The sequence below is a fragment of the Etheostoma cragini genome, chromosome 11, assembly GCF_013103735.1.
Source record: "Etheostoma cragini isolate CJK2018 chromosome 11, CSU_Ecrag_1.0, whole genome shotgun sequence".
In the NCBI taxonomy this organism is placed as follows: Eukaryota; Metazoa; Chordata; class Actinopteri; order Perciformes; family Percidae; genus Etheostoma; species Etheostoma cragini.
The window spans coordinates 11175044-11234518 of NC_048417.1; the positions used below are offsets into that span (position 1 = coordinate 11175044).

Here is a 59475-nt window from a genome sequence, read left to right on the forward strand (position 1 = left end):
GGGGGGTGCCGCCTTCAGGGGTCTCATCAGGCTACAGGGCGAGCTCAAGAGAGAAGACAAGAACCCCTCAAAGATCAAGAAACACAAAATGCCCCATGAAACAATTTCTACACTTCCACGTCCCCTTAAGCACATCACACGAACAGCGAGGCATTGATTCATGATCAAACGACCGTGATCGTCACTCAAATTTAATAATAACAACCTTAACAATCAAAAACGCTCTAAATATACTGTACCTCCACTTCAGGCCAGGATTAGGCCTTTCTATGTGCACATTTTGTGTTGATGTGCTGCATTACGGAACAAAGAACTATCAGAATCGAAAACAACCATGCAAACACACAGATAAACGACAAATCAATTTATTTAAACGTGGTAAAATATACTGTTCAAACAACACTGTGTTTGATTGTAATAACCATTCATATTTCAGCAAAGACATTCAGCACAGGAGAGCAATACTCCCTACTGTGTACAATACACACAAATACATAACAGACGGGAAAGCAGGAGGTGTGTACGTATACACTCTCTCACAGATACATTAACTGAAACTACAAAGGACATGAAATAATCTTTAAGTTGTATTTCACTCAGCAGAAGCAAGCAGCTTCTTTCATGATAGACGAAGAAAAAACTAATTAATGACTGTGAGCTCAGAGTCATGTTATCAAATTCAGCGTACTGGAGTGTGACACCACTAAAATAATACAATCATCAAGCATAATGAGTGAGTTATGAAGTTTCTCTTAATGCATGTATCAGAGTAAATGGTTGCAGCTGAACATTGTGTTATTTCATCACTGTCGAGACTTGATCTTAATACAAATCTCTATGTAATACAGGCCTATTCATGCAGCCTGCCTTTCCCCTCTGGTTCAATTATCATGGGCTCTTTTGCAGAAATATTCAATTAAAAAAAGGCACCTCCTTTAGTTTTTTCAGAAAATAAAGAGCGTAAATGTTTTACTTAGGCAAAGTAGTAAAAAGTTTGGAAGTAATATAGATTTTATTTGAAAAGACATAAAATTATTACTTTATACTATTTATCCCTACTGTTTTCTCACTCCAAATTAAGATAGTCAATGAGGCTAAAATTAACTTGATTACCGAATGAATGGAATATTGGAAATATAATGACAATTAAGCGACCATGAGATCATGAAAAGAAAAGCGAAAGACAGAGCAGCAAATCTACCTTATTCAGTGAGAGGTGTTTTTGTTGAGAGTATTCTCTACAGAATTTGTCGGCTTTCATTTCATTTCTCTGACATTCTCTCTGTCTGACCATCCAAGTCCTCTCCTGAGACCGATGAGTGGAAGCAGAGTTTCAGAGAGAGCTATCAGGATTAGGATAATTAATATCATCTCATTTCACTGTGATCCTCTCCGCGGCCCACTGCACACACAAGGACGGCATACAGTGAATATTGTGGCAAGAGTATCCAGTCGGCTGTCAATCTAGGCCATATTCCCCCCCCCACCCACACCCGCACACACTCACACACATACCCTCCTCAGCAGCTAAATTGCAGTTTGAGAGACGACAGGGGAGAGGCAGCGGTGGCAGCGGTGGTGGGGGGGCTGTCGGGGCCCGAGGGACGCCATACAATGGAGCGTGCTGCTGACCAGCGTTCAGGTGAAATTGAATTGGAAATCTTCCACGGCTGGTTAGCATAACAAAGGGCCTCGTGGCTTTAGACAAAGGCTGCTTCTCTAATGCACAAAATCAATCTCTCTACGGGCTCAATGCATTGTTCCCTCCCGCCATACAGGTGTTCCTTCAATGGTCCTTAATCAAAAGTGTCAAAACAAAGTTAAGAGTTATCTCTGCTCCTCCGCAGCTGCTTCTGCAGAGCAGAAAGAGGGAACGAGACCAGACGCTCAGGATAGTAAAACAGCTGAGTGAGTGTGTGTGTATAGGATGCTGGATGCATTCAGTGCATCCTTCACCACAATCTGTTGGTGCTAAAGTTGAGCCACTGAAGAAGATTAATCTCATTTCTACCTGAGCCCTGTCCAAATATGAGCAACTGGTGCTCCCCAATGCGATCACTGAACAAATCCAGTCAATTAAAAGAAGGCAGAAGTTTGACTTATTTCAAAGAAGAGGAATGTTTTCAACAGATGCAGCCTCCCCATCATTACTCGTCCCTACATTCAATTTGAAGGCCTGATTGATATTGGTAGTAGCAGACATTCTCGCTGAAGGCTGTTTAACAATTGGAAAACACCAATACTATAACACTCTACCTTATCTCTCTCTATTTTTCTGTAGGCCTGAGACCTTGACTCATTCAGGGTAGACTGAATGAAATAAGAAGCCCATGGCCTTGTTCTCTTTTACTCTGTGTGTGGGCTAACTGATTCATCCATCAAGAGGACAGATTGGCTAAGTGTTGTAATTTCTCCCAACTTTCTGTCCTGCTACAAGGCTTGTAAGGAGATATTTTACACCTTTACTTTAAGTGCTTTAAATGGTAGCCATAAAGCAAAAACGTACAGGGAAATATATCCAATCTTAAATGGCTGCTCTACATCCTTCAACTTGTGTTGAAAATCTTTAAGAAAAGCAGGATACAAAGCTGTGTGAGAGAGAGGGCTGTATGCATTATGTTGCAGGCATCATCTGCTCTATATGGTGTTACCAAATATTACCACATTAATTAAAACATAAATAATCTGTAGACTAATCCCATCCCCTAATGAGTAGCATCACAGACTCAACGCCTGCACTTTGAGAGTCGCCATTCGACTCTCCGTCAGGACACACTCCCTTCAACATTATACTGCCCCACGTGGTTTAATGTCAGCTCAGTGGCAGGAAAATCTCTGTGTAATACACTTTTAACTGACATGTCCATAATTGTGACAAGGTGATGTAATGTGGACAAAATCATCAATCACTTTATACCACTATTAGGCCTATGCTAGATATAGTGACGTACTCCATTTTCAGGTCTGTTGTTAGTTGATACGTGCAAAATCCTTTTCTCACATCTCACGCACAAAGCTGCAGTATTTCTCCTCGAAAACCTTTTTTTTTCCCAATGCCAGTGTTGTTATGAATTCTCTGCAATGGGAGCGTTGCTTGTTTACACTATGCTACAATGCAAGCCACGTGGTGAGGCCTTGATCGTCTATTCCTTGCTGAGGGCATGTTTACCTTTTTTTTTCTGGTCACCCAGAGTTTAAAAATATTAAACTTTGGATAAAACCATAGAAATAAAAGGGATGTAAAGGGCATTGAGCTGTTTGCTGTGGTCATTTGACTAGTACAAAATATAAAAAGGAAATTGTATTTTATTGTCTTGACTACAAACGCAAGTGTACAATTTCCGGGCCCTCTCCGAAAAGCTTTTAGTAGCTTATTTGGGGTTCCCCATTTGACGCTGCCTGCATCTGATCATTGTACCTCCTGAAATTGTGTTTAAATATACAATGATGGCGTGTGAAATTAACAAAACGAAACAAATGCACTTTGACAAACAATTGACTGGATACTTTAGCTGTTCCACTTCCTCCCCGGCTGTCCGAAGGCCCAGCAGCTTGCGTGAAAATAGACCTGGCAGGTATCTTTAGCGGAGCGGAGAGGAGAGCCACTTCACGCACGCTTCTGGGATGCAGTGCAGCTGGTGGGACGCAACCGGATCATAGCGCCCAGTGGAAATTAGGGGTAACTGTAACATCGTACTTAAATAACACAGGATAGATTTATGGTGCTGGCTACATAGACTTGCGGGTCCATCCTCTCTCTCTCCATGCTTCAGCCTTCCCTTAATCCAGAGCAAGAATCTTGTCTCTATCTTGTGCCAACATTTTTACTTCCATATCTAAGCAACCAGACGCAACAATAGCATCTCAGCTGAAAACAGCTGCACCGCTAATAGTGCAGATCCACCTGTCCGTGAGATGCCTCTGTCGCATGGCGCATCACTTTATTCCTATGGGTGACGTCAAGCAACTTTAACGTGACCGCAAATCATCCTGAGAAGGTGGCTGCGAGGCAAAAAAGCTGGCCAATGCCCTTCTTAATGCAACTAAATCTGGTGGCAGCCTACAGTGTCAAGTGCGAGCTCTTGAGATTTTTGGGACATATTGTTTAGTGTGTAATTAGTGTGGTATGTACGTGAGAGTATAGTGTGTTGAGTTACACACTGCACTGTTGAATTGCATGCTGGGCATAGCTCGCTCTCTGTCGTTTGCAACAGTGCATTCAAGAACAGATCAAGAAAGACCAACCACGAATGTTTCATTGGAGCAAACTAATACATTTGAACACTTTTGTTCCCTGAAATAGCCTGGTCCCATATAGCTAAATGGTCGCCTCCCTATGGTGTATATAAAAATGAATTATAATTTTTAGGGTTGGAAATTAGAATTGATTTTTCAGCAAATCAGGGAAGTATCCAAGCAACTCATTTTAGAATAGACCAAAACATCCAATCCACTGACGGTAACTGGTGTTGCCGTATCGCAGAAGAGGGCCCAGCAGATCCGGGGGTTGCTGAGGGGAAGGCATAACAAGGAGTTAGCCCTCAACAAAGAGAGTGATACGACACCTTAGCAACTGTCACACCGGTTTACACTTTTGTGAATCAAGTTTTCTTGTTGCTGTTTCACTCTCTGTATAAACACTTTCATTATCATTCAGAGATTGGGCATTTGTGTTGCATTCATGTGTTGTCAAAATAATCATAAAAATGAGTTCCCTGGCAGAGGTCTGCGCTCTGCGAGTGCCCTTCTAGGTAAAACCCAGTGTAGGTGATCACAGACAGCAGTTTTGTTGCTTACCGTCAGAAAAATAATGACATTTGGCCATTTGTTGAGGCATTTTAGTACGAACAGAGATCCAGATGACAACCTGAAAACGCTAATATGGACACACTTATTTATTTATTACACATTTAGCGTTTTCAAAATTAGCTGGCTTACTGTAAAGGTAGTCTGCTGCTCTTCTCACCTTCCCTATCTCCCTCCAGCCATCCACCAGCCCTCAGCTCAATCCTTCACAGCCTCTGCTGCTCTGGCCCTTGGGAGGACTCATGCAGACCAGTTGATTAAAAATCACTTAGTGGAGAACACAAACAAAGCTGTCAGCCTTTGGCTTGCCCTTGGGATTGGAGTGAGGGGGGAAGGGTAGAATGAACAAGAGACGAAGGGGAAGAAGAGGAGAAGAGATACTTAGCGGGTTCAGATAGATTTAAAAGTTGAGAAATGCCTCAAACTGGGAACAAGCTAGATAGGACAGTCAAAAGTAAGGGATGATTGGGGAGGTGCCTGGATAGGTCATTGAATCGTAGCCTTGAAATGTGTTTAACTCAAAAAAATGACTTGAATAATTAATCAGTTTTCAAAATAGTTTATTAATTTTCTGTCCAACAACTAATCGATTAGTCAACCATTCGTTCACTTTAACAAGACAAAATCTGTGAGTGGGGTTTTGCCACTAAATATGACGACACTAGCAGCTGAAACAACTGAATTAGTGGCAGAAAAAGTATTTAGAGCTATTTTGAGGATTGATTAATTGTTTGTCATTTTCACCTTCCAGTTTTTCAGTTGTGAGGAATTGTTACTTTTCTTTAACTTATGCCATAGTTAACTGAATATCTTTAGGTTTTGGACTGTTGGTTGGACAAAAACAATTTGGTGTCCCACTTAACTACAGTCTTACATTTTATGGACCTAACGGTGAAATGATTAATAAAGAAAATATCATTAGATAAGGCAATAATGCAAATAATTTTTAGTAAGCCAGAGATTAAATAAAAAAACTGAGCACCAGACACCAGCAAAACATCAAGTTATGACCGCTCAAAAGCCATTACTGCATGACTCAGTTGGAGGTTTACTGCTGCAGAACCACAGGAGGCAGGAACGAGTTGGTTAGAAACTAGATGTGTAAACACATAATGACCGTTACTGGTTTGATCATATTGTGACACCCACAACAGTCACAATTAGTAAGCCCATGTGAACGCACACACACAGCTGCCACTGACAAGGATAGGGCAGCACAGCTCCAACGGTCTACTGGCCTTCACTACCAGATGGTAGATCCCGCTGGTTACATACACGCACGCACGCACGCGCGCGCACACACACACACACACACACACACACACACACACACACACACACACACACACACACACACACACACACACACACACACACACACACACACACACACACACACACACACACACACACACACACACACACACACACACACAGCAAGTCCTCAGTAATAGTTCAATTATGCCCAAACCTACTGGGTTAAAGGACGTACTACTTCTAGGTGCAACATGTTTAACCGGCTCTTGCAACACAAACTGATCACAACTGCAAAAACCTTCACCTCCACACTTTGCTGACATTACTGAAAGAATAGCACGTGATTAATTTGTATTAAATCCCAATAACAACAGGACCACACAGGAATACCTAACGCCGACATCTGCACACACCCTCAGCATATAGGAGCAAGGTGAGAATTGTCCCTGTGGAGGAAAGTTGAAAGACAAAAAATTGAGAGCACATAGTACAAGAGAGAAGAACAGACAGACAATGAAAGAGAGATAGCAGATATATGAAAAGACGGAAACAGGAAACAATGAATATGGAAGTCTCTCAGGCTGCAGGAGCAAAGTCACCCCCTTGGTATCCCCACTGGGGATGAGGTTTCAACTGAGAACTAAAAGGCACATTGGTGTCCACTACAGAGCCTGTGGAGAACACTGGAGAAAGGATGGAAGAGTCACAAACTTGTTTGTTGAAATATACATACATTCACGCACGCACACACACACACACACATACACACACACACACACAGGTTATACTCTCTTATGTTGTCCCTCGTCTCCGCTGCTGTGAGTCTCATCTTATTTTTGCTGACCTGTATATGGAGGGTTTGACAGAGGTGAGCACACAATCTCCCGACGCCCAAACACAGAGAATTGAATCACCCCTGGGCTGACCTCCTCGGAACAACGCCTCGCCTATCTGCAACCCTGTGCTGTTGAGGGGACCATTTAGGGCAGACGGTGACCCCTGTGTGGCCCCCGGGTCTGTGGCGCTGCCGCCTCGGCTGCCGAGCAACATGACAACCAATACAAGGCCATGTCAAACACATGATTGACACGTCCCCGCCCATCTCGACCAACATTCACACCCGTCCCTGCAAATTACCCCAAAGCCAGACACACGACCATAGCTTGGCTCCCTATTTGCTGTCTTGTCGTCTTCCATATGTTACACACACACATACACTCCATTCTGTTTGACACAATGAATTAATTGTGTCAAATAATGTTAAAGGTAATAAGAGATGAGATTTTTTCCCTTCTGACTGCCTTAGTGGAAGCTGAACCAATGCCACAAAACTGGCTCAGTTTAAATGGAACAACAAGTTGTGCCGACTAGATCAGAACAAAAACAGTATGTATTTAATCACTTTTACTTTTTCAGTCCTATAGTGATTGATTTTGTTACTGCTGCAGGGCAGTCTGATCACGCACCTCTCTTCATAAACCACAATGTCTCCCATGCCTTTGCCGTACCTGCGGTGGAGATTGGCACACACACAAACAAATCACAGGCGCACATACAGAAAACCCACACACACAAACACAAAGAAAGAAAAAGAGCTACAGCTACAGTCCCTACATCAACAGTGGCCTAGAAAAAAAACAATACACACAAAAGAGTCACCCCATGAAAATAACCCTCCATCTAAGCATCACTGCACTTATCTACTCATAAACATAGGGATAAATCAATTCAGTGAGAAACACATATTTTTTTCTCTCATTTGAAATTACAGCTGCGGGACCAAAGCTAGCATGATAGCATAGGTCAAATTCACTAACCTCTTCTCTCCATGGCAACAGTCTACCTCTTAGGAAAAAAAAAAAAGGCTCAATGTGGTTTGTTGAAGTCATTGTGAGACATGTTTCCATGACCTGCAAATGTGTGTGTCATGAGTGTGTTGGTGTTTTTTTGCATGTGTTTCACAAGGACACAATCATGTAGATGTACATGTGTATGCGTTTACATGAAGGTATATCTGTCGATCTGTGTTTGTGTGAGAGAGAGAGTGTGTGTGTGTGTGTGTGTGTGTGTGTGTGTGTGTGTGTGTGTGTGTGTGTGTGTGATGACAACCCTGTTATCACAGCGTCTGTATTAGCATTGCAGCGTCTCACCGCTTTGTTTTACTCTGACCTGTATAATCAGTGTCACATTAGCAACACAACAAATCAAACGCTATGAGTTTCTCCCCTGCAACCTCTCTCACACACACAGACACACACACAGACACACACAGACACACACAAACACACACACACACACACACACACACACACACACCATGTCCTCCTTCATGCTCCGAGCTGGCCGCCATACTGTGTCAAACAGATGCTAATTAATAGTATAACTAATACCTATTACACAACATACAAAGCTCCAAAATGACTAATGTCATTTCCAGTGATGGAAATAACGGCGTTATAAATAACGGCGTTATAAATAACGGCAATATAAATAACGGTGTTATAAATAACAGCGTTACTTTTTTCAGTAATAAGTAATCTAATTGATTACTCTTACCACCTTAATAACACAAAATGAACAACACAAGCGAGTCAGTCAACGAGAGACAGGTATTGCGGTATAAAATCAAGGGGGGGGGGGGGTTAACTTTTCCTGCTAAAGATTTTACACCGTGGTCAGAAATCATAGGGGAGACACTTTGTTTCTCTCACTATGACTCTAAAGTGGCTACTTGCTCCGAAGCTAATCGCTGTCACTTTATCACTTCTCCCTCACGCTCTATCACACACACACACACACACACACATTTATGTTATTTTCACTGTCAATAGCGTGCATATTTTGTGTGTTTGTATTAAGTGTCCATTCCATTATAATATTCAGATTTACCATAAATAATTAAACATGCATATGTATTTTAAGTTCCATTAAAGAGGGATGGAGGTAGGGTCACATTTGAGTATTTAACAATGTATTTGATAGTAACGCATTAGTTACTTTCTGAAGTAATTAGTTACTTTCCTAATTTGTAACTGAGTTTCTAATTTTGTTACTTTTTGGAAGAAGTAACTACTAACTGTAACTAATTACTTTTTAAAAGTAACTTAACCAACACTGGGTATTTCTTCTTATTCAAAAGCAGAGAGATACAATGTGGAGAAAAACTCTTCTTCCTGTTCCTATCACAGATAAAACCCGAACAGGTGGTAATATTTAAGTGTACTTGAAGATTTATTAAAACAAGCTTAGTTACTTATTAAATATGTTATATTTGTTAAATATAATTTATTTAATCCAGTTAAAATACAAACATTGATTTAAGTTTCTTCTTCAACCGCTATACTTTTGCTATTTAATTAATAAAAACAATGTACTAGAACTGAAATGATTAGTCGACCAACAGAAAAATAACCTGCGATTTAACAATTTAAATAATGGATTAATTGTTTAATCTTTTAAGTTGTGAGGATTCTCTGCTTTTCTTTGTCCTATGTGATAGTAAAGTGACTCTGTTTATTCTCTATTGGAGTGCAATATATAATGTCACCTTGTGCTTTGAGAAAGTGTAAAAGACATTTTTGCCCATTTTCTGTCATTTAGCCTGATACACTAAAGGATTAATCAAGAAGATAATCTGCAAGTTAAATAACAATAATAGGTAGTTAAAGCCCTATGTTTTACTAATAATCAACATCTGTAAGCAAGTGGCATTTTGTTAATTACACAAAAAGACAATTTACGCTTATGAAACGTAGGCTACTGTTGCTTTGTCACTTTGCCCGGTTACATCTAAAGCCAAGGTCTTAAAATGTAATTAGACTTGGGATACTGCACTTTGCAGACATCATCTTTTGTCTTTTGAAACAACAACAACCCCTACTTCATGTCTTTTCTCATTATTTTGACTTCGATTAAACAAAATTATTAAACATAGTTTTGGAGGGTGAAAGAGATAGTTTGAGGCACTTGTTGAAGATATCTTTTAAGAGATGTCAAAAACGCAGAAATATCAAAAGCTACTTTTTTTCCAGCAAGGATGAAAAGTACAGTAAAATCTGTCAAATATAACTACAGACTGGACAAATCAAATTTAAAAAGCCTTGCATTGCATTTATAGATCAGCGGCAATGCAGACTTGTTCTCCTTTCCTGACGTACGAGGAGGAAAGTCAGCATCCGCTCAGCTCCTTCTACTGTAAACGCTTCAGTGTTGAAAAAAAAGGAGAAGAAAGAAGAAGGGAGGAAGGAAGAAATTGAGAAGAGGGGATAGAAACAGGGGAAGGAAGGGAGAAAAGACAGACAGAGACAGATGGGCAAAAAGAAGTGCGGAAAGACAGACGGGAAGAGGGAACTGAAAGGAGAAGGAGAGGAGATAGAAGGATAGATTGAGTGAGGAGAAGGAGGCGTACTGTAGGAGATCCAGCTGACATTAGCGGGTGAGTTTATGAGATGTGATGATTAGCCAAATCCTGCTAATCAATGACACATTCACATGGGTTCCTGCTCTGTTGCTAAACACTAATTGGTCTATTCTGCAGCAAATAGGGAGATGCTGTTTCCCACTTCACTGTGAGCAATCTGAGCTGACACAGGGGCACATGTGGACACACACACACACACACACACACACACACACAAACACACATACAAACACACACACACACACACACACACGGCAACGTTACTTGCATGCACATACTGTACATCTGTAGCAGATTCTGGTACATAAAAGGTCAAATTGAGACTGATTCAATTTGAGAGTGGATGAGGAGCAGAGGATCCTGCTCGACTCGCTCTAACAATAAGGAGAGAATGGGATCCAAGAGCGGGCCAGTTGAACCAGCAGAAGGGGGTGGGTGCGTGGGGCTGGAGACGGAGCCCTAAATTCAATTTCACTTTATTGAGTATTTAGATAATGTCTCCTAATGTAATGCCAGGCCATGAGTGAATCCACAGTATAGCTGCTGCAGTTTTTAATCACAATGCAGCAGCAGCGCCACCACTGTCTGAGGACAGGCACTGCATCACTGAGCTGAAGGCTGAAACCATCCACCTGAAGACTGGAGACAGGAACTGTCCCCGGAGCTATATGAAAAGTGTAAGTTTCTAAACATTACATTTATGTTTTTCTTTTAAAATCCTCTTCTGAACCTACAAATTATAAATGTAAATATTACAGTTTAATATACAGATAACATGTACATATTTTGCACCATTGTCAAATGTGAATCTAAGTTAACTTTATATTGTACATAGATGTGTACACATGCATGTACTTTACATATACAGAAACTGTTACATTATCCATTAAAAAATAATTTAACTTGTAACAGTTGTACCTGTATAGCCATTATATGGTGTCTATTTGTGGTTTTTATTTATATACAGCCTCTCAACTAGTTTGCACAGAAGAGTTATATGTATATTTTTTGTGCAGCTTTGCTGTCCTCATTTTGACATTGACAACCAGTAGAAACTAATCATTTTCATTCAATTCTTTATTTATGTAAATATACATGGCCATTAAAGCTGATTCTGACTAATTATTGAACAAAAATAAATTTCATACAACTTGAGTTTGTTGAGTTAATCACAGATTAGGCTGATTCCATTCTATGAAGCACTCACATAATTCAGCAGCAATTATTAGGCAGTATGCTATTTGAAATAATCCCAACCAGCCATTAAATATTATAACTTAAATTTAGTTCCTAACAACATGCATAATTTAATTATTGCTTCAATTAGTCAGAAAAATAATTTGGATAATCAATCAATCCTTTAGGTAATTTTCAAGCAAAAAAATTGTGTCTATCACTATAAACTGAACACATTTGATGTTTGAACCAATAAGCCAATTAATAATCAATCATAAAATTAATCAAAACAGTCATAAATAATAAAAATAATTCTTTGATACTGTCCCATTATTTACAGTATTTTCATAAATTACCCGCTATAGAGCTCTTCACCTTGGAGGATGGTATTGTCATAATATTTTTTCATACAAATCTCGCACTCTCTAATTCAGTACACACACACACACACATACACACACACGTACACACACAGTGCGGTCAATGCGGGGTGTATTCCTCTCTCAGTGAGTGCCGGTGGTTAACAGTGCTTTGCGTTGAAGAGGAGGACAAGAGGAGGGTTCACTCAAACACATGACTGTTGCTACCTAAATATTAGTGCAGAGACTCTCTCTCTCTCCCTCTCTTAGTGTGCCTCAGTATGTGATAGTGTTTATGTGTGTGTGTGTGTGTGTGTGTGTGTGTGCGTGTGTGTGTGTGTGTGTGAGTGTGTATGTGCACGTGTGTAATTATGTGCAGAAGAGAGGCTGTTTGGGGTAAATAGAGTTGCAATTATTCTTTTAACCTGTTAGATTGTCAGCACCACTAACACACAGGGCCAGGAGGCAACAGAAAACAGACAGAGACAGACAGATAAGTACCGCATTTAGAGACAAACAGTGGCACACATTTAACTCAAAACTAAATACCTACATTTCTCTATGACATGTATTAGAAAAGTGATTTTGTTTTTCAGTCAAAATGAATGGGTTTTAATGATATGTCTGCAAAAGAGACACTAACGTATGAAATTCAATATTTTGTTGTCGTTTTATTTCTTTAAAACGACAATTATTGTAGCACCTGTGACCCTGAAGAGTTTCAAGTGATAAACGATGAGCAAATTGATTTATCTGAGGATATATTTTGTTGTTACTTGTATTTATATTTCAAAACCCTTCTGATGTACAATGAGTGTTTAAAGCAGGTGCTAATATTACCACTAGAAGTAATTAGACTGCTGTGTGTCAAGACATGATATCATTGACTTGATTTATTTTGCGATACACTTGCTGTTGACAGCTGTTTGACTGAGCTCAGGTGTAATTCTCAATCAGCAGCAAATGGAGTAACCCATTCAACACCAATACTGCCACATTAGAGACAGGAAGTACATTTAATCTTCCTTCAATACTTTCTAAATGGTCTCATAGCAAAACTATCGACTAGCTTTTGAATTATTACATCTTCCTGCAAAGTATTCAGGTGTGAGGGGAGTGTAATTCAGACCTTATTATAATATATTCATGTTAAGTAAATCAGAAACATATTACCATATGTTTTAAAATGCTTAGACAACTACAGAATCAAAAGAAAAGCACAGAAATATTCACCATCACCTGTTCAATTTAATAATCTCAAATACATTTTAAAGAAATACTGTATCACAGCATTTCCCTCTCTCACTCTGTCGTGCTAGCTATATTTGGTACATAGACACATACACACACACCACAGGCTAATAATGTTATCGCCTCAGATCACCAACTCAGCAGATCTCAACCGCATGTCACCTACGATAACTCAGCGCATGCACACACACATTTACACACATACACACACACACACACATAGTTCGGTGCCCCTTGTCAATAGGACGTTAAGGGTTTTGGCACTAATGACCAGTGTAGAGATAAGAGAGGAGAGGTTAATGTGTTGCTGTGGGTGATCAAGATAAGACCAATCCTTTTAAGCCCACTGACAATGAGACAGTGAGAAAGGGAGAGAGGATACAAAAAACAGAAGTAAAAGGTGGAAAAAATATACAGAAATAAGCAAAAGCCCTGAAGACAATATGGTGCTGTTTGTGTAAGGCCATATGTAAACTACTGTTTATCATATTTTATAATAAGGGGATTTATGCAGATTTAGTCCATCAGGGCTACACACATAAATATGCACATGGCACAGCAGAGTATTAAACACTAAAACTAAATAACCACCACTAAACAACCAACCCAGCTTTCACTGAATGGGTTGTTAGTGTAGCCCAAATGACAAACCAAATATACTACACTGTCTCGCATTCAAAAGGGGTTACTTTGGGCAGGCCAATATGTGTGTGTGTGTGTAAATACAACATATGTGTCTGTGGTTGGTTCAATGTATTGTTTGCATCAGGAGGCAGATAAAATTTACTTTGATTGCTATTGAAGTACTTGACTGACACACACACACACACACACACACACACACACACACACACACACACACACACACACACACACACACACACACACACACACACACACACACACACACACACACACACACACACACACACCTCCCTGTGAGTGAAAGTAAAATAAAATGGCTCCCCTCCTCCACCCATCTGTGTAGCCGGCTGGGTCGGCTGACATTTGGACACTTGTCAATCATCTCTTTCAATAGCAAAGCGGCAGGAAAAATGGAGTCGGGGGGTCAGCAACTCAGTGTATCGCCATGGCAACAACTGCACTGAAGTTCATAGCCTGCTGGGGTTGTAGTTCTAAGTTTGTGTGTGTGTGTGAGAGAGAGAAAGAGAGAGAGAGAGAGAGAGAGAGAGAGAATGTCCATTTTTGTTTCTGGTTTGAATGTGTGTACTTGCCTCTTTTTGTGTTCAATTGTTCCCCATCGGCCAGAGGTAAATACTACTCCCATTTTAGCTCTTCCACCACTCACCTGGCAACATCGCATGCAACTTTAGCCTTTTCTCCCCTCTTCCCTCTCCCCCTTTTTTACCTCCTTTCTCTAACTAGCAGGTCAAGGAACAAGGCCCTGCTGGAAGGACAGCATCCAAAAAAAAAAAAAAAAAGAGTACTTAACCTTTTGCCAACTTGGCCTCTCCCTCTCTTTGCTCTTTACCTCTCACTGTTTTCCTCCTCCTTGCCAGTGCATGTTTCATTGTGATCCTCCACGTGCACCTGCTCTACCCCTAATTATTTTCTCATCTTCAATAGTTGTGCTTTCATCTGTTTGCCAACGCTGCATTTGAACTTTATTGTTGAGTGGGTAAAAGCGTGCATAAGTTATCCCGTACTGTGGTTCACATGTACAAGCAGCCCTGTGTTCAGCCAAAGCTCAAGAAAATAGGGTGATTGAGCACACAAACACAGCCACAACATACTACATGGAGTCTGCGCCACTGGTGGTCTCTTTATGGGATGAATACGGAGGATAATTTGTGTTCTCAGTCAGGGAAAATAGCTCAGATTGAGCCTCGGAGGACAATCCACTGACCCGTTTACCGAACACTTATCGCAGAGAGGTTCACCAGCACTATTCATCCTCCTGGGCTCCAGCAGCCATACACAAGCAGGCAACTAGTCCCTCCTATCTACCCAGACTATAATGACAGCACAATCTGCAGTGACAACAGCCACACAGACATGAATTTAATACAATGCTCCAAATGGCATTAAAACCTGTAGCTCTGGGAATAAATAGCTCTCATAAAAATGTTGACATACACAACATTTACACACCATCCTGTTGCAGATTTTAGTGATTTGATGATAGTTTAATTTGAGAGCTGAAAGACACCAAACTTCTGTTGCTTTAGATTATATTGTTTTTTGGCACAACAAAAAAAGCCCATTGGGAAAAACTTAACACTGGTTGACAGAGTGAGAAAAAAAAATAAAAAAGGGTACAGGTTGCTAGATGTATGTTAATGTTGTCGTTCCTCTTACTTTAATTTGTAACTTTTATGAGTAAAATCTGCTGCTAATAGCTGTTTGATGTGGATTAACATGCTCCATTACCCCAATGTACCAACACTGCCAGAGTCATTACAAAACACACACACACACACACAAATCTCCCCCTGACAACGAGTGCAACACACACACACACTTCTTCGTCCAACACTCTCCCTTTTCCCAGTCCCATCAATGGACAGGGCCTGACTGGAATGGCGTAATTCTGAGGGATAATTCATGGATAATTTTGGGATAATCTCCAGCAAACCATTCGGAGTGCTGCCACCCAGTTTGCCTGCAGGCTGATTACCAGGCTCCGAATGCCAGCCACTTGTAGTGACCAGCACCGCCAGCAACCACTTTGCTGCATGCAAACAAACAAAACAAACAAGGAATCTCCAGCAGGGAGACATCCAGCTCGGCTCAAATACTGCAGGTTACTGAAAAGACGCAAACACACATGTAGGACAGAGCCAAACAAATATAAAACATCAATGTAAAGACATTTTAGCAAAAGCATGCATGTGGAGAGCGTACACACCCATGCCCTCCGACACAGACACAGGCACACACCTGAGGGGATTATCATTATGTGTGATTGCCATCTTGTGGTAGAAGTAACTATCTGATTTAGAATGAATGCTTAACCTTTACTGTTAAATGCAATAAATTAGCTCTACAGTCTTGGCCAAAACATAAAAGGCAATTTCACTACTTTTCTTTCAAGGACATTAAACCAATCTGCCTGCTGAGATTAAGCTAGTGAAAGTATCATTTTACATGATGTAAATGTACACATAAAACACTGCTAAAGCATTAAAAACAGAGCATTAGCACTGCTGCATGATTCCTAAATGTTACGTTTATAACTTCACATTGTTAAGCTCCTTTTAATTCAAATAAAGACCATGTGTGCAAACACAGGCAAGTAAAGAATAAGAACATGAACCATATGTTCAGCTTTATGCTAAAGTCTTATGTAGGAAATTCTGGAGGTGCTGCTAATCTGGTTGATATGTTGAGAAATACTGACATCTAGTGGCTCAACCTAAAAACTTGCAGCACCAGGCGAAACACGATCACATGCTGTATGTTCGGACCTAAGCAAACACCACCACCTCTTGGTAATCACACCCATGTGACGACAACAAAAAGAAGGATAAAAGCAATTCTTTTTTTTAAATACACAATCATTTTTGTCTTATAATTATTTCCAGATTTTTCATATCATAAATGTATTTTAAGTACTTTTAATCTTTCCATATCTATCATAACCTTGAAAAGAAATAATGGGTTGTGCATTCTCAAGAGGATACAAAGTGATAAGTTAACTCTCCCGTGACACCATAACTAATTACACACACACACACACACACACACACACACACACACACACACACACACACACTGCAATTACAGGTTTACAAATGTAAACACACAACAGCTGTGTTAAAAATGGTCGCTATTATCAGAAAAGGCCTGCCAATTTCAGTTTTCTGCATACCTTTGCAGCCTCTTTCACTGCTAAGAAGTTGACAGAATGACTTCTTGTTTCATTAGAAATAGTTGGTGGGGATGAGTGGACCACGGCTAAACTACATGGATTATTGTAACACTTCACTGCACTTGGATTTTGTATTTTTATCAATCCCGGGTTTACATGCAAATATTGTATGTCTGTGCAAAAGCATGCAAACTCCTCTGACTCACACACACAGACTCAGTTCAAGTACAACGACATACAGTGTTTACTCACCATCAGTAAAGGCAGTAAATTCAAATCAGACGTGTTTACAATTTCAGTTTTGCATTCATGTCCTTAAAATCTTCTCTCTGCACTGCCACAAAACTCTGTCCAGGATATACAATTGATAATATGTATGTATATAAAAATTGGTTGTCAAAGTTGTAGCACAGAGGAAGTGCTTACCCAAAGCATCCAAAGGAATGGGTATCTCCAGTACAGTTTGTAATCACTCCCCGATGAAATGGTAAAAAGCTTGCAAAATGAACTGAAATAGCTTCTCAGAAAAGATACAGAAAGCAGACTTCCTCTCAGTCAGTCCATCACTCCACAGAGCACTTAAGTCCAGCACTTGTTATGGTCCTGCTGTCTGAGAATGTCGAACAGAGAAAGAGTGTGTAGACTCAGCTGAGGATCGTCTCACAGAAGCAGCTTTGACCTGTACGATTACAGATGATAACAGTGAGAGATAATCTAGATACACTGATGCATCAAAGTGGCATAAAAGCTCACCTGTTCTTCTCAGCCACCCTCATGTCTCCAGGCATTGAACGCCGTCCTGTCAGTTTTATACCACCGCAGACACACTGGTCTCCTCGTTCATCTTCCCCCATCGCCTGTTAGACATTTACTGCTTTGCTCTGCTACATCTCTGCACTTGACCAATCCACTCTCAGCTCCACCGCTTTCAACTCCACACAGATTTGCACTGTGCAACCTATTCCATTGCACTCACTTGCCTTCTCCCCCCACAGCTGCCAAACCAGTCACCTGTAGGCTTAAAAGTACTCAAAGCCATTTCCCAATCTCCTGCCCTCCTCGCCTCATTCTTATCTCGTCTATCTCTCCAATTCCCGTCATTTTCACACCCAACTCCCATTCAGGTTTCACTCCTATCCACTTTTAGTCCTCTCACTTCATATAATAAGTCCTCTGCCTTTACACAACCATTATCAATTTTCTCTGACCAACTATTTGCTATTAGCCCCTAGTCTTCCACCTCCCCTTTCTCTTATCCCTCCACTCTCCATCCCTGTCTCTGCCTATCCTCCTTATATATCCTCAGCCTTCGCTTTGCCTTCTCCCCATCTCCAGCAGCATGAATATATTATTATCTACACAATGGGGCCCAGCTTATTGTTTATGAATTACCAGCCTTGCAGCCAAACAAAGCCTATTTTCATAAGAAACCTCCATTTCATTTCAGCTCCAATTAGATTGGGGGCTAAAGAATAGGAGTCCTCAGGCCTCAGCCCCTAAGGATGGCAGGTCCATTCAGCTTCATTCAATGGGGCCTTATTGCTTTCCCATACAAAAGAGCACGTGGACGGGCTTTCAGACTGAAACACCAACCAAAAATGACTGGGAGACAGTACTGTACAATAACAAATCTTTAAAGAAAAGACACTGAGTGCTTATCCTCCCATCCATCAATTCATCCCTTAGTCTTTGCTTTCTTCTTCTCCTCTGTTCGTATATTGTAAGACCTGGACATTAATGACAGACAGTTGAAAGAGAAAGGGAGTGAAAGAAAGAGAAGAAGAAAGAGACAGAGCAGCTCAGTTTTTCACAATACATGTCAAGTCTAAATGATCACTGGCTGCTGAATAGACAGATGGAAGGGGAAAGAAGTGAGTCGTGTGTATGCGTGTGTGTGTGTGTGTACAGCTGATTGATTCTCTGCTTTGAAGAGAAAGAGAGAAAAGAGTGAACGAAAGAGAGAGGAAGACCTTGATGCTTTTTCTGAGCTCCACAATAGTCTGGAAGCCTGAGCTGTATTGTGGAGCACTCACAGTGACAAGCCGTCACTCCATCCTGGTCGGAAGAAAGAGGCAGAGAAAGCGAAGAGGGGCTGAGGCAGGTCAGAACCCTGATAATACACGTCTGCCTCTACGACTCACATGTTTCTCACCAACCAGACACTTGACAGGGAAAAAGACACTTAAAAGTAGTAAAGTGGGAGTAGAAATAAAGGAAAGTTGGAGCGCAAGTCTTGAAGCAATGTATACTAATTTGCCCAGCTGAAAGGAAGGAGACATCAGCTAAGAGATCCAGGTAAACTTCCCAGTAGCACTGCAGTGGCTCTTTTCATGCTCTGGTTCATTAGTGGGGACTGAGTGGCAGTCGGCCAGCCAAACATTGTGAGAGTCAAGTCAACAAGGTCAGAGCACGATAACACCGGCCTGGCTTTATCTGCCAAGATCTGCTTCACGGGATGATTGTGAATTGTGCTTTTGTTACAGTGAATATTCAACATGAAATAAAAGGCAATTGTTTTCATTACTAATGAGTGGACAAGGTGAGAGTCCCAGTGAAAAGGTTGACATCTGTGCTTATTCATCCAACAGCAGCAGAATGGGATCGTCGTCATCCACAAAGCTTGTTGTGATTATCAGGGTATACAAAAGATTTCAATAGGCTGGTCGTTTGAAAGGAGGAGGCATGCACACAAACAATGAATTTTTTTTGTTAGGTCAATGTCAATGGCAATCAATAGTATTTCCATGCAAAACTATTTTCTGCACTCTGTGACTGTTTCAACTTTAGTTCGGTCAGCCAACTCATGTGGAACAGATTTATAATGTAAACAAATTATTATTATTAATAACTAATTATTATATTAAATATGTATTCACATAAGTCCCCCCGCCCCCTTCAATCATATATCATCTTCAGCATACCAGAGTTTAAGGAGTAATGATAAAATTAACAAACTAACTTACTCAGAGCTAACAGGCAGAGGTTTTATTTAGTTATCCCCGCCTAGCAGCTCAACAGTAAGTCAGTCAGGTTGGGAACCAGAGGGTCACCCGTCCAAGCCCACATGAGGACCGAAGTACACAGTGTGGACTAGTAGCTAGAGAAGTGCCAGTTCACCGCCACTGCCAACAAAGCCCTTGGGCAAGGCACAAAACCCCCAAATTCTTGGGGCGCTCATCCATTGGCAGCCCCCTCACTGTGACATCTCTCCAACAGTGCAAGTCTAGGTCCTGAGCATGAGTGTGTATTTCAGGCCTGTATGTAATCTGTGTGAAAACTGTACCAACTAAGAGAAAATGGGAATTCCCCCGGGATAAATAAAGGCATGTCTTCTTCTTCTTTTTCTATACCGAAAATGACAAAATACAAAACTTCAGAGGCGCTCCAATAGCGAACACTTAACGAACCAGATGTTGAGAATTGCCCATCTCATTTCTCAGTTCAAGTACAACCACACACAGTGCACAATAGTAACACATAGTACAAAAGTACAAAAAAAAGCAAGCTCTGAATCATGTCCAGATCAATCATGTTACACACATTATTGACAGAAGATAAAGTCAGTTGCAATGACCAGTGCAGAACAACACACAAAATAAACAATGACAGGGCATTATATTTCAATTTGATATTATGCATTTGTGTCATTCATTGCAGTACTATACGGGCTAATGGCTATTTATCAGGTTTTAGAGACCTGCCCAAACTTCTGAGGGAGCTCAGGTCTCTTTTGAGGAAGCCAAGCCTCCCTACCTGTAATTTGAACACTGCGCTAGGTGATAATATTTAGCTGATCCTCCAAGTAGCCAAAGAAAATCTATGTATTGCACTAGGCAATGTGATAAGCAGCAGTTTGCCATCAGTACAGCAATGTAAACTGTAGATCAAAAACTCACGTACAAAACAAATCAACTTAACAGAACCAAGACATCTTAAGATATATTTGTTTTCCCAAGCAGCACATATGCCTACCTGGCTTGGTGAAGTCTGGGTGAAGTAAAGCAAGCCTCTCTGACACCCCAGTGGAGTTATTTGGGAATGGGTGATGAAGGTCCGAATCTGCCAATAGAGAGTAGGCCTACAACTTTTTCTTCCAGTTCAGAATGAGCTTATTGTGAAATGCTACATGAGCAGCAGAAGTAATTAGAAAATCAAACGTAAAGTAGCAAAATGTTCTGCTTCTACTTCTTTTGGGTTTTGTGGCAGGTTGGCATCCTATGCTTTACATTACTGCCTCCTACAGGTGATCACTTGTTGCTTATCTATTATTTCATTTTACTTTTCTAATCGTGCAGTGTTTTTCAAAAATGCAAATTTTTTTTTTCTTCCATTCACAAAACCCCCACTTTTAAGGACTTTTTCTGAATTTGATTTCCAGCAGCAAGATGGCAGACGCAAACCATTTTAAGAGATCGCCATTTAGCGAAGGGTGCAGCGGCAGTGAGTTAACTTCATCACGTGTGGGCACAGGATTCCAAAAAGAGAAATAGAAGAAAAGAAAGGCTAATACTTTTGTTTTAAATACCTTCAAATTTCGAAATAGAAACGCTGCCTAAACAGTGCCTGATGTGACTTCACTTTGCTGGTTTCCCTATGCTGTCACCTATTGTAAGAATTCTAAACCGACCGTCTGTGATGTCATAGTGAAGAGGTTTCTAGAATCTTTTTCTGTTCTATGTTTGGATATTATATTTGTTTTCACTTTGACAGTAGTTTTTTTTAGTTTTAACAGTGTCCCAAAAAAGTCAGGAAACTATTTACAGTGATTTACTGTTAGTGTAACAATAAGATATGTGAAAGGTTGGGTCAACACTTAGAAGGTTATTGGATGATATTTATCTCTCACTGACATTACTCATTATACACCTAGTAAGCTACTAGGCTACATGGCTTCTACACCCGGAGGTTGGGACCCCCAAATTTCCCCCAGGGGTAATAATGAGATAAGATAATGATAATAAATCAGAAAGGGGAAGAAAATAGTCCAAAAAATGTATTGTAGTTTACTGTTTAGGGTCTTTTCTTCAAAATGTTTTTATTTGAAATACTGGATTCTTTCACCTCCTCTGAACTCTGAAAAAACTTCACATCAAACAATCTGGGAAGCAAAAATAGCTCTTTTTATAACTGCTGAAAATTCATGTTCACAGTAAGGCAATAACCGGTGGGGAGTGGTCCCAAATACACATCTCTCATGGCATCAGGTGAATTTGTCACCGGGTTCCCACTAAGTACAGTGCACACGGAGACCAAGAAACACAGGCAGTACTCCTATGGTGTACTACTTGGATCCAATGTGAGCATTTCTGAGAAATAGGGCCACAAGATGAGGTAATATTATATCTGATATAAATGTAAGTCAATAGTCAGATGTAGCCGCAACTCAGTCATTCTTCCAAAAACACATTTATTTCTCCCAAAGGGCAAAGACTTGTCTTTCGGCAGTATTTACATTATACAGAACAAGTTTGATATCTGTACAATTCCCCGCAGCGGTCAAACAATAAAAAGGACAAAAAAGGCAACAAACAAAAGTAAACAGACATAAAAGACAAGTTTCCTGCCACAAGCTTCACTTTGGGACAAAAAACACCAGACAAGAACAAAAATCACTTCATAAAAATAACATTATGAAATGCTTATGTACATAATGGTACGGTTCAAGTTCAGACATGTCAAAGGCCTTTGTGACCATTAACATCATTGACGTATACGATTTATGTACCTTGTCTCAGCTTGTCTTCCAGCCACACTGAACACTGCCAAAGACACTGATGATGGATGTTGAGGTGATGGACACACCAAGGGTTAAGGGTGTAATCTCCTCACCAGCTTGTTTGGTGTTTCAAGGAATGTTATCTTGGGATAGATGGTCAAGCCTGTTCCGCATCGCGCCACAGTGGTTCCTGTCTTTTCACCAGAGGGGCAGTAACGACACTCCTCTTAGGGCAAACACACACCCATCTCATACAAGCACACAATTGCCTGCTTACAGATTCACTCTTGTCCTCTTAGTTACATAACCAAGCTTAAACTATGTGTGTGTGATTGTGCGCATTTCACAGACAGCGCAAGCAAGTCCCCACATATACATGCTCTTTCTTTCTCTTTTGAATGCTTCAGATGGAGATGTTGCACAAGATCCTCAAAGGTTTGTCTCTTCCCACGTTGGGTCATTCATGCTCTTCAACACCCTCCTCACAACTTTTTCCAGATCCTTCCGTGCTCTCTGCTCCTCCTCCAGGGACCTCCTCATTTTCTTATTATCCTGTGAGGTAAAACAAGCTCATCATTCATGTCATTAGTCCATATAATGTGAAACATCTGTTTCAAACTTCTGATGTGCAAGATGGAGAACAGGAAACGCATTTCACGCCCATTTCACTAAATTACAATTGGCTAACATTATGCATACTATTTATCCATCTAACTTTTGATCTTCTTTTTCAAATCTGAGTCAAATATTAGATAAATCACACCGTCATGTTATTCATAAACAATTACCTGTTTTAGCTCTTGAACCTCGTCCCTTAGGGCATACACCACATCCACCAGGCTCCTTTAAGATGATAAAAATGCACAGGTCAGAAGATCAGTGATGCACACAATGATACCCCCCCAATGGACAAGAGGAACCATTAATAAACCCAAATCTGTTTTGTTATCTATCCCTTTAGCTTAACTGGCTCCTGTCGACGCGAAGGAGCAGCGGCTCTACTCCGAGCTCCTCTCGGATGACTGTGCTTCTCGCCCTATCTCTAAGGGAGACGCCAGCCACCCTCCTGAGGAAACCTATTTCGGCCGTTTGTACCCTTGATCCCGTTCTTATGGTCAAGACCCAGCCTTTATAACCATAGGTGAGGGTAGGAACGAACGCTGACTGGTAAATTGAGAGCTTTGCCTTCTAGCTCAGCTCTCTTTTCGTCACAAAGGTGCAATAAATTGAATGTAATACCGCACCTGCTGCGGAGATTCTCCAACCAATCTACTGCTCCATTTTCCCCTCACTCGCAAACAAGGCCTCAAGGTATTTAAACTCCTTCACTTGGGGTAAGAACCCATTCCCTACCTGAAGAAGGCAGGTGTCTCACACCCTGGACAACTCTTGAGTAGAACAGAGTCCAACCCCTATCCAGGAGTATGATTCCAGGAACAAGACTGTGCGTAGAGGTAAGCCCCACCACATCTAACTAGTAGCGCTCCACCTCCTATACAAGCTCCTTCCCCCACAGAGAGGTGACATTCCCCATCCCTAAAGCCAGCCTCTGTCGCCCGGGTCTGGTCCGTCGAGGCCCCTGACCTTCATCGCCAGCCACGTGGCGGCGCATCCGCCCCCAGGGGTTCCTCCCACAGCTGGTGGGCCCATGGGATGGAGAGAGGGGTGCCACATAGCTTTTTCAAGCCTTTTTTTTAAGATTTAAGTCTTCAGTAGGAACAAATGGGCTTGGGGTATTGCAGGTTTTGGCCTACATGGGTTTTACAATATGTTAATACAGTGATTTAGGGCAAAGGTGAAATGTAAGAGATTTATCTATTATCCTACTTTTCTTCTGCTGTACTTTGTCCGTTGCGACTGGGATCCTCCAAAAGGATTTTCTTCTCACCGGGGATGATCACATGCAGCCCTGTTTCTCTTCGCGGTCCTGTTTCAAGACAGAAATGCACTCAAAAATCCGTGCTTTGCTTTGTCTCACCATGTAGTAAGATGAGACAGTACAGAACTTCTTTATTGAAATGAGTGACAGAATCGAAGAGAACCAAGCCCAGACCAAAATTGGCAGTAGTAGTGTGTTAGTCATACAAGACAAGAGATCAGAGGAAAGTAAAGGGACATGAGAGGCTGTGGAGATATCTGGGGGAAAGAAATAAACACACACACGCTAATCCATTCCTTCATGCAACAATTCATGAAAACTTCACCATCTTCCCCAAAAGACAACAAACACCAAACAATCAGATTTGCTGTTCTCACAAACCACCAGAGTGCCCGTGTCTACCAAATGACAGATTTATTCAAAACTCATATTACAGCGATTTTGGACTTGAACACTTCAGCAGAGTACAACAAATACACTGAAGGCGCTGTTTGCAGATAAGACATGGTCACATGTATGAACTGAATACAGCATTTTAGGGCACACAGAGGACAATGTTGGTCAAAGACAATTGGTCTCTTTTCACCCTGCCTGTCCCACAGTTTGTCTTCTTAAACCACAAAATACACCTGTCACAAAGTATAGCACATGATATAAGGACAGTGTCTTAGCTCAAATACTCATAGAAGGTAGAATGGATTTATATTTTCTTGCTCCATAACAACTAGTATTTACAGAAAGGGAGACTATGTGGTTATATTTCAAGTTCACTCTGCAAGTATTCTGGGGTTGAAGGGGTAGTTCACATAGAAATGTACCTGTATAATCACAGCCTCTTGTTTCTTTACTTTTTCCCGCAATTCTTTTACACTACGAATGAGCATTTATTTTACAGTAACACTGAATACCCAAGTCTACCTTTAGGACTATATCATACACACTCTAGATAGACGACAAAAAGTACAGAATTTAACAGATTCTATTCCCCAACCCCACTGGCCCGTTACATGATTGTGCAAAATAATTCAAACACTTCATGTTATAATTTTAAGTGTAAACTTTGATACAGAGCAATAAAATTGTAAAAAAGAAAACAAAAAATTATTCCAGGGATCATTTTGTAAACACTGACATACAGAATAAAACATAAATTAAAAAAAAAACAGTATACAAAATAATGATAACAATAAAGAAATCAGAAACAGTACTGTAACATGGACCGATAGATTCCATATGTCCCCCACTTTGCTTGCTGTAAGAGCCAATAGACTCTACTGTAAGTGGATTCCAACCTGTACTTTTAATACCATCACTGGAAAAATACTTCTTCATAAAAATAGTCATTAATGCAAGAGATAGCATGGGAAACCTCACAAGCCAAACAACACAAAGGCATGTCTGGCTTATGAAGCCGTAGCATAGGTGCTACTTGTGTGGATGTTTGTTTTTGACATTACGGCAACTTGGTCAAAATTGTCAGTCCGGTAACAGCTACAATTTAAAGAAAGCGTTCAACCAGGGCATGAAATTAACACCCGCCAAATGCGGATGAATTTTGCAATTCGCGGGTAACACTGTCAATCTTTGCCACGTTGGCTGGTAGCCAATGAGAATTTAGAGATTCAGACGGCTACCTATCAGTAAGCAGGGTACGCAGTTGCTTACTGGCTCGGACCAATCAGGGAACAGCATTACTGGAAGACATGGATTGACAGCCGGCGCCCCCTATCGCATTTTCATTACTCGCGACAATCTCAGCAGTCCCACGTGCAGCCACTGACCAAGCGGGAGTGAGAACGTGTCAAATTAATTTTCTTGTTTTTTATATTAAGACGAGACGTGTGTGACTTGAAAATCTCACCAGCAAAATGTACAGCTAAAGACGTCCTGCCAACCTGTAGACATTTTAACTTCAATGTACGCTGTAACGTTTTTTCACTATAAAGTCGCTGAAAGTTGCTGCTGTTTCAATCCTGTCGGCTCGCTGCACACACACACAATCACACAATTACACACGGTGGATGCAGGAAAACCGCAGATGAGATGTACAGGACGACCTAAATTGTTGACAGCTACATTATTTAAGGTGCAATGATAAGTTAAAGTCCAATAAGTACTTTATCAACTGTATCATTGTGTGTCCCAGCCCGGCCCCCCCTACTACGGCAATGGCCCAATGTTCACGACTAAGCTCACAGAGACACAGCAGATCCTGTTTTTCACCTTTATGAGGCAAAAAAAGTGGCTGGTAAAACATGACATTGGCCAATGTGGCAGTTGGTCAAAAACGTTAACTTCATGCCCTGAGTTCAACATTTTGGAAAATATGCTTATTTACTTATTTGTTGAGGGTTTGATGAAAAGATAGATACCACTCTTGTACCGTGAATATAAAACTAAATTTAGCATCTGGTTAGCTAAGCTTAGCTTAGCTTAGCATAAAGAATGGAAACAGAGGAGCCCAGCTAGTTTTATGGAATGAGTTTGCAAAAAAAATCCATGTACAAGCACCGCTTAAGCTCACTAATTAACATGAATCTTGTTTGCTTATTTTATTTGAATAGTAAGCTTTAGAGGTGCTGAGATGGATGTTGTTGCTAGATGCTAGCAGTTTCCCCTTGCTTCTTGTCTGTATGCTATAAACTGCTGTTAGCTAAACTAAGCTAATCTGCTCCTGGCTCCAGCTTCATTTTGAACAGACAGATCTCAGCTTGGTGTCGATCCTCTAACGTAACTCTCAATAAAAAAGTGAATAGGCGCGTTTCTCAAAATGTTAAATTATTACTTTAGCTAGCAGAACACATCAAACAAAGGACAAGGATTTTTATTACAGCTGTGTAAGGCTGTTGACTTGGTTTATTGGTGACGTTGTTTATTGGTGTCTGGTATGCTATGCCTGGTTAAAATTAAGCTTTTTATTTTGTTAACGCACTAACTTGAAGTTTAAAACCAAACGTAAGGTAACCCTGTAAACCACTGACAGACAGCAACATTACTGGATGGAAGATCAGGCTTTAAAGGATGATGCTTCAAAGTGTACACAATACAATAAATCATTAAAATGAATGACTTAAAGGGCCAGTTCGCCAAAAATAGAAAAAACAAAGCATTTTCTCATTTAACTCTAGATATAGTATCTAGTGACACAGAATCTTTTCCAGGTTACTGACTTTGATATTTCTGCTTACACAATTTTACATTAATTTAGTCTGTGGTGCTTACAGGATTGAAAAAAACATGTGTCTTTAAACCAGTGTCATGGTGATCAATTCTGCAGTAGGTAGTAGTTTGTTGACTGTTGACAGTAGGGTTATTTGGATTATCCAGAGAAATGGGTACACTAAATCCTGGAAAGATACAGTACATTGTTGTGTAAATGTAATTTTTCAAAGCTGCGAGCACCAAAAACAAAATCGCACCACAAACAAAATCACATTTACCATTACAGGAGTACAGGAAGAAATCTCAGAGAAAATTGGAATATTAAACTGCATTGCTGGATACAATATGCGTGAAAATTATATATATTTTTTTGGTTAATTTTTGTGAACTGGCACTTTAAAATTACCATTCACTAACTCTTATCCAGCTGGAGAAAGCTTGATTAGAGAGTGACGTGTATGTAATAATCGCCTCTTTCTACTTAGAATATGAACCATGTTTCACAAACTATTACATTTAGCGAGGGTTTTTAGTAGTTAGTAGCTATTGGTCATATGGTATGTTAAATCTAATCCTGTTTAGCAACATAAATAAAGACTCACAATGATGAAAACTGCAATGTTTTAAACAATTTGGATATTTCTTTTGCATGCTGCTATATTATCAGGCAACAGGGGCAAGTGTGCCTGAACCTGTGCGTGTGTGTATGACATCTGTGCTATGTTTGAGCATATTTACTCTAGAAACATATACTTGAGAGAAGTAGTACATGGTAAATAGAATACACTCGTTCCTGAATTTACACTCGTTCCTGAATTACATCTGAATATCAGACAGGAAAAGCTCAGTCCCAACCTCTCCCTCCCCTGGCTATCCCTCCCCTATATTCCACCCCACACCCCTCTACTCCCTGCTGAGAGTCCGCCACACTGATGGTCAAAGAAGGGAAGTGGTAACATTCAAGATAAATTAACAAGAATTACCAAACACTTACTGCATGACAACTACATAAATAGAGGAGGCACATAAAAGGGAAAGTGGCAAAGGCAACAGGGAGATGCTTAAAACATCTTAAAACAATCTAAAAAATAAATAAATAAACCAAATAAGTTAACAAAAAAATTAACAAATATAAAATTAAAAATAAATAGATAAATAAATAAAAAAATCTAGTTTCTTTTAATCGATTGAAGGTAAAAGAGGTATGCTGTACGTTACATTACAGTGCAGCGTGGCAGTACTGTACGTTCTTTAGTTCTGGTGAGAGATGCAGCTCTTACGCGGCACTGAACCCATCCTGTAACTGTGGGTGGTCCAGATGGAGTCATAGTCAGAGTCCTCCGAAAGGTCAGAGGACAATTCTGGCCGTGACACGCTGCTACGGCGGCCCGGGGAGTCCATACAGGACCGGTCCACATCGGCCAGCACGTGGTTGTGCATCAGGTCAGTGCCCTGCCAGGCTGGTTGGTGCGCGGCCAAGTTTGAAGATGATGTCGCAAATGTAGAGGGAGGAAACGGTGGGCGAAACAGAAAGAGAAGGCAGTATATGCGGCACACAACAAATGGTAAATCATAAAAGAAAAACAATGAGAGATGCAGGATGAGAGAAAGTAATAGTACAGTATGGAGAAAACAAAATATTATGTGAAAAAGGAACCCGAGGTAAAACAGAGCAATGGCAAAAGTGAGGAGTGAAAGACAGACAGACAGAAGGAGAGCATACTGTTAGAAAGATCAGTTCAGAATACCAGTTGAAGAAAGGCACTCAGTAACAGAATAAAGGTGTAGCGGTAACAAAGACAGCAAGTTCCAGTATCAACCTATCTTCTTTTGTGTATGCACAAAAGTACAATTTGGTATTTTCTTACTGGAGTTCAGCGTCTGCCTGGTTTTGGCGCTGGTGCAGTAAGCCTCAATAACTTTCAGGATCTGGGCATCTTCTTCCAGAGCAGCTGTACCTGAGAAAGAGAAGGGGAAATAATTAACTTTCATGCTTATGTCCATCAGATCCCTGATCACTGTTTCCCTCCTACTATACGCACAAATTACAGTATCAGCAAACAGTAACCTTATTTGCTTTCTTCCCGCGAGTGAGATGAGAAGATCAATACCAATCTCATGGCTGTCAGACCATCAGCTTAGCTCAGAGACTGGAAGTGATGAGGTACAAATACTTACTTACTGTACACATGTTTTTTTTATTTTGAGTCACCATGGAGTCCCTACTTGAATGTGTGACCCCACTGGAACTGCTTAATAAAGTGGTCAGCAGTTACAGTGGGGTCACACATTCTGACGGCTGCTACTTGTCAGATATGGTGACCTCTGAGGTACTGGCTCTGTGATGCCTCAAAATAAAAATAAAAATAGTGTCCAGATTAAGGACAAGGGATGAAATAACCACCCCAAAAATATGTAGAACTTCGACTCCTTTATTTATCATTTTAGAGAAAATGTACCTTTTTATATTTTATTTACTTTCAGATTTAACATATGTCACCAGCGGTTTACTCCTTCTCATTAGGAAAAAATAACAAAATCATACAGCTTACACCCATGAATGTAATGTACTAATGTTTACGCCTTTTGCGTAGACGCTCTTCTTCGCCCTGCATTGTCTACAAAGCACAGGCAGGCGACATGCAACACCGCCCTCTGCAGTCACCTGATGGATCACAGCTTTCGGTGGAACACCGGGGTTAGCTTCTGTTTTTGGAGAGGGGGGCTTCGCGTTCTACTTTACCTTGTTAAAGTAAGGTAGGTTAGCCTTGTTGTGCGCACTTCTCAAATATACTTTCAAATTTGTGGGAATTTTCCCTGTAATAAATTTTCTCATATTTTACCACCTACCACTGCAAGGCACTTGCTATTATCAAACAGTTTACCTGGATAAATAAAGGTTAAATAAAAAAATAAATAAAATTATCTGACACAGTCATGATCAAATAGGACTCCGCCACTTTCTTCAGACTTTCGGTAACGCCATGATGCCAGGCGAGGGGCACGGAGCATGGCAGGGAGTGGAATAGGTTATGTTCAATTTGACACGAAATGTTGGAATTGGGTTCCCAGTCAGAAACTATACATGTATACAGGAAATGTCCATTTTAAAATATATAATGTTATTTGCTCTGTGAAAGCCATTGACAAAGAATGAAACTAAGAATATTTACTTGATAATTTGATTTTTAGTAAGTTTTGAAAAGACATTATAGTTTTAGTATGGTTATCTTTTTTTGTAATAACAGTAACAACAATGTTTTCTCCCACCTAGTTTTCTTTTTTTTGATTACGATTATAGCCTTGGTTACCACAGAAACAAAATCTTCTCAGCTGTTGCTACTGTCATATGCTGCACTGTCTCTTCATGTGGCACATTATGTTTAGCACATTGTATGAGTCACTTCTTTTGACATAACAAGGTAATACCATGTGTAATCAAGTGATGACTGATTAACAGTAATGTAAAGGTTAAATGTCCTCTGTTGATAGCACAACAACGCAAAGTATAGGCTCTTAACCTTGCAGTTTTGCACATATCATGTAAGACTCAATTTCTCCTTTTCTTTGCACAAAACTCTCCAGAAAGTGCCAAATTCAGTCTATTTTTCAAAAATGTTGCCATCTAGTAGTTGTTAGTTGAAACTCTAAAAGTATGGGGAACTTGTTAATTAACATATGTTTAGTAATTTATATTTTATCCTTCATTTTATTTCCAGAAGCTATATTTGAGCACACACATATATGTAGATTCCTTTAAATGTTAAGGGGAACAATAAAAAAGGGAGGAACTGGATCTGTGAATTCTCACAGAATCACTAATTTAATTCAAATTTTGCTATTCAGTCAGAATCATATTAACCTGAAGTCCCAGTCTCTGTCACAATGATCACATGTGTGATGTTTGAGGCCTATTGGCAGACATCCATTTGCAATGTAGGCAATGGCATAAATACAAATACAAAAACAAATTTTCAAGCCTGTACACTATTACTTTTACTTGAGTAAAGAAGTTAAATCAGTACTTCTACTTTTATTATTTTTAACACAAGTATCTGTACTTCTACTTGAGTATGGGAAGTGAGTACTTCCGCCACCCCTGGCTTAGCTTAGCAAAACAATTGTTTTTTTTTTGTTACACATATGTTTTCCGGGGAGTTGTAATAGCATTATAGCCAGTTCTGCTCTACTAAGCTAAGCTAACTGTCTCTGACTGTACTGTATCTTCATACTTAAAGGAACACTCCGACTTATTGGGACTAAGTTATTAACCGGATCCCCCAGAGTTATACTGTATAAGTCCATACATACAGTGGGGGAAAAAAGTATTTGATCCCCTGCTGATTTTGTACATTTACCCACTGACAAATGATCAGTCTATAATTTTAATGTTAAATTTATTTGAACAGTGAGAGACAGAATAACAACAACATCAACAAAAACACAGACGGGATAAAATGTTGCGTTTACTAGTAAACTTGTGACCGACGTATAACCGACTGCTGTCTGTTGTGGAATTTTCCTCTTGCTACTCTATCCTCTGTTACTGTCTACATCTAGAAACTATGCTGCGCGGTGGAGGGAACAACTCTGACTGGCACATAATCAGACAGTGGTTTACAGAGCGGTAGATTGGCTTTGCAAAAAAAACGGAGTGTTCTATGAAATGACGCATTTAAAATATTGCTCGATCACGCACATTTGACCGTGGGAAGTACAAATCGTGATTGTTATTAAAATTGGATTAATTGGGCAGCCCTTCATGGAAGAGTCATCAGAAGAAAACCTCTTCTACGTACTCACCACAAAAACCAGCCTCTGAAGTTTGCAAATGAACATATAGACAAGCCTGATGCATTGTGGAAACACGTTCTGTGGACCGATTAGGTTAGCCGTTTAGTTAGTTGGAGGCTTTAAATTGTTTCATAGATGACAGGAAGTACTGTCTACGTTATCGGTAACTTAATGAAAGGTAGGGAATCCCATATAAGAAGTGTTTGAATCCTTCATCTCTGCCTACATTATTAGAGTTAGAGATATACAGTCATATTTGGATTATTGTTTATTTTATGTATGGTAATGTATATTAGTGCTTAAGGAGGAACAAGTAAATGCATATGTTTCCTTTATTCATTTGTATTTTGTTTCCCTCTTTATAGAAACCACACTCATAATTACCCTCACAATTCAAGAAAGAGGAATAAATTACCAGAATAAGAACTATCACTCAGCTCTTCATTTCATACTCTGGAATAGGTGGCCTTAAGGGGTGTTCTGGCCGACACACCTGAGTAAACCTGCTGATAAACCCAGAGCTAGCACCTAGAGCGAGCGTCTACCCATTATCTTCACTTCACTCGTGGCTGGCAACAAGAAGCTTCTACAAGCTGTGTTACTTGCCAAAGGGGGCAGTACAAGGTATTAACTCAGCAGGGTGCCCAAACTTTTGCAGATGCCATTTTTTTGTTTTCTGTTATTTTTAAAGTGTAAATGACGGAAATAAAATCTAACTTTTTGTGACACATTATACGAATGTCCAATCTGTCATTTGATGCCTTTTGGAGATTTTCCCATCTTTTCTTGGCTTCTTTATGCACATTAATACAAATTTTTACCTGGGGTGCCCAAACATTTGAGCCCCCCTGTACAACTATTCTCAGAAGGTGTAGCACTGTACTTGGGCGGAGTGATTGTTACTCCAACTCTGAGGAAACTTCAGGCAAACTCTCTGCTCCTTACCAAGGCTTCCCAGGTGCTGCGAGCAAATTACTCCACCCAAGAAGCAGTGCTTTGCCTTCTGAGAATAGTTCCCAGTATGTATATTGACATATTTAGTGTTAGCGATTCTCTCATCTAACCCTCAGTAAGTAAGTAAATAAGCGAATAATCCACAAACTCTGAACATAAATATATAAGATTAAACTTACTTTTTCTCAAGGCAAACTCCTCTTCAGACTGTTTCCTCTCAGGCTTGCGCTTGGGAAGGAGTTTCTTTACACTCTTAGGACTTTTACTAAGATCCTAAAAAGAAAGTGAGACAATGTATGACATTTAGAAAATCTACATAACAAAAACATATCAAAAAGTCTTAACTACATAAACAACACAGCCCCTCACCTCCTTGTAGCAGAGGGCTGCAGACGGTCGTAAAGGGGGTGCAGGTCGCAGACAGCTTAGACTCCAGGGTTTGGGGGTGTTGGGTGGTTCCAGCGGGCCCCACATCATGGTGCTGTGAGACATTCCATGGGAGGAGGGGTGAGGCAGGGTGTGGTAGGTGGGAGCCAGCGTCATGCCCCTTCCCTCAGCATGCCGGGATGGGGTGAGAGGGTGAGATGGGAGCTGAGGAGCAAAACAAATAGCTGTATGTAATTACATTTATCACTAACCAGTTTTGCTCCTCCACTTAACGGCTCTTAAAGGCTTATTTAACACACAGTAGATGCACCAACAAATTTTTTGTTTAGTATGTACTCATCAGAAAGAAACTCTGGGTCACAGTGGCAGGATCCTAGGCAGGAGTGCATCTCCAATTCAGCAACAATGTATTTGTACACGGACAAGTTATTAAAAACATTGCAAATATTCATTGGTCCTTTTGGGATTTGCAGCCCTCAGTAGCACAGCTGTCATCAAACCCAGCCACATCCTGCAGAGCCTCCTGGGGGAAATCCAAACCAATCCCAGGCCAGATGGGATGTGTGCATCTCTGGTGCATTTGAAGATGCCCAAAATACCGCTACAGGGAAGCCTCTTCCTGCATGTGACTCCCTGTTTTTAATGAGCCTAAATCATAGAAGAACATTACATTCCACCTTAACTGAAGTCCCGCAGATAGATTTATAGATTTTAAATTATTTTTCAGACAGTTACCTTTTTCCACAATGCAGCCACAAACATGCACGTGGCCAATTGTGAATAAAATTATCATTATTGTTGATTGTTTATTCAAGGGATAAGGCTGAATGTGGATAATTGCGTATTTGTATTTAATTGATTAAATGCAATTGGTCATTTCAGCCATTCTAGGGAGCGAAATAAGCCACTTTACACAGGGCTGAACAGTAATTGCTAGCATTATGTGAGGCAAACCTCTGATGGCAGATACAAATCTGTGACAAATTAAGACATTTATTTACAATGTCCACACCACATTAGGCCATACAAAAAAATAAAAAATCCTTTGTATGTGGGTCTGTAATGATTAGCTCCTTACCGTGTGGCAGGGAACAGTGAGTGGTTTGTGGCTGGGTCCTGTGGCTGAAGTGTGTTTGATCTGTCTGGTCAGGTGTTCCACCCAGTCCTTCAGGTCATGCTGGTTGGTGCAAACCACCTGGAGACGGTCAAACATTGTGCCTACAGAGATGGAGACAAGGAATTTAAGGGTCTCATGTGTAAATTAAAGACACTCTTATTTGTCTCATGTAGCCTTACCATTGAGCTCAAAGGCGTTTTTATGGGCTTCACAGTCTTCTAGTTTGGTCACTGTCATGCCGGCCAGGGGCAACTTTCCCTGTAGATGGAAATCATCACATCAAGATGCAACTGAGAAATGATCTTACAATCCCTATTTCAATTACAGAACTCTAAGGTTAAACACTAGAGTGGGAACTAAACTAAAGCCTGATCTGAGAAAATGTAAATTACTGACTTGAAATATGAAGCCACTCATCCTGGGGCTGGCAGACAACACAAGGAGGACATGAGGGAAGAGCATGAGGTAACGCTCACTCTTCTCCTGTCAAATAAGAATGAGAGAGAAAGCAAGAGGGAATGGAAGAAAATGATAAGGTGTAATCCAGTTTGTAAATCAATACTCCAGTATGTAAACATTTGACGAGATAAAACCATTTCAAACTATCTCAGAGAAAAGTCACATTAGTGTGAATTATCTGTCATTCATTATCTGAATTATCTTCCCCAAAGTGCACCTTTAATGTGTCAGTTTTCACATTACCACAACAAACCATAGGCTGTCAGTGCATTATGCATTTTACTACAAACACTAGGATATTATAACACTTTCCTTTTTCTCTTTGTTTTCTTTGCATCTTAGCTAGTTAGCTGCAACAGTAATAGGAACAGCACAGACAGACCACCGCAAGTTCAAGGTAATCTACAAAGTTATATAATTAATATTTAGCTTTTCAGACAAATCATGTGTCCCTGTAGCTAACTTTCAATGGCTGGGTATTAATCCACAGGCCAGAAGTGGGCTGCAGCTGATCAAAACAACTGCAATGCTTTAAGCTATAGATTATAAACAAAAAATCTAAAAGTCAGTAGCAGCAACGAAAAGAAGTTCACACCCTCTGTGGTTGATGTGAAACTGATAAGTTTTAGAATGTATTTTTGAAAGGTTGTCCTCAGTTTTAATCTCATTCTTATTGTGAATCTTTGACATGATCCAGCCCATTTTCAACAATGCAAGCAGTAACTGAAAATGCTCTCTTGTCAAGCAAATTACATTAGAGAATTTAATTTAATATAAAACTTTGTGTTTAGGTGAGATAATATTACATCATAATGGAGAAAAATGTCTAGAAAGATTTCACTTTTGGTCAACCTTTTAAAGAGAGGTTTCTCATTCATAATGAGAAATAATTTAAAATGTGTTCCTATCATCATTCATTAGGCAGAAGCTTTTGTCCAAAGCTACTTACAATTCTTGCATTCGAATTTGATAGTGTTTTTTTTTTAATCGCAATTAAGGTTTCTGTCCACTTAAGATGCCACAATTAAAAGATCCATGTTGGTCTTCTCAGCCACAGAGGACTGGGAGTTAACTTTTGACAAATCTGTATTGTCTTGTTTGATAAGACATCAATTTAATTCAACTTCAACAAAAATTAAATATTTATATTGTTACCCAAGTAGTAAATTACCCAAATGTGCTACAGCCTTAAAAAACTGTAATCTAACTAGAAATTAGGGACTGTGTGTGTGTGTGTGTGTGTCTTTCAAATGCTCCAAACTTTGTCAAATGGCAATAGAAAAATCCTGTAATTTATACATTTTGATATTACATTCACAGCTGAAGTCAGCAGTGAGGGTAATGGCTTGGGCAATGAGGTGCAGGCGGAGGAGGTCGATGGTGCTGGTACCTCTAAACCAGGACTCTGGACTAAGACCTGGCTCATGTAGAGCACCGAGCCCAGGGTCTTAATGTTATCCCCCTCCCATAGCCGGATGGACTCGGTGAGAATCTGCAGCTCCAGCTCCTTACGCTTCCGTACCTCCTGGCACTGAGCCTGACCCAATTGGAAAAAGAAAAATTGCTTATAAACTATTAATTAATGTATTTCATATTAAGTCTGGTTACATGCTACATTTGACAGGGTAGGAAGTGAGATCATCTTACAGAAAGATTTTTGAAACCAGCCATGCACTTCTGAATGTCTGGTCGATCAGGATGACTCTCCTGTGGGGAAAAAAGAAAAAGAAATGTGTGTTGTTAAACACACATCATAAAACAAGTGCTCTCAACAGATCATTAGATACACACCTCCATGTGTCTCTCCAGCTCTTTGAGTAAGTTAGGGTATTTGTCAAGTCTCATAAAAGGTTTGCTGAGGCCTGTGGTCAGGGTGAGAATCCCAGGACTGACTGCACCCCTCCCCTCCATAAACTCTCCCAACACTTCACTGCAAGAGGACAGAAAGAGAGAGAGAGAGAGACAGGGAGACAAAACAAATTATTCATTTAGCTTATCGTGTGACCTTGATGACCTACACCCACTTTTCAGTCAACATCACAAACAGGAACTTCCCAAGGTTTGCAACCAACCAGTCGTGGAGGTGGGATTGTTTGCAAGACTGTTTTTATTATTATTACTATTATTATTATTATTATTATTAGGTGCACTAGCTTCAACTAGGTGTACCAAATAATACAACCTAATACTGCACATGGCAACTAAGTTTCTTTGCCTAGTAAAAAAACAACTGCAGTTAAGTTGAAACAGCACTTCTCACCCAGCTTGGCAAAGCAGCATTTGTTGCAGTGTAAAGTGATTCACAATAGTTTAAACATTCCAAAATACAATCAGTATGATAGATGCAAAAAGAAAAAACATACATTGCCAAGGCTGACAGTTCAAATTATCAACAGTTTAACAACAAACTGAGAATTTTTTGACTTTCAAAATTATTTATTAAACTGATCAACATCATAGGTGTAATTTGCAAACAAGTCTTTCTTTCATTCTGTCTCCTTCAGCTGTATTCATTTGTGTTGATAATTTAATAAAAAACTGACTGCAGAGTTTGATAACTGCCACAACCATTGAACAGTAAATAGCTACAACTGTATAACACAGGAAAACTCCAAAAACTCCAGCAATACAACTTGCCCTTTTTCTAATACAAGCTGTCACAAACACATGTTTCCCTGTGTATGTAACATGAAAGACCTATTCTTCTTCTCGCTGCATAAACAACCTTAAAATAAAACTAAATGTAGTTGATGTATAAACATACCTGTGCTGGGTGAGTAAATTAACTGCAGAGGGGTGGTTGGAGCAGTAACCAACATAAAGAGCCTTCATCTGTGGCATGAGGTTGAGGAAGAAGCCTCCCACCCTTTGCTGGCTCTCCGGAAGCCTGAAGACAAAAAAAGATCACACACTGATAAGATGCTTCTATGCAACCTTTCACACACGGACAAGAAAATAGAGCAGAAGTATATGGAGTGTATATGTGTGCCAAAGTCCAAAAATAACACAATATATGACAAATTCCCTAGTCTACTGCTTAATTCAACATTCCTGTATTACAGTTGACCAGACACTAGATGTCCTTCTGCTTCTTATGAAAGAGTGAGGAGGAGGATGCTGCTGCAGCGGGGCAGTGTGTGCGGGGAGGGACTAACTTAGTGCACTCTTCGAGCGATTGGACGAGCATCTGCTGGAAGGTGCTGATCTCCTCAAGGTTTCCCAGAATCAGAGCCACGTCTGAGCTGCTCAGTCTGCAAGAAAAAGACAGGATGGGTAAAGCAAAATGGTTACAACATATTCAGCAAAGTGCAAAAGAAAGTCAAGTAACCCATATTTGTTACTAGGTTTGATCCAGTTTCCTCTTATACAAAAATTGTGCTCAAATAAGGTTCTAGTTTTATTGAGTTTTACATATAAATGAGTCCTACTTGTCAATGCTCTGAAGAGGTCGCAGGTAGTTTGTCAGGAGGCTCTGGAGGTCCTTAGAATATTCTGTCTCTGTTTCTAAAATGTTCTGCAACACCTACAATAGAAAGAGAAGAAACAGCTTTGTTTTTTGATACATTCATTTTATTACTGTTTCATTGTCTTTTAGTAGTGTAGTTAGTGCCACAAATTTATAAAAAAAACGTTATAACACGTAAATGTTATAACGTAAATGTTTATTTTATCCAGTTCAAACACCTGAAGAGTGTGCTTTATATGCACAAGATCTGCTTCAGAGTTATTAAATGTTGTGTATGTATTGTGTGTGTACTGAAAAATATGGAGGGATTCACAACACAGGTTCAGAAGGTGAGCCACATAACAGATCAGTGTTTTCACATTACATTCCTTTATTCAGTCATGCAAGCACACACTGTGTATCTGATAAGAATATAGTATAAAGTCATGGTTTCCCTTTGGATGAGCAGAGTGACATTTATCAACTACTGTCTATAATGAATTGTAACGAAGCATATTGCATCATCTCTTCCCTATCAGGAGGATGAGACTTGCCGACAATGTCAGTCCCACTTGAAGAGGTACCTACTGCCAGCTGAGAGAACCACATACCTCAGCTGCAATACAGACATTTAAAGGTGAAAAGTACGTCAATGGTTAAAGAGAGCTTTGGTTTAGGAGATCAGCTATATTTTATCCTGGTACTCCATGAAATTACTTTTAGGTAAGAGAATTTACAAATTCTTAATGGAAAAAGGATAGATACAGGGCACAGATGAAAACATTTCCACAGGAGAGAGAGACAGAGAAGGGGAAAGCAAGTCCTTACCAAGTTATAATACGTCTTGCTGATCGCGGAGGTGTCAAAGCCTTTAGGTGGGCTCTTAAGAGTGCCAGACTTGGGGGACACTTGTTTGTCTGAAGCCAGAGACAAAAGAAATTAATTAGGCCCCATTCAGACCAAAAAAAGTGTCACAGAAACCCATTTTGTGTGATGTCCTTTTCATTTCACAGGGAAAGAAAGGAGAAGGGCAAGTCAGATTGGTTGTGCTTTGCTGTTTGGCAAACATTCAGCCAACAAACTCCTGGGGCAGTTCAGTGCTTTTTTTTCTGGCAGCGATAGAGGCACTGATGTTTACTGTTAACCGTACGGGACTCTAACATCAACTCTAAACACACTAACAAGACTGATCGCCGGTTACATCATTGGCCATGACGATGGCAAAAGTTTTGTGTGTGAGGTGAAACAACTCTTTCGAAAACTACTCAATCTTTCAAGCTGCTCTGTGATTATTCACAGACACATGCAGTAGAGGAGGACCTATTTAAATGATGTTGGAACCAATGTAAAGATAATGCTGTAAAGTACTACACTGCTGTATTAATGGTGAAATGCCTTGCAGAGTTACCTACCAGAGCCTTTGATCTCGCGAACATAGTTGCTAGGAAACCACCCAGTTCTGCCATTAAGCATCCCCTCCCACCAGCCGCCATCCTCTTGACGAGTCACACCGATGATGTCGCCCTTATCAAAGGTGAGCTCATCCTCATTGTTCTGCTGGAAGTTGAAACGCGCCCTCACCAGCAGCTGCTGTCCGCTGTTTTCTGACATGTCCTGATGAACGACAGAAGGATGTCACCAAGGAAAGAGAGAGAGAGGCAAAACAAAAAGTTTCTATGGAAGAGATTGTAAAGTTAAGTGTGATTTATGGTTTTTGCGGAGGCTCCACGGGGGTGACTGTTGTCAACATTGAACTAATGGAGAACTAACTTTAGTGCAAAGGAATGTAATTGAATTGCCTTTTTGCTGACAGGTGCTGTAGAAATAAAGTTGTCTTCCCTAACATCCTCAGCCTGTCAGTCATTCATCAGGGCATAGAAACCACTGTTGTGCCTGCTGGTCTCAGAGGAAGTGTTAAGTCAACAGCACTGCAACCACTTTTGCCTCTGTGCGAAGTTCTGAACAACTGTAACCACACTTGAAACCACTTTCGACATTGCTGTGACTCACTGTGACTTCAACATAACTGCAGATCCGACGTAGTTTGCTCGTTTTTATTTTTATTTTCGGGGAACATGTAGGTTTAAGACAGCTCTTATTCTGTGAATTCTGTTGAATGGCATTGTCTCTTGACTCTTAGTTGATGTTCAATCTCATTTTCATTCATTATTAATCATTTGGCATAGTGCTAGAAACAGAAAACACCTATGTGGGTGTGCAAGACCTTTAACAATCTATGTATCATTATATAATTATGTCTCATAACCACCGACAACAAAATACAAACTGTGAACTCAAATATTTACTCAATTTCTCTCTGACACAGTGACACGGTACATTACACGCTTTACAAAGGTAGTATCTACTGCATATCTGTTGCTTTGTATTGCATTATATTTATACTTTTATACTTTGTTCTTAGTCTCACATTGCCAGACCTACCTCCACAGTGCTGCAGATGTGGGATAAAACATGTGTTTACCTATGTGAATAGACCTGAGTGTAGGCCTGCACGTTTCTGGGAAAAATATGAATCATGATTCTTTAACTTAGAATTCTAGATATCACAATTCTCTGCTCCAATTTCTTTCTTGAAGGCGTAATGTTTATTGCCCACATGAACCATGACAAAAACAAAATAAAGTGCCAGTGCCAAACATAGGTTTTTTGGACCCCTATAGCAAATTACGCATCACCACAAGCCTGTAAACATAGAGCCTTAGATGAATAAAGGAAATAAAGTACATACTGGCCATTTCTGTACAGTAGGCTACCAAGAATAGTAACATGTAACACATTGAACTAAATATGGCCCTGATACAGGCTCTGTCTGAACTCCTTGAACATGTCTTTACATAATTAAAACATCTAAATGTCAATGTCAAATGCTTTCAATAAATAAATTGGAGAGAAGATGGAAAAAGATTGCGATTTTATAACGATTTATCCTGCAGGGCTACCTGAGTGTACATAAACTGGCTCATGATCTAATAAAACATGTACACAACAAAGCATACAGTTCTTTTCCTGCATTGGGCACCCAGTCTTTATGTCACAAACCAGTGGATAAACGATGTTTTTTTAAATTCTAATTTCCAGTCAAACACTCAACATTATCTCTATTATAACCGTTCTCTTATCTTCAAACCCCAGTTTTCACGCTCAATTTGCCTCTTTTAACAAAAAACAACATCAGCCAATCCATAGTTTCACATTGCCAGACCTTCCTCCACAGCATCAAGGAGGAGGGTCGGGCTAGTCCACAAGCAATCCGGGATGGGAGAAAAACGTGCTCTTGTTTATTGGCATTTCTTTAAACCAATCCCAATTGACTTTGCCACAGTGCCGCTACAAATAGCCTGGTGGAACATGTGTATGTTCAAAGGTTGTTACAGTCGTGCAACATAAAACTCAGGTTCAACAGATAGTCTAGCTAGCTGCCTGGATTTACCCTGCAGAGATCTGAAGAGCAGTTAACCATAGTCTTCAATAATAACCCAGAGTTTAAAATTGCAACACAAACAAAGAGGAAGGTAACGGTAGAATTTGAAGCAGAACGAGTTCAATCCCAGAAGTGGAAAGTTGTGTACAGTGTTCATAAACCGTGCTGGCAATGAGTGTTGACCTTACCAAACTGCGAAACTGGTTGTGCAGCAGCTTGGATGAGCGGCCCAGTGAAGCCTGAGAGGATAGCGACTCAAACGACTTTATGCGATGGGCAGAAGAGTGTCGGGCGCACACTGAGTCACTGCCCACGCCGATATCTGGACAAAAAGGGCAAAATATAAATACACCAGACCTGTTATCTGCAGTCAGTGCCCACACACTCATGACTACTTGCCTGTCTTTTATAAAACACCCACACACATCATATTACTACCCTCACACACTTTGCACATATTTTGACTCACCTGCAGTCACTTTATTGAGAGAGACCAGACTGCTAAGCACCTTTGAGAAGTTCAGTCCTAGCAGCAGGTCACTGGCCTCAAACGGCTGTGGGTAAGAGAGGACAGAGAGAGAGAGAGAGAGAGAGAGAGAGAGAGAGAGAGAGAGAGAGAGAGAGAGAGAGGACATAGAGGACATGAAGAATATGAGCGTGAGAGCCATCAGCTAGCGTATTCCTCTTTTAAAGTCAAACTCTAATTTCAGCACAGTACAACTGTGCCATCACGTGGCCACAGTGCCAGCACCAAGCAGTCAATCGACAGCTTGTTATCTTTGACAGATGTTGAGGGAAAAACACACAAGCTCAGCAGGCACAGATATATCTGCAGCAATTAAACACAGCTTACAGCGTTCTACCCTACTGCATTATGAGCATTACACAAAACACTGACAGAAGCCGAGTTCCCTTCATACAAGAGCATCAAAGGATAAGGGTTGCTGTATTCTATATATTTCTCAGTGCCAACAAATCCCTTGAAAACACCAAAGTCAACAATGAATTTATGCTACTGGAGTTTAGCTATATATAGAGCTAATTTGCATATTGCAATTCCAAAACAATGTGGCCAGACTCAAGATAATGAGAATTCTTATTAATACCAAGTTTAAATGCAAAGAACAGTGATCAGATATCAGAGTCCAAACATTGAACATTGAAACTGCATTTTAACATCAAGTGTAGTCGGACGTTTCAGCAAACGTTGAATTGAACGCTATTTACAAGCCAGAAACTCGTTGAGTGTCATGGATAGGGCAGGAAAGTCAGAAAGTATTGAGAAACAGACTAATGCATTGATGGCTTTGTTTTTTTCCAAGGGAATTGTTATTAACAACAATAATGATAAAAATTAATAACAATAATGTTAAATAATGTTAGCCTTCTACTTTAGCTTTAGTGAACGTGTACACTTACAGCATGATCTGTATCGCTCTCAGTGTGACGCTTACTAGCCTCTTGGTTACTATGAATGGCAGCGATTGCATCTCCGTTGATGACTGTAGCTGTTGTCGTTCTTCCTGTGCAACGGCTTTATTTGATTGGTTACTCTCGCTTCGCTTATACTGAGGGCGAGGTACTGTGAGATATGAGTCTCATATCTTCCGCTCTGATTGCAGATATGTCCTCAAGGAATATGTGAATGATGCTTTGCGAGAGTGTATTTATTTAAAAGAGGGTATGTGTGTGTGTAATTGTTACAAGCTAGTGGAAGACTTGCTCTCCTTAAGGAACATTCATGTGGAAGGACCCTCTTCCTCACCCGTTAATAATTCCACTGGGACTGGAATTAAACTAACCTTCAGTATTTGTAGCTGACTTTTCTTTCATACAATAACTGCAAAAGTTTGGTTCTTCCTCCATCTTAAATGTCATTTGAAAAGATTCTCCATTAGAAAGAAAAAAAGTTACCAGTCGTCACAGTGAAACATGACGTAGGATCGAAATGAAACATTCATGCTTGGAAATTACAATTACAAAAACAATTATTTTCTGAATAACATAGTATTCTATTCACTAAAAAGGTATCTATAAAAGCTTTAGGCCGCCCTACACTTCATTGTAGGCCCAGTTTAATATGGAACTTTGGAACAATGTAGTAGGGGTCCCTGCTGCGTCAATTTTTCAGTTAAGGGGTCCTTGGCTTAAAAAAGTTGAAGACCCCTGGTCTAAAATTATGACTATTAAGGGTGTTTACATCCATGTAGGGTTGACAGCATTGGACTGACTGTCCCACTTTTAGGACAATTTAACAGGACAATGATGATCCTTAATATCCAGACAAGGCAACCAAGCAGCTTTCTTTAAGGCCAAATACAGCGGGATATTCTTTACCGGCCAAATTAGTCAGCCGACCACAATCCAACGGATCATGTGTTTTAGTTACTGAAGACAAACCCCCCACTGACAAGCAAGAAGTGAAGATTATAGCCCCACCGATACTGGACTATTGAGGCCGATATCAATATTTGATAACCCAGCAAATGTATCATTGGTGAAGATGATGTCCGTGGGTCACAGACCTTATTAGGTCTTTGACTGCAAACGATGTGCATCTAAATATAAATATGCCTTTAATTAAGTTTAAATTTAAAATTAGGTAATAATTAATACAGATGGCGGTTTGATAGCGGTTTGACTGATGTGGATGTAAACACTATCAAATTAAAGAACTTTGACCTTGTTGTCATGGCTTAAGTCCAAATTCAAACTGCTTGAGTAAAGAGCCAACTGGAGCTCAGTCAATTGATCAGTGGCAATTTTGATGATTGTCGAATTGTCGTACAGCCATTTAATCAAGCAAAAGTGGCAAATATACTCTGGTTCCAGCCCCCAAGATGTTAAGAGTTGCTGTTTTGCTGTGTGAAATATTCTTTCAAAATGAAAAAAATCTGTGGGTTGTGTTGCTACTTTTGGTCGGACTGACTGAACAACACATTTAAAGATTTCATATCGGCTCTGATATTTTTGATGGGTGTTTTTCTCTTTTTTCCTCAATAAAAAATATGACAGTGGCCAAATACCACAAACAGCATTATAACGCGATAGCTATAGAACAGCCTTTTCCTGTTTTTATTTTTTTAATGCAATTGATTCAAAGTCTCCCATTAGTCGAGACAGATGGATCTTTGATTATTCTCAGGTTAGACATGGGGTAAGGTTACTATTCCAGAGGGACCAGTGGGGTCATGGGAACTCTAATGATCACTTCCTGTGGTCAAATAGATTTGGGGTTACGGGTCAGTAATAGCAGCTAAATGTGAGACATGGGCTTGAGTGGCTAGTCTGCATTGGGAATCCAAACTATATCTAAAAGAGAACAATCCTCTTGAAACATAACCACTAGACGTGCAAATACAGCAAGGTAAGCATTGTTAATGTTCAAGCCTAACACCCAACATAACTGCATTTAAAAGCGGTAGGTCAAGTCTGCAAAAGCACAGCGTCTTCTCGTGCAAACAATTCCTGCACTAATCTGCATCTGCAGCTATCTGGGGTCAGAGCCAGCAGTGTTCTGGAGAAGATCCATCTTTGCTCCACAAATGAAGAGCGGGAGGACTGCCATGTCCCAAACTACTGTAATCCTGCTCTGTCTGCTTCATTCAAAAAAAGTCACATATATTTGAACACACTCTTGCACGCAAGCAAGGACCAAAGATGGTTGGCATAAAAGACAGGAAAATGGTGATGGTGTTGAGCACAGCATCTCCCCCCAGAGATGGCACAAATCAGAATGACATAAGGGTATTTATGATGGGAATTTGACTATTTGTTACCAAAACTCAAGATTATTGCTCAACACTGCCAGAGCCTGTCTCCGTTGTGAGCCAAAACAAACAGAGACCTTTTCCAATACAATCCTGACAGATGTATTTTGCTTCCCTGACAATTCAGCTGTCTGTAAATACTAAAAGACATGTTTTATACACTTAATATGACAGTGCCCTGTCTCAACCCATCTCCACCTCTTGTCCAGTGGCTACAGACTCATTAGGCGGAGGCAATCCAGAGGAACACTGAGTTGTATTGTCAAACTAGGGTGGTTCAATGACCCTTCTATGCAGCCTTAAACAACACGCTGTCCTCCATTCGCTTAAGATTATGGAGGTATTCTCACTAACCATAACTAGAACCAACCCAAATATTTCTATATATCCCTAAAAGGGTGAGGCACTTGATCTGAGGACATGTTTAGACTTTACACCTTATAATTTGAAGACAATAATAAGACTGTAATTACCAAGTTACAGCATGATAAACTTACATAACCATGCCCTATGTTGTTCATGGCCACAAAAAGATTTTTTAATTGAATTTTTTTTAAAGGGAGACTTTAAATCGGTGGTGGTGACAATAAAGCCACGCATGAGCCCGAGGACAAAGCTCTGCATTAATTAGAAAGCGTAAACATCAGGCGCTTCAAAACCTAACCAGGAATTGTGGGCACGCAACAATGCAATAGTTTTATCAATTTGAGTTACTTTAGGTTGCCAAAAAGTTGCAAATGTATCGCCACTGAACGCACAAGCAAATCTCACTCAGCCGGGCGATGGGCGATTGTTCTCGGCTTGTAGTTCAGTCCTCCTCCCTCTGTCCGCGTCCCATCCATGAAGCCATTGTTTATTGTATCAGTGTCTCCTCATTAACGTGTAATTTCAAACAACAACTCTCGGTGTTATACCGTGCGGACGGGTGTGGTAAAAACACAAGATAAGCAAAGATCTGAGAAGGTAACTTACCTCGACGCGAAACGATGTGCAGCCCTTGAGAAACTCCTTTATGTTGCACAGGCACTCGCCGTCGTTCTTGGGTTCTTGGTAAATCTGGAAAGACGGAAACGCTGGTTAGAGATACACTTCCAGTTCACGCAGCGGCTTTCTTGGTTTTCACACTGCGGTTTTCTGTGACTTCATGAGCCCTTCAAATCTAGTTTCTCTCGAAACGCATTGTACAGTACAGAGTGTTAGCAGTGGGCCTATCACTCCGGGGAGGCTGGACGCTGATGCCGCAGCAGGGAAGTGGAGGAGGCTGTGGCATTGGGTCGAGGGAAATGACGTTGACAAATAGGGATCCCTACTGAGGTTGGTGTAGCCTATGTGCAATGTTTATATTTATTTTTTTATATCACAACCTACTTCAACAAGAACAAAAGTGTTGAGACCAATATTAAGCCTTGTTAATAAACGGGTCGGACAAAATATTAAAAAACACCTCTCATTGTAAGGTAATACAATAGCAACAAAATTACCAAAAATTATAATTTACACCTCTCTAAAACATTTGAACCTTTATGAAAGTGGGTTTTATAGCAGATTAGTTTTAGCTAGGTGTACCTAATATTAAGTATCACTGAGTATACTGTATGTATATAGCCTATATATATTGTAATTTTAATCCACTAAATGTATCTAATAACTTTAGTTACTTTACGGATCCAGATAAATAATGCAATACTGGGATACTCTGCATACTCTTGGGAAATTCAGAAGCTACCCAGCAGAGAAAGTATACAGGGAGAATTGAGGTAATACATGCTGCCACTCAAGTCCACCAGCCTCACGTCATGCCTCATCTACATATCAAAATGTAACTGGGAGAAATTTAAAAGTTGAAGAAGAAAGTTGAAGTGAGGAAGGCAAAGCGGCCCGATTTCTATCACCATGATACGATACCATGACAGTATACATCATCTCAGTATATATCATCTTGTCTATGTGCACTGGTATCTACGCTGATACCAACTGACATCTGAAACTGCTGTGGCCCGCAACTCCCACTTTCTTCTGGTCCGCATATAATGCTGCTCAGCTAAAACAGAACCAGATAAGGGCCCACATCTGGGCCAAAGTGGCACAGCAGGACAAGCCAATTAACAACCAGCCCAGGGATTGTAGAGCATTATTATAGAAGCTCAACTTAAGAGGAAAAGTGGGAGGCAAGGTATGGGAAAAATTCAAAATAAATATTAGTAGTGGTAATAGTAGAAGTTGTGGTTTGGAGCGCAAATCAGCCAATTATAGCTTATCTCAGATATATCGTATCAGTGTATATGTTGACTGATACAAGTACAAGAAATGTCAGTTCAGATATGCCAAAACTATAATTTAAGGTGTCACCTTTACATAGTTTCTCCACCAGAGGACACTGATACGTTTATTTTTCAACTATATATGTCCCTCTCACACATATTAGTCACAATTGTTTTATAAGCAAGTAATTGGGATCCTTGCAAAAATGTGATTATATTATACATGTTTAGGTAGAATATTGGCAAAAATATCTCTTTGGGATTTCTCAAATATCAATAACTGCATCAACCTCAAAAGGCCAGCCTTTCTGGCTATAGTATTATTGCTAGAATCAGCTCACTTTGTTTATATGCATTTATAGTTATATATATTTTATATTTTAGTTTGTATCTTCAGACCTATTAGAGACATTTGTTGCCTCTGTTGTTCCTTTGAAGTGACCACTAGTCAGAGTTCATTTAAGATTTAAACAAACCTGTCTTTTCTGTCCAGAAATTTAGATTTGGCTACTACTGTAACTCCATTTTTTATTTTCTTTAGGCTACCATTTGGATAAGGTTATCACCTCAAATTAATTAGATGATATATACATATTGTGGGGCAGGACAGAGGCTTTTTATCCATGACAGTTTTTGTCATGTCACGTATTGGAAGTTATTTGCAGTGATGTGTCAAGAAAACATGTTAAATCTTCCCCAAATGAGAAGGCAGCATATTTATACAATTTAGATAGTCCCACACTGATTTGGCTTTCACCCATCAGAACAAGGCACCTAGTTCCCTAGTTGTTTTCCCCTTTCTCAAGTAGCTACATGTTCTTTCAAACACAGTGTTTTAAAGAGATTGTCTGCTATCAAATCCTCCTGGGAGGGCAAAATAGTAACACATAATTTGGTAATTTGGTTAACACCCCATCTTCACTGCGAGAAGGTGAAAAATGGAGATCATTTAACAGGCACTTTTGAAGGTGCAGGCATATTGAGTCTCTTATGAGAAAAAACATTGCCTCCTTTCTGAACTGGCTGACGCTATACATTGACAGACACAAACACTGCGCTGTTTCTTTAAATGGAGAGGGTCCATCTCTGTCTGTGTGCCTTTGCAGTCAATGGCGGCCCACTCTTATTGCTGTGGTCTGTGTACATATAGCTAGTCACCCCTGACTGATCATACGGTGTGTATCAAAGTGCACACTGACATACATGCAACCGGCGCCGTGGATTACAGAGACATTTAAAACAGGGGCTTCACACGATAACGTTGTTGAGTGCATAAACCTGCATTAAAAGCATATTCTAGGCCTTCATTATTAAAACCATATAGTGGATCTAATAGCTCCTGATATATTTGATCAATCAATTTTGGGTTTGCTGTGATGTTAGAGCAGATCAATAGGCCTATGCGCGGTAGAAACAGCGGCCTTTTCTTCTTCTATGTAGCCTACACACACACATGCTGACATGTATGCAGTCATATAACATAGCATAGTGCTGTCTCCGCAGACAATAACCCGGGCTGCCGTGACCTACAAAAGAAATCGCCTCATGGACCACTGGGCAGAAAGAGAAGCCAGACAACAAACCGCGTCGGTTACACGAATCTGGCCAGCACACATATGCCGACGGGGCGGGCGGTTGGTTACGCAGAGAAGGGGGAGTAGGGTATATGTTGCCCTTACTTTCTCCGTGGACCCCGGGCTAAGCCGCTCCAGCAGCCGACACAACACCACCCCATCTTTCAGGGAGGTCTGCAGAAATGCTTCAGGATCCGAGATGGTCTTCTTTGGCGACTCCAGCACCCCGAGCGTAATCAGCCATGTAACCGTCTGTTCCGCGGAATTCATGTCCAGTCACAACAGATCCTATTCAACAAAGCGGCTGTATTTGGGTATCTGAACAGCTTACCGCCCCGGTTACGCTGTCATCTGTGCGTTAGAACAGAAACATGATTAATCCACAAAAATGATGCATGAGGTGTCGATGAGAGAGAGACAGAGAGGGGCTGCGGGAAACCCTGCTCTACCTCGGGTAGATGCGGTTGACGGCTGGCTTGTGGAAATTCAGCAGGTCTGGTTTCCTCCCTTGGATGGTGTGTTTCCCCCCCCTCTAACCTGGCAAGCTGTCAAGTGCGGTTCGCTGTGATGCGTTGAGGCAATGGACTGCATACATGCGCATCGAAGCCGCCAGCCACTCATCCATTGGATGACATCACAAGAGGGACAAGCCAGTCCAAGCTGTTGTTAGTGCACTTCAGCATGACATGAATAGGCTTCTCTCTGCGCGGCTTTGCATATCCTGCTCTTTTTGCTCTTTTTTATATGACCATGCCGCAGGCTATCTGCTGTTATCTGCTGTGTTTTGGAAAGGCATCAATTCAAATGGGGAAGCAATGAGCAAACACGTTAGATATAGAGCACGTCTGCAGTGACACACTGCATTAACATTTGGCTACATTTTAAAGACATGTTTAACAAATGGAAACACAGAACAGGCAGGGAATGTAGTCAAGCCAGCTGTTTTGAGTAATTCTTTGTTATAACTTTCAGTCTACCCTAAGCGAATACCACAACTAATATATCAAACTAATAATTTTATATTAAAAAAGGGAAAATCAGAACAAAAAATGTTGTAATACAAAATTAGGCTCATGTTTGACTTTTATCTTTTCTGAGTTTCTTTCTTCTTGTTATACTTTCACATGTCCAGACCTCTAAATCCTTCAACTGGAAAATGTGAGAAGGAAAAATGTGTTGGCACTGAGGATCACCTTTGTTATGGGGGAACAATACACCACTTTTTTTTATAAGGAAAACACGGTTACCACTGCTAAAGAGTGCTGTCCCTTAAATCAGAACATGCATTCTTATATCTTCTATCTCAGCCTGTACATGCTTTGAGCCTGCATAAAGGGTGAAAAGCACAAACACATTCTCACCTATGCAGTTTGGAGTTTCTACCCAGCCTGAGCTGTATGTTTGTAGACTGTGGGAGGAAACTGGAACACCTGGAGGGAACCAACATTAAACAAAATGTACATTTTTGATAATCAATTCAAAATTGTTTGAGTGACTTTTTAAGCATTAATACTAAACAGTTTCTGCTTCCAGCTACTCAATGTGATGATATGCTGCATTTCTTTGTCATACAATAGTAAACAGAATATACTCGGGATTTGGACATATGGCTGGACAAAACAAGCAATATGACTATGTCATCTTTTGTCTAAAAGTAATTGCAATCAATATTCTATTACTATTTTCTGTTTTTTATTGGACATAATGAATCGAGAAAATAATCAACAGATTGATCAGACAATAAAAATAATCATTTGTTGGAGCTCTAAGACGTATCCTATCAAATCATCATATTCACTAGCCTGTATGCGTCTGAGTGCATGTTGCCGAGGTGTTATTAAACAAGAATACATAATCCAGCCCTCTCACTGTGTTTGTCCTGGGGCAAGGGGGAACATAAAACATTTATGATACATAAGAGTTATGCAGGGAATTGGCAGTGTAGTCGAATAAAACGTCACTTCTCACTTTGGCCACAGGGTGGGGATCACTGCTCACTGTATACCACCTGATTGTACTCATCCAGTGTTGCATCCATACTGCTTTTTAAATTCATTAAAAAGACCCCTTCAATAGATAATCACTTATATTCAAGGCTGCAGAACATCTGGACCAAAATCCATTTATGACAGCTTATTGATAACTATTCTTCAGAAATGACTTGTTGGCTTATTAGATCATGAGAAACTGAATATTTTGTAATTGCTTACCAACATCTTTTTAGCACCAGTCTGGGGATGTTTCACAACTTGGCAACCCCAAAAGGTATGCGTATAGATATATCTATAAAGCATTAGTAAAGGATTTGTTAACCCAAAAAAACATAAATTAGGGCTTATATAAGCCTACATAAAGGGTGTCTTATTAGAAAGTGGTACCCAATAGTCTACCTTTACCTCTTTACCTGCAGGAATCTAGAATATCCATGGTAACCAAAGCAAGCTGCAGGGACAGACAACGTAGCTCGGGCCCACTCATTCTCTCCCAACACCTCTCAATCTCCATCTTCCTCGTTTAGGCCATGAGAAAAAGAAAGACAGAAAGAAAGAGGGAAAGTGTGTTGTGAGGAAGGCTGACTCTTGAGGCCAGCCGTGTTCTAAACAGGCAGCGTCAAGGGATGTCGTTGTGCCTTTGAGGTCCTGTCGCCATGGGTCTGTAACCAAGGATTCTACTAAGTGGCTGTGGAGACTGGCCCCAGGCATTTCTTATCCCTCCATTCCCAGGTTCATCCCTACATTTCCATTCGGTTCCGTAGGAAAACCTGATTGCTTCTCTCTTCACTTTGCTTCCTGGTTTTGTGAGCATGCAGAAAGAGAGCAGAAACATTCAGAGACAGAGAGTTGCTGTAATATCGGGACCACTTGCTGTAACTTAATCCAGTCCAAAGAAAAGAGCAGGCAGACAGCCACATACACTTTCTTAGTGTATAATCTAATGCTATCTAATAAGACTGTTCAGTCCTAAAGATCTACGTTTATTATAATGTTCAGTTTTTAACACTGCCAAGAACACTGCTAGAACTAATAATATGTTCTAGCATCAAAGTCATAGTTAGTGCTGGTGTTGTATTGGACTGCATTATATCATTATTTCCAGAGGTGTTTCTAATTACCTGTACCCCTCATGTATGTAAACAAAGGGAACAATAAAATTAGAAACATCTCTCTTACTATAATGAATGGCAAAGAAAAGCTTAAAGTCTTCACATATAAGAACCTGTAACAAGTTAATATTTGGAGAATTTACGCTCAGCTACATTTGTCTTTTTCGATTGTTAAAAGCTGTGTGGTGAGAATAACGAATTAACTAACTAACTAAAATGTGAGAATTGTCACTAAGAACTGAAATAAGCAAGTGTCTCTTTTGTACCGAGACATGCAAATTTCCTCTTGGGGAGTTTAGTAGCCTATTTATTTATCTCACCTAAATACTTTCTTGAGTTAAAACACAGAAACAAAAAGGCCAAAGACAAAAAGGTGTGCACCCACAAAAACACACATAGATAGACTGAACTAAGAAGAATGAAGTTATGCAATGATGTTAGGCTGAATTAACCAGAACCAAATATATGGAGGTCACAAAATTGCTCATTTATTAGGCACAGTACACAGTAAGTATCCTTTTCGTCTTCTTAACTAGTGATTTTGTCTCTTCAACACTCTGCAGTTTAAATGAGTTTCTACATCTGGACTACCAGCTACATACACAGTGACTGAGGTCAGTCTTTGACAGGTACCTCAAACAAATAAGGGACACTGTGGTTCCAGTGGTGTGCAGCTCAAACCAAATTCTAGATATAATCAATTGAAAATCCTGGTTCTGTTTCAGAGCAGGATTTATGGTTATATGGAACAAGGTGTCAATATAATCCCTTAAATCAATGCAGTCAATGCTAATACGTTAAACTCTCTGTGTCTGTCTTTTCCTCTTTTCCCAGCCTACCCCCAACCATCTGAGTCGGGGAGACAGCTCATATTTTATCATGACAAGGCAAAATTCATGCAATCCAGAGCCACTTCACAGGCCAGAATGCATTAAGCAGAATAATAGATGGACTAGACAAGCACACAAGGCCAAGATGCAGGAAGGAAAGACAAGTTGTCCTTGGCCAACAATATGCTCTCAGTCACAGAACTGTTTCTTATACAGTTTACAGTTAAAGTATTTATGTATATGGCTTAACATAAAGAATAACACATTATATACTCTTCAATCTTAATAAGTCAATAAAGAACATCCTTCAAGCAGAGGGTGGAAAGTAAGTAATGTACTTTTTTTGTAAAAAACTAACTCAACTCAAGGTCCACTAACCTGCTTGTTCTAGAGCTTTCGGCCATATCATGCAGACCTCATAAGCAGATTGAATTTGCTCAGCTGCTTTAGACATTACATAGATCTCTAGGACTTCTCATCCATGTTGACTTAAAATGTCATTACTGACCTGAAAAAAAAACAACTTTTACAAAACAAAATCAACCAAGGTCCACTTACATGCTTGTTATGTAAAGTAAATCTCAATGGGAGTTTTGCAAAACTGTTCCTGGACTTTATTAGTAACCACTGACACAAATGAATAATAAATATCAGGTTGGGTTACTGTGACATAACATCTAGCTATAATATATATATATATACACACACACACACACACACACACACACACACACACACACACACACACACACACACACACACACACACACACACACACACACAGGCCAAAAGTTTGGTTACACCTTCTCATTCAATGAGTTTTATTTTATTTTATTTTATTTTCATGACTATTTACATTGTAAATTCTCACTGTAGACATTGGAACAATGAATGAACACATATAGAATCATGTACTTGACAAAAAAATGTAAAATAACTGAAAACATGTCTTATATTCTATTTTCTTCAAAGTAGCCACCCTTTGCTCTGATCATTGCTTTGCACACTCTTGCCATTCTCTTGATGAGCTTCAAGAGGTAGTCACCTGAAATGGTTTCGCAGCAGTCATGAAGGAGTTCCCAGAGATGCTCAGCACTTGTTGGGCCTTTCTTCTTCATGCTGCGGTCCAACTCTTCCCAAACCAACTTGATTGGGTTCAGGTCAGGTGACTGAGGAGGAGCAGCACTCCATCAATCTCCTTCTTGGTCAAATAGCCCTCATAAAGCCTGGACGTGTGTTTGGCGTCATTGTCCTGTTGAAAAATAAATGATGGTACACCATCACACCTCCTCCTCCATAATTCACGGTGGGAACCAGCTCATTGAGGGAACACCAAGAGTTTACAGCGCTATCAAAAAAGCAAACGGTGGCTACTTTGAGGAATCTAAACTATAAGACATATTTAAAAGTTATTTCACACTTTTTACACATGATTACATATGTGTGCAATTGTGCATTCATAGTTTTGATGCCTTCAGTGAGAATCTACGCATATATATATAAATACAGATACAGATGAAAGTCATTGCTCCTTTCCAAATCATTTCAGCAAAAAGATGAAGAGCAAAACAAACATGGGAAGAAAGTGAATTTTAAACAAACGTGACTCTTCATGTAAGCCTATGGAAATGTGTCTTATAGATGTGTCATGCAACTGTTTGCTAACACGTTAATATCATCTCGTGAAATGTCTTGTTTACACCACACTATCATGTATGATATTGGCACACTTATTGCGATGCCCTCATGTGGCCAAAACATCAATTAGGTTCATGTTGGTTTAATTCTTAACGCAGCCCCTGTAAATTAGACATTTATGTCATCAATCTTACTACATTACAGAGTGTCCCGTCGCTGGTGTATTTAGCAGCTCTGACATCTTAACAGGCTATGCCTTTGAAAAGCACCGGTGATGAACAGCCACGGGGCTGCTTTGAGTCGTGATGTTCCTGCGTGAGCTGCGTGTGTGTCATCTCTGACGTTACCCGGCCCGCCTACATCACCCTCTGTCTCCCCCATTGACACAGACACTTTCCGGCAGTGAAGAGCCCGGTCTGCCAGCGTCACGCAGGGGCATCCGTTGCTGTTAACGCGAGTCCTCACTGGCATGGACACCGGAGGAGAGAACTGACCATCTCCAGGAACCATGCCTACTGTCCTCGGTGGCAAAGGCGAACTTTCTATTGTCTGTTTTCTACTCAGATGCGCATATTCTCAGGTGAGAGGGAGCATGGAGTGTGGGTTATAGCCTATTTATAAAGCAGTTTGAGTACGTCTTTCAACATTGTTTTTGTTCTTGCACAAGATTATAGATGTTTAAGGACCCCAAATTGTTGCCTAGGCTACATAGAGTAAGCCTACCTGGAGGTTAATTTTTGAAAGATTACTGAATTCTGAAATAAAATGAGAGAATACTTCCTGTAGAGCGTTTTTGTGTTTCTATCTTCATAAATATTCAGTTTGCGAATATAAAGTGTTTTCTTATTTTTCTTAAAGGCACTCAACGTAGATTGAAGTGCTGAATAGCAACTGAAAATGAGCATAACTTCAGTAATTGCTGATGCTTTAAGAATGTAACAGGTGGTTAGTAGTAGTTGGCTTGCATTGCTGTTTGCTGCAGGTGTTATGATGGGTTGTGGTTTGTTTGGCCCCAGGGGAATGTTCACTCATCAGGGTATTGCACCAGAGCTGTAGCCTGTGGTGCTGGTTGGTATGGACGTGTGAAACACATTGATAATGATAATATCCATACTAATGGATGTGTTAGTGTAAACTGAGGAAGCAGACCAGGCTTTAGCTTGTGCACTGCCACAGGGAGATACAATACTGTCTGTCTGTGTTTATGTTTTTTATTTAGTGCCATATCTGCCTTGTAGCTGTTTGTGACAGTTTTCACACACACTGTTTTACGTCCGCAGGCTTAGAGTCCAGCCACTCAGACGCTGACCTTAGTGAGTCATGCATGCAAGAAGAGGCAGTTTCACACACACACGCACACTCGCACAGAGGCACGCACGCACACACACTTTTTTTTTTACTGTGCATACTTATACTTATGTTGCACAGATGGCAATAGAAGACAGAGTGGGGCATAAAAGAAAGAAGTAAGTCACCTAAATGAAAATGGATTAGTGTTTTCAAATTAAATGTTTAAGGTATGAAATGTATGTAACCAAGCAGAAAGACCATATAAGTCTTCTGCAGATGAGGTCCGCATAGAAATTCAAAACGATGAAAAAGTCAACCAAAAACCAAACCTGTTGACTTTTATGAATGAGGAACTAGAGGAAACAATATATGTTATATTAGTTTGTGCATTGGGATCATCATCATCAGAATGAAACACATTCCCACATAAGTAGAAAGCACTACACAGTTGCAACACAGAAATGTAAAGTATTAGGTCGTTTATCGTAATGCTTGAGCAACATTGTTCTTGGGTTTTGTAAAAAGGGGAGAAACCTGGGGGAGGGAGAGCGGGGTTACCTGATGAAGATGGAAACCGAAAGTTGCTTGCAAGAGAATCCACATCCGTCTGATCATCTGCAGCTGTGATTTTTAAGTTGAGTCATCAACAAGAGAGAGACAGAGAGAGAGAGAGAGAGACTGTAAGATTGACACTTAAGTGAACAAGTGTGAAAGTGTTATGAATGTTGCAGAAAAAAAGGCGGGAACAGAGTGCAGAAATTGATATGTTAGTGTATGTACTGCATATGTGTGTATGTTATCTTTGTGAAGGAGACTGAATGTTCACAACTTGGGCAATGACGGCCGGGTGAAAGAAATGAATGAGTCTATGATCTGTGTGTGTGTGTGTGTGTGTGCGTGTACAAGTGCACAGCTTTATTTGCCGTTGAACCTGTGTGTGAATTTTAGATGACACACTCTGCACTTATAATTTAGATGCTCAAGTAGTTTGTGTGCCACAGCAGCTCTTTCTCTATGTGTTTGTATAGTTGATAGCTGGGCTTGTGTCTGTTGTTCTGAAGTGTCACAAATCACCTGTCAGTAGTAACTTCCTCTGAGTTTCTCCTCATTTACCATCACTTTTCTTTTATTTGCACAGGTAACAAGAAGCCAACACAACTGTGCCAAAGACATTCTGGAGGTGAAAATTACTTTTTTTTTCATTGCTTGACTTTGGTGATTTCTTTTTCATTATTAAAATGAATAGTAATCACCATTGCGGTAATTGACTTTGAACATGTGCAATAATTCAGATTAATCTTTCATTAAATGTACTGAGTTATATTGTGGGGGATATTTTCATCTTTTTCCAGGTTTGACTCATTGAAAACACCTATAGAATAGAGATGTTCCGATACCAATACTGGTATCGGTATCGGAACATCTCTACTATAGAATAGACAAAATAGAATACTTACAGACGTTGCAAGTGGAAAAAATACCTGCAGCACATGTGACTGCACCTATGGATGTGTGGATTATTTTTAATTTAATAATTAATATTAAATAATTAAAATTTAATTTGACTACTCGTTTACTTATGAAATATCAGAAAATAGTTTAAAATGTAGTTAAAAATAAATTTCCCAGAATGCAAGGTGACGTCGTCAAAATTCTTGTTTTGTCTGACCAACAGTCCTAACCACAATAATCTTTCATTTGAAATAATGTAAAACAAAAAAAGAGCAAATCTTAATGTCTGAGATGCTGAAATAAGAGAATATATTGTATCTATCTATTGATCAACTAATTAATAAATCAACCAATCTTCTCAACTGTAATCTCATAGGGTTTCTCAGTCTGGGCTCAGGGGCTCTGAGGTTTCTACCTATTATTCCTATTATGTATAAGGTTTTACACTGGTGAGGATCACTGATTTCTGTGTCCTGTCACTGTGGGACCGATAGGAGGAGCAGAGGAGGAGAATAGAGATACAGAACATGGAGTGGAGAAGGATGGGAGGAAGATAGCAACACATAATGCTCCACCTGGGAGACCTTGTTGTTGTTGGAGGAGGAAAGGGCTGAGGGCTGGTGCTGTGTCCTTGGTGACTGAGAGTTAATGAAGTGAAAGGATGAACAGAGAGAGGAAACACTTGCCCTCGAGGGCTTACTGTAGAGGTGGCAAGTTTAAAGAAGAGGAAGAAAAGCTTTGAGTCACCTTCCAGGTTGATAACAATTTGTTATCTCATGAGCATCTTTGGATTTAAATAAATGAAACTGGAAACATTCCTTCTAGCAGACTATAACTAAAGTTAAAGAAAAAATTCAACACATCTTGATTGAGCGTTAGTTGGAAGAACGATACCACTCTCATGTCTGTACGCTAAACATAAAAGCTACAGCCAACATCTGGTTAGCTTAGCTTAGCATAAACACTTCCACCAGGGGGAACAGCTAGCTGTCTGAATGTAACACAATCATTTCAGGTAGACTAATAATAATAAATAATAATACATTTTATTTAACAGCGCCTTTCTAACACTCAAGGACGCTTTACAGACAATAAAAGACA

The 59475-nt window shown here is 40.1% G+C and overlaps 2 protein-coding genes and 1 long non-coding RNA gene across 5 annotated transcripts in view; 2 read left to right on the forward strand and 1 right to left on the reverse strand.

Moving 5' to 3' along the window:
* Positions 1–22488: 22488 nt before the first annotated feature.
* Positions 22489–50719, reverse strand: arhgef7a (Rho guanine nucleotide exchange factor (GEF) 7a). 3 transcript variants are annotated; one of them, XM_034884778.1, is made up of 22 exons: positions 50167–50719; positions 47199–47282; positions 42926–43010; positions 42645–42778; positions 40427–40628; positions 39843–39931; positions 38998–39092; positions 38725–38820; positions 38334–38456; positions 37361–37499; positions 37217–37276; positions 36960–37106; positions 35507–35593; positions 35290–35368; positions 35072–35211; positions 33976–34197; positions 33786–33879; positions 29727–29816; positions 29139–29318; positions 24645–24744; positions 23606–23660; positions 22489–23369 (listed from the first exon to the last, which is right to left on the reverse strand). In XM_034884778.1, exons 1-22 carry the CDS (start codon positions 50329–50331, stop codon positions 23247–23249), a joined length of 2589 nt encoding a protein of 862 aa, XP_034740669.1. In that variant the 5' UTR covers positions 50332–50719; the 3' UTR covers positions 22489–23246. The 3 variants fall into 3 exon arrangements, with proteins under 3 accessions (XP_034740669.1, XP_034740668.1, XP_034740667.1); XM_034884777.1 differs by lacking the exon at positions 29139–29318 and having other exon boundaries at positions 50167–50412; positions 50511–50714; XM_034884776.1 differs by lacking the exon at positions 29139–29318 and having other exon boundaries at positions 50167–50716.
* On the forward strand, positions 24013–30209 carry LOC117952467. The gene is made up of 3 exons (XR_004658418.1): positions 24013–24024; positions 29647–29648; positions 30128–30209. It is a non-coding gene; the product is annotated as an uncharacterized LOC117952467 (long non-coding RNA).
* Positions 50720–56029: 5310 nt separating the features above from the next.
* The window catches only part of aff3 (AF4/FMR2 family, member 3), an 18256-nt gene continuing 14810 nt past the window's right edge, over positions 56030–59475 (forward strand). The window contains exons 1-2 of the mRNA XM_034885702.1: positions 56030–56212; positions 58061–58102. Of these exons, the coding sequence (XP_034741593.1) occupies positions 56141–56212; positions 58061–58102 (114 nt within the window). The 5' untranslated portion in view covers positions 56030–56140. The remainder of the gene's footprint in view (positions 56213–58060; positions 58103–59475) is intronic.

Excerpts from the sequence above, each read along its gene's own strand:
- arhgef7a (XM_034884778.1), bottom strand. The coding sequence starts at position 50,331 with ATGAATTCCGCGGAACAGACGGTTACATGGCTGATTACGCTCGGGGTG. Across the intron at positions 43,011-47,198 it reads GCACATCGTTTCGCGTCGAG|CCGTTTGAGGCCAGTGACCT; the intron begins GTAAGTTACCTT and ends TCTTACCCACAG. Across the intron at positions 35,369-35,506 it reads TGAGTGGCTTCATATTTCAA|GGAAAGTTGCCCCTGGCCGG; the intron begins GTCAGTAATTTA and ends TTCCATCTACAG.